This window comes from Hypanus sabinus, chromosome 21 (assembly GCF_030144855.1).
Source record: "Hypanus sabinus isolate sHypSab1 chromosome 21, sHypSab1.hap1, whole genome shotgun sequence".
NCBI lineage: Eukaryota > Metazoa > Chordata > Chondrichthyes > Myliobatiformes > Dasyatidae > Hypanus > Hypanus sabinus.
Window position 1 is genome coordinate 16,821,598 of NC_082726.1, and position 72,089 is coordinate 16,893,686.

General features: G+C 44.6%; 1 protein-coding gene across 4 annotated transcripts; it reads right to left on the reverse strand.

Moving 5' to 3' along the window:
* Window positions 1-1,127: 1,127 nt before the first annotated feature.
* gramd2aa (GRAM domain containing 2Aa) lies at window positions 1,128-59,831 on the reverse strand. 4 transcript variants are annotated; one of them, XM_059946058.1, is made up of 14 exons: window positions 59,561-59,829; window positions 54,960-55,098; window positions 54,059-54,170; window positions 40,242-40,358; window positions 37,611-37,671; window positions 34,671-34,743; window positions 30,796-30,899; window positions 26,701-26,799; window positions 16,001-16,072; window positions 12,205-12,261; window positions 10,672-10,831; window positions 7,373-7,466; window positions 6,110-6,217; window positions 1,128-2,724 (listed from the first exon to the last, which is right to left on the reverse strand). In XM_059946058.1, the coding sequence occupies exons 4-14, from the start codon at window positions 40,337-40,339 to the stop codon at window positions 2,721-2,723; spliced, it is 930 nt and encodes a 309-aa protein (XP_059802041.1). In that variant the 5' UTR covers window positions 40,340-40,358; window positions 54,059-54,170; window positions 54,960-55,098; window positions 59,561-59,829; the 3' UTR covers window positions 1,128-2,720. The 4 variants fall into 4 exon arrangements, with proteins under 4 accessions (XP_059802041.1, XP_059802039.1, XP_059802042.1 ...); XM_059946056.1 differs by lacking the exon at window positions 54,059-54,170 and having other exon boundaries at window positions 59,561-59,768; XM_059946059.1 differs by lacking the exon at window positions 54,059-54,170 and having other exon boundaries at window positions 10,672-10,768; window positions 59,561-59,767.
* Window positions 59,832-72,089: the final 12,258 nt, after the last annotated feature.

Sequence of the window (72,089 nt, forward strand, 5' to 3'; positions counted from 1 at the left end):
ATCCTGGATAGTCTCCTCCATTTGCCTGATCCTCTCTGGCCATGTTGACCTGGGTTCAGAAGTCTGCTGCTGGGTAATGCAACATCCACTGGGGCATCAAACAACATCTTCAGTCCTGAGAGATATCCTAATGTTGGTTTACTTACCATGTTGGTGGATTTGGAGAATTTTTCAAGCTGTATTTTAATTTCCTTATGATTGGAAGGAAGCTATGACAGCTCATTCAGTCTACACAATTTTGGAATAATACAATTCCTTACTAGTCCTCCCTCTACCTCACATTCCATCGGTTTCCCCTCAGATTCTACCACAGACAGCCTGCGAACACATCACCTTTGCAACCCCCAGCAAGTCCCACTGTTTACATGTCAGAAAACCTCCGCCACACTGATGCTGCTTTGAGATCTGCTCACAACGCAGGTGCCAGTCTGCGCTCTAGACCTGAATCCCCCACTGCCAACTGCTGAATGACCTACCAGAAACTTCATTAGCTTGGCTCAACACCATGAACAAAAGGTCCTGTTCAAGTTTTCTGTTCTGACAGACGAGAGTGCGGGAGAGAACAAGAGAGAACATGCGTCCAAGTACGCGTTCAAGTGCATGTGTATATGTACCTACATGTTTAAGTGTCTATGATTGAGTGTTCGATTTTAACGTGTGTTTGTGTTGATAGGTATGTTTTTGTGTGTGACCTTTGGAGGTTGTCCCAAGAGCACGGACTAGGAGGGCCAAGATGGCCTGTTTCCGTGCTGTGATTGTTATATGGTTATATAGATCCTGACAGAAGTGAGTGCACAAGCAAGCACACACACATACATATACAATTTGCAAATAATCGTCTTGTGCAGATTACCTGAGCTTTTCAGCCGCAGATATCCCCAACACACCTGCCTCTGTAAAGCTGTTCACCCTCCAGCTTCAGTTTAGTTTCTGCAGGAAATCTCCTGCACATCTTTGTCCCTCTAGACACTCCTGTTGCTCTGATCTGAATCAACCCCCCCCCCCCCCCACCCCCAGCTCCTCCCCACCATCCCACGCTCACAAAAACCTCCTCTTCCCATATTCCAGCAGGAATGGTTATCATGTGGACAAACATTAATGAAGGTAGAAAGCAACACCAAGGAAAATCACAGGAACAACACTGTAACATTTATTAAACCAAATAATAAGAACAGCAAGTATTTCTGATTAGCAAGAGAGAAGCCCAGTGTTTATGAAGCTCAAATAGTGAGTGCTCCAGGGAGAGCCTGCACCCTGTTCACAGGTCAGAATCTGAGCATCAGAAATGCATTCTGTACATCAAAACTCTCCCAATGGCCTTGCTGGGATCTACAAACAATCTATTACTTTATAACCCCAGTATGAAGGGTCCACCTTCTCCCTTGTTCAGTACTCACAATTCAATACTAAATCATTCCACAGTATCTTGCATGTTCCCATATCCACCTGCTGCCCACGACCAACAGAATAATGTGTCCACCCACTTTAAAGCAAATTCCTTCTTTCAGCTTTCTTACTTTTTCAAGATACCCAGCGAACACCCACCCACAGCTACTGGTCTCTCTCCGGCTCTCCCTCCACGGATTCCCCTCCCATCAATGGCCCTCCCTCCGTTCTCCCTGGCTCTCGTTCCTTTCTTCCACTGTGGCCTCCTCCCTCCATTTACTCCACTTGAGGCCCTCCCACCACTCTCAATGATGACCCCTACTCATTTCACCCTCCCGATCACCTTCTCACCATTATGTTTGGGGACCACCCTCCTTCCAATGACTGCGTTCCCTCCAGCAACCACCCTCACTCCTGGCAATCTCCTTTCCTCCACTCTCTCCACTGACTGTGCTCCCTCCAGCAAATGCTCTCTGTCCCACTCTCTCCACTGAATACACTTCCCTCCCCTGACCACCCTCCCTCCAGCAACTGCTCTCCCTCTGCTCCCTGCGATGGTGTTTACTCCACTGCTATGAATCTGACACCATAGCAGGAGCAGATGCTGTCTTGTATTACTGAACACAGAAGGGACCCACACTTTTAATTATCGGAATGCCCACATAAGATCCAAAGATGGGTCATTTCACAATGTAAACAGCTGCTAAAGCTTCTTCGAGATGTGGAGAGCACAGAAACAATTGGCATCTGCTGAGCAAGGATGTGGAACAAAGTGAGGAGGTAAGGCAGTGACTGGCCTAGGTCAATGAAACAATTTGTTTAGAGGATGGGCGGCCAAGAACTCCCATCGTTCCAGTGACGAGGGCGCTGTAAGACACCGAGTTCCAGTCCGCTGTGGTCTCTTCTGCTGCTTCAGAAGGTTGAGTCTTCCATCACTCGGCGCATGGGGCTCACGGCTGCCCTGTCAACAACTAGTCCTGACGTCCAACTCACAAATGCTTAGAATAAAGCTCTTGCTGGTGAATGCTGGGTGTCCTAGCCCCAGGGCAGTAGGAGTGAGGTTCTTTAACCTTTAGAATGGACTAAACTTTATTTAACAAATAAATTAAAAAAATAGGCTTCTTATTGGGTTTTGTGCAAGTGCTTTGAAATGGAAACCTTTGTGTTGTGGTAATATCAGAGTGTGCTGGAGACATCAGCTGCTCACAGTTTGTAATTGGCCTCTTTCAGTTCCAATCCCATCCAGTGAGTACAGGAAAACAGTCTCTGGGCTGTCTGGTCCAACGCTGAGCCACTGTGAGCCAACAGCTTCAACAAAACCTCGGGGACCTACCTTACCTGGAACATAACAAACACAAAGGTGAGTGCTTCACAAGTTCCAAAAGGGTAGGCCTAACAGCTCTTTTGATGTTAATTGAAGGTTTTGACAGAGGATTTAAATATTTACACCAAATCAGGCCCTACTTCCCATCTCACTGCAGACAGTGGCTGCTTGTTTCGACATGAAGCAGCCACCCAGAAGAATGTTATCAGATTCCCCCGAGAGGCCACTTTTATAATGGCAGATGGAATTCAACCCAAATAAGTGTGAGGTGGTTCATTTTGGTAGGTCAAATATGATGGCCGAATATGGCATAAATGGCAAGACTCTCGGCAGTGTGGAGGATCAGAGGGAGATCTTGGGGTCCAAGTCCATAGGACACTCAAAGCAACTGCACGGGTTGACTGTGGTTAAGAAGGCCTATGGTGCAATGGCCTTCATTAATCATGGGATTGAGTTTAAGAGCAGAGGGGTAACGTTGCAGCTATGTAGGACACTGGTCAGACCCTACTTGGAGTGCCTCTGCTTAATTCTGGTCGCCTCAGTACAGGAAGGACATGGAAACCATAAAAAGGGTGCAGAGGAGATATACAAGGATGTTGCCTGGATTGGGGAACATGCCTTATGAGAATAGGTTGAGTGAACTCGGCCTTTTCTCCTTAGAGCGACGGAGGATGAGAGGTGACCTGATATAGGTGTATAAGATGATGAGAGGCATTGATCGTGTGGATAGTCAGAGGCTTTTTCCCCAGGGCTGAAATGGCTAACACGAGTGGGCACAGTTTTAAGGTGCTTGGAAGTAGGTACAGAGGAGATGTCAGGGGTATGTTTTTTTTCCCTTATACAGAGAGTGTGTGGAATGGGCTGCAGGCAACGGTGGTGGAGGTGGAAACGATAGGGTCTTTTAAGAGACTGGATAGGTACATGGAGCTTAGAAAAATAGGGGGCTATGGGTAAGCCTAAGTAGTTCTAAGGTAGGGACATGTTCAGCACAACTTTGTGGGCCAAAGGGACTGTACTGTGCTGTAGGTTTTCTATGCTTCTATAATGGAGCCTACAGAACTTTTTCATTACCACTTCAGCTTATTGGGGTTAGTCGGGGCTGGCTGTCTTATTAACCCACACTTCCCCGTCAAAGAATGTCCAACTGTTTTCTCACTACTAATATCAGTGTCCCAACTAGACAGGCAGATGAAACTGAAAGACAAAGTGGAAGCCAATGAAATTAATGACATACCGACCCCTCACCCCAAGCTTTCCCCACATGGAGCAATCACCTTGATCCCATTACATTTGGAAATATTAAATCCGATTGGAAGAAGTGCCAGAAAAAAAAAGTATCAACCACTTTGGTGAACTGCCTTCACCACAGTTATTTTATTGTACTTAAGAGATACAGCACAGAATAGGCCCTTCAAGCTGCACTGCCCAGAAATCCCCGACAGCCCTGATTTAACCCTGATCACAGGACAATTTAAAATTACTAATTAACCTACAAACCAGTGGAGGAAACTGGAGCACACATCGCAGGAGGAGGACGTGCAAACCCCTTACAGGGGTAGCTGGGATTGAACTCTTGACTCCAGCACTCCGAGCTGTAATACCATTGTGCGAGCCACTACACCACTGTGGCGCCCCATGGCTGATGGAAAAAGATTTAGGACCTTTTTGGACTTTGGGGCATGCCAGAGGATTTAACCCTTCTACACCCTGGCCAATGGAAGTAGGGCCAGAGTGGGGATGAACCTGGTAACTACAGGCCCGATATCAACAATGGGAAAACAGAAACTGAGGGGGAAGCATGGGTTGATAACATACACCCGGCCCTGATTACGTCAAATAACCTGAACCACATTTTCATGAAGTGAAGTGATGATCAGAGAACCCTGCAGACTCCACCAAAAAGGTTTTACATAATGGTTTCTCAGGAGAACTTGGTAACTTATCGTGGACTCTCGGACAATGGAAGCATATTATACAGCTGGTAACTTTGGTATGCAATTTCATGAGGCAACTGGATTATCTTCAGACTACAGTGACATGTGTGGTGGGGTCTTCCCAGGGACCTTCTTCACCTAGTGAGAACGGCGAGTATGAGGAACACACACCAGAGGAAGTGGTGCAAAAAGAGTTGCTGAGAACAGTTATTAAGCGTCAAGCTGAGCACTTAAATCTCCCAGGAAGAGAAGGGGCCAAAAAGTGGAAGGTGTGATCAATGTGGACCATGTGCCCACTGCTTGTAATGTGAGGGGTCAAAGGGCCTGTTTCCAGTCTGTGCAAATGAGTCCATAGTGGGACCAGTGTGTTTCCAATAATATATAAATGATCTGGCTACAGGGGGTGAAATATATACTATCAATGTGACATACAGTGAGGAGGGATGGTGAAGAACCTACCATGAGACTTGGGAGCAGTTCAGGTTGGACAATGGTCAAATTTCAGTAGAAACAGTTTGGCGGGTTGGTGTCAGTAACTAGTTTGAGCTGGGTGGATACTCTATGAAAGTCAGTGTGCAAGTGGACAACATGGTTAACAAACCACCTGCAGCACAACTTTGTACATAGAGGGATTAAATATATATGCAGTATCTATCCACAGATGCTGCCAGATCTGCTGAGCTTTTCTAGCCATTTGTGTGCTGCTGTTAGACCCCAAGCAACAAGCTTCAAGCTGGGAATTTTGGTATGAACAGGAATATTTTTTGTTAATCTCAAAATTGGTCGGCACCTCTGCCCTCAACACCCAGGATGTCACCTCTACTCATTACCACCAATGGGGAGGAGGTACAGGAGCCTGAAAACCCATAATCTATGTTTTAGGAACAGCTTCTTCCCCATCCACCATCAGATTTCTGAACAGTTTCATAACTACTACCCTTCTATTCCTCTTTTGCACCATTTCTTTTGTTTCATTTTTACTTCTAACTTTCTATGTCTTGCACAGTACTGCTGCTACAAAGCAACAAATTTCACAACATACGTCACAGATAATAAACCTGATTTGAGATACTGAGAGCAGATAACTGGCTACACTTCATTACATTTCCAACAAGTCACTACAGTGTGCATCTCTGTTACACTGACACCCACAATGGCCCAACTGAAAACACTTAGCAGTAAGTGTTTACAGGAAATTCAGAAATGGCCAAAGCTGCTGGGTGATAGACAAGCAGGAAATAGACATGAAGGAGACCTCTTCTCTTACCCCGTATATGAACAGGATGTCAGGAGGCTTTATTGGGCCACAGGCTTCAACTCTACCCTAATTCTTGAGCTGCACAGCAGAGCAAGATCGCTCTGCTTCTGAACCCATCCTGATAAGTTACCACACAGCAAAATGTCCCCGTACTGGTGCATGGAGACTGAATGGTTAAATTTGTCCAGATCCAGGCTACCAGCTTACCTCTTGTGGGTGGGTGACTGGGAGGCTGTGTCCAGAAGTCCCAACTGTTGTTCCAGTGAGAACACTCTGTATGTCATGTAAATGGAGGATGCCAAGAGAATAAGGACGCTGGAAAAACATAAACAATGTCAGTCCACAGATTGGGAAACAAATGAACCTGTGAAACAGAAGTCATTCTTCCCTCAACAACAGGTAACTCTTTCATAATGCTGCCACAAGATGTGAAAGAAAGAAGTGTTTTTAAATGCAAATCCTTCACAGTTGAAAAACCACAGTTTGCGATGTTCTACCTATGGAGCATGATGTTTAAACAGGAGGTTGTGTAAACATCATGCTCCGTAGACTAAGATTACAGGAGCATATTAAAGCCATTTAGTGCATGGAAGCTTCAGAACTAAGAGACACAAGAGGCTGGAGATGTTGAAACCTGGAGCAACAAAAAACCTGCTAGAGGAACTCAGCGTTAGGGTTGAACAGGGGGGAAAGGAATTGTCAGTGTTTGACCTGCCAAGTTCCTCTAGCGGATTGTTTGTAACTTCAAAATTATCCCCTTTACCTGCAGTGTAACTAACGTGAACGTCACTGGCTGCATCACCGTCTGGAAAGGGGTGTGGAGGGCTTCTACACAGGATCAAAGTAAGCTGCAGAGAGTTGTAAAATTAATCAGCTCTATCACGAGCATTAGCTTCTGTAGTACCCAGGACATTTTCAAGGAGCGACATCCATCATCAAGGACCCCCACCACCCAGGATGTGGCCTCTTCTCGTTATCTTATTGTTACCCAGGAAAGCTTCTTCCACTCTGCCATCCGATTTCTGAATGGACACTGAACCCATGAACACTACCTCACTAATTCTTTAAAATCTCTGTTTTTTCCCCTATATTAACATGTATTGCATTGTACAGCTGCCATAAACTTAACAAATTTCACAAATTATGCTGGTGATATGTTGAATCCGATTCTGAAGATGATTTGATCACACTTTAATTACAGCATCAATTCAACACCAGGTTTTAAATACTGAAGGTTGCTTGTTATAATGGAGTTCACTGGTCAGATTTTAGGCAATATGTAAAAAACAATCTTCATTTGCTTCTGGAGCACCTCTATTCAGAAGTGTGTAGGTGCTCCTGGAGGGCAAGTGACTTGTCCAGGAGATGCCAAAGTTTGGAATCCTGACAATCACAATCTACCTTGGGAGACAGTACCACTTTCCGCCTCCTTCACCCCACGTGATACGTGAGGCACTATTCAATACTCACGTGACAATTAATATCCAGAGTATTCGATATTCTACTTGGCTGATTCCTTCGACTGAATCCAATTCAAGTATTTTTTCTTTCTTCACCAGTCTTTCTGAAAGATGGAAGCATACAGAATATGGATTGAGAGGCAACAGGGCACATCTACTTAACAAAGGTACACATCCCATTGCCGTACCATCATTCTGCTTCCCCTTACCCTCCATCTACCACTGCAGCCAAATACACTAACTGCGGACCTACTCCCTGATCTACAGTGGCCGAATACTCGGGCTTCAGATACAGTCACATCTGGGTTGCAAACATTCTCACTGTGTTCAGCTCCGTGGGTCTTCTGTCACTGTTAGCAACTCCCCATGACCCTACTATTTCTGTCCCATCTGCACACCCTCCAGCTTCCCTTGCCTGCTCTCTTTTCCTAAAGCCTTCACCTGGGCAGGCTTTAAGCTGGAGGAACTCAGCAGGGCATGCAGCCTCTACGGAAAGAAAGCACAGTCGACATTTCCAGCCAGGACAGAAGAAAGCTGAGAAGTAGATTTAAGAGGTGGAGGAGGGGAGAGAGAAACACCAGGTGATAGGTGAAACCCAGAGGGGGAGGGATGAAGTAAAGAGCTGGGAAGTTGATTGGTGAAAGAGACAGAAGGCCATGGAGAAAGAAAAGGGGGAAGGGGCACCAGAGGGGGGCGATGGGTAGGCAAGGAGATAAGGTGAGAGGGGGGGAAACAAAGAGGATGGGAAATGGTGAAGTGGGGGTTGGGGTGCATTACTGGAAGTTTGAAAAATGATGCTCATGCCATCAGGTTGGAGGTTACCCAAACAGAATATAAGGTGATGTTCCTCCAACGCAAGTGTGGCCTCATCACGACAGTGGAGGCGGCCATGGATGGACACATTGGAATGGGAAGTGGAAGTAAAATGAGTGGTCAATGGGAAATCCCACTTGTTCTGGCAGACGGAGCGTGGGTGCTCAGCGAAGTGGTCTTCCGAACTATGACGGGTTTCACTGATATCCATCAATGGCCTCCTCCTCGGTTGTGATGAGGCCACACTCAGGTTGGAGGAACACCACCTCATATTCAGTCTGGGTAGCCTCCAACCTGATGGCATGAACATTGTCTTCTCAAACTTCCGGTAATGCCCCTCCTCACCATTCTCCATTCCCTTTTCCCTCTCTCTCCTTGCCCTCCCATCACCTCCCTCTGGTGCGGCTCCTCAGCGTTTTATCTTTTGCTCAGTAAAAGGTCACCACGGTTAAACAATTCTGTCCACAAACCCAAGAGAGCATGCATAGTAGCTGAGAGAAAATTGAAAACTGGCTCCACTGTAAATGTTTAGGGAAAAATTACACTCCTTTAACATTGATATATGCTCTGCAAGAAGAGTCCATTTTTCCAAGATTACTACAGAGAATAGCAGCAATATTGTTCTCAACTACAAACTAACTGTTGAACCCTGCTCCAGCCTATAATGTTCTCAGTCAAGCATCTGGCACAAAATATCAGGAATTTTTATATCAAAAAATTACTTCCATTAGGGAGAGAAAGCAGTATCTCCCAGTGGCCACACATTTTAATTCCACGTCCAATTCCCATTCTGATATGTCTATCCATGGCCTCCTCTACTGTCAAGATGAAGCCATACTCAGGTTGGAGGAACAACACCTTATATACTGGCTGGGTAGCCTCCAACCTGATGGCATGAACATCGATTTCTTGAATTTCCGGTAATGACCCCCACCCTCCCCACCCTTCACCATTTCCCATCCCATTTTCCCTCTCTCACCTCATCTCCCTGTCTGCCCATCAACCACCTCTGGTGCTCCCCCTCCCTTTTCTTTCTTCCATGACCTTCTGTCTCTTTACTTCATCCCTCCCCCTCCAGGTTTCACCTATTAGTTGGTGTTTCTCCCTCCCCTCCCCCCACCTTTTAAATCTACTCCTCAGCTCTCTTCTCCAGTCCTGCCAAAGGGTTTCGGCTTGAAACACTGACTGTACTCCCCAGCCCCACCCTCCCCCCATAGATGCTGCCTGGCCTGCTAAGCTTCCCCCAGCATTTTGTGTGTTGCTCAGATTTCCAGCATCTGCAGATCTTGTCTTATCTGGGTATGCTTTGCTTGTTTCCCCCTTTAACCTGCTGCCAATCATTGTTGGTGTTTTTAAGGTCCTTCTAGAAATGTAGCATAGAGTCACAGTTATACAGCAAAGAAACAGGCCCTTCTGTCCAACTTGACCATGCTGAGCAAGCCATCTACCTCAGCTCCACCCATTTGCTTGTTTTTGGGTCATTTCCCTCAAAAGTGTTCCTAACCAGATACCTGTCCAAAATTATTTTATACATACCACCCTTTATGCAAATACAAGTTTAAACCTTTCCCCGCTCACCTTAAACCTAATCCCTTTAGTTTCAGGCTTCCCTACCTTAGGAAGAAGACTGATCTCATCAGCATGCTTCATGACATCCTTGTGTTTTATAAACTTCTATAAGGTCTCTCCTCATCTTCCCGCATTCCAGCGAGAAAAAGTCCTAGGCTCTCCAGTTTCTCCTTACAATTCAAGCCCTCCAGCCCCTCTAACATCTTCTCTAGCTTAGTGACATTCCTGGGTGATCAGAACCAAACAGTACACCAAGTGTGGTCTCACTTCACTTCTGCTAATCCCCTATTTTGCCGAGTCCGTTTCTAGGGTGAGGACAATCTTGCACATCTCTCAGCTTGGAAGCAGACAGCAAGTTGAATCTACCCCAAATCAAATTTATTCTCATAAACATCCCCCATACTTTACTCCTCACACAATCTGGAGAACAATTAAGCTACTTTCTTTGGGTTCTGGGAGAAAACACATCCTACATAGAGTTTAGAAAAGAGATGAGGAGGAATTTCTTTAACCAGAGGTTGGTGAATCTGTGGAATTCATTGCCACAGATGGCTATGGAGGCCAACACAATGGGTATGCTTAAAGCGGAGATTGATAGGTTCTTGTTTAGTAAAGGCACCAAAAGTTACAGGGAGAAGACAGAAGAATGGGTTCGATGGGAAAATAAATCAGTCATGTTAGAATGGCAGAGCAGACTTGATGGGCCAAATTCTGCTCTTTTATCTTATGGAAACAGGAGCATCTGAGGAGGGAAATAGAGAACTTGAAAACTCCACACAGAGAGCACCCGAGATCAGGATCGAACCAGTGTCACAGGATCTGTGAGGCAGTGGCTCTACCAGCTGCACTCTCTCTGCTGACACACACTGGTCCCTCACTACATACCGGCTGTATGCTGACAAGGTGTAACCCAGACTCTGTACTAACCTCTGAAGGTCTGACTGCTGCAGCTGGAGCTCTCCACCTCTGGAGTACTCAGGCTGCTGGTGGAGTTTCCCAGCAGCGACTGGTGTTCTGTTTCAGGCTGTGAGGATGAGGAGCCATTAGAGAGTTTTCTTTTCCACTCCAAATGTAACCTATAGCCTTCCTGAGAAACAGCACAGAAAGTAATCTCACCCAATAATAGCGCCACAGACTGTGAGCAATGTCACCGTGGCCAATGATAATACTGACAATAGACAAGTGCAACTCCACTGCCCTCCTCCGGCTTTCTACCATTGCCTAATAAATGTGAGGCTAATTTATAAATAAGAGGGGATACCTAACAGCTCAGGTAGCATCTAAAGAGAGATGCTTCAAGTCAATGACCAATTAGGAAGGTGTTGTACCAGAGCTGCCGGCCAATCAGATGAGGGATAGTGTCATGTCCCCAAAACCTGGCAAGTTTAATATAGTTCTGCTATTTAATAAATAGCAGAATAGTAAGTGTTGTGGAAGTACAGAGGGAGAACACGTCGGCAGATCCTTAAAAGTAATACAGAGGTTAGTTTGATCCCAACCTCTGAGGCTGGCAGGGTTCACATTCTCCCTGTGTCCATGTGGACTTCTAATGGGAGCTCATCTCCTCCCACATCCCACGGATGGACAGTTCATTAGGTTAATTAACTGCTGTAAATTGTTGCTAGTGCCAGTGGATGGTGGGGGTGGGGGGAGAAATCAGGGAGGGGAAACTGATGGGGAGGTGAGAGAGTTGATAAGTGAGTGCAAGAATGGGATTAACTGGATTGCTCTGTGAACTAGCAGAGACTTGATGGGCCAAATAGCCTCCTTCCATGAGAAGAAAAGCTTGGCCACAGCTCGACTAGTCTGGTCACGTTTCAGGAAAGATGTGGAAGCTGTTCTTGAGGCTGGTAGGACAGGCTTCCATGCTTGTTTTACCTTCTGCCCAAAGGAAGAGGGGAGCAGAGAAGAGTATGTCCAAGGTGGAGGGGGTCTTTGCTTTACCGAGGCAGTGAAAAATGCAGAGTCCATGGAGGGGAGGCTGATTTCCGTGATGTGCTGAGCTGTTACCACACCTATGTAGTTTCTTGTAGTCTCGTGCTGAGCAGTTGCCCTAACAAGCCATTATGCATCTAGACAGGATGCTTTCTATGATGCAGCGATAAAAATTGGAAAGGGTAGACAGGAAAATGCTTAGTCTCCTGAGGAAGCAGAGAGATTGGTGAGCCTTCTTAATAAAAGATACCCAGCTCTGATTATAGCCAGTAACATGACCAACTTTTTGATGAAGTGGTAACGAGCCACACTTGCAGGTGTTGTACATAGGGGCTCTCAGGAGAATTCAATAATTATTCTGGCATTTCCCATTTTGACCACCATTGTGTTGTTCCTCATCCAATACTTTTATGTGGTAACTGCAGGGTCAGCATTATTCCAGCATCAGGTTTCTTGGGACAAAAGAGAAAATTGCTCCAAAATTCAAGACAGGTTAAAAATCTAAGCCCCCAGAAATCAACTCACCAAAGGATGGGAATCCAATGTGTCTGTGCCCACACTCAAGCTCTTCTTACTGTTATCCTGAAACAGAGAATGGCCAGTAAATAAGCCGCCAAGAGAATGAATAATTCCACCTATGCAACACCAGAAGAGAGGCAATGCTACTTTCCAAAGTGGAACCAGTACCTCCCAACTCAGATAGCCACACACCTATGATATGAAATGGCACTTTATGGAACTTCTTACACTTATGGTAATCAAAAGTACTTTGATTTTGTGCTGTCCTGGTTGGGATGGGGATGAGATGAGTGACTCTACTCTTGACCGAGGGGTCTTTCCACCATCTATTAGTCAGGCGTGTGGTGGATTCTCTCCACTTTCCTGATGAGTTCGGCTTTAGCAACTTTCAAGGAGTTCGACAACATCCAGGACAAAGCAGCTGCAAGATGGGCACCCTGCTTGCCACCCGAAACATTCGCTTCCTCCACCACAAACACACCACTGCACCGACGTATACCACCTTTTAAATGTGCTACAGTCAATTGTCCCGTCTACTCTAACAGTGGCTGCCAAACTCTCAATGTCTACCACCAAGTTTGAGGCCAATAGTCACAGAAGACACAGATCAACAGTCTGCAAATCCATAAGAACATCAGAAGTGGCAACAGCAGCAGGTCAACTGAACCCTTTACTCTGCCATCAAGATCATAGCTGACCTTTCCCCAGAAACACAGATTCTACAGACTTACACACACAAAATGCTGGAGGAACTCAACAGGCAAAGCAGAATCAATGGGGGAAAAAAAGTAGAGTCAACATTTTGGGCCAAAACCCCTCATCCACGAGTCCTGATGAAGGAACTTGGTCTGAAATGTTGACTGTATTATTTTCCATAGATGCTGCCTGGTCTGCTGAGTTCCTCCAGTATTTTGTGTATTGCTTGGATTTCCAGCGTCTGCAGGAGAGGGAGAGAGAGGGGGAGAGGGGGAGAGGGGGAGAGGGGGAGAGGGGGAGAGGGGGAGAGGGGGAGAGGGGGAGAGGGGGAGAGGGGGAGAGGGGGAGAGGGGGAGAGGGGGAGAGGGGGAGAGGGGGAGAGGGGGAGAGGGGGAGAGGGGGAGAGGGGGAGAGGGGGAGAGGGGGAGAGGGGGAGAGGGGGAGAGGGGGAGAGGGGGAGAGGGAGAGAGGGAGAGAGGGAGAGAGGGAGAGAGGGAGAGAGGGAGAGAGGGAGAGAGGGAGACACTTGAAGGAACTCAGCAAGTCAGGCAGCATCTAGGGAGGGGAATAAACTCTTCATCAGCCTGAAATGTCATCTGCTTATTTCCTCAATTGATGCTGCCTGACTTGCCAAGTTCCTCCACCATTTTGTGTTTATTGCTTTTATCTCAAAATCTGATTTCTTGCCCATCCTCATTACCAGTCGATTCACTTAAAAGTTCAGAAATCATAACAGTTAAAAAGTGTTCGGACAGGATAGGAAAGGATGTGGGCTTAAAGTGCGCAGATGGGATAAGCATCAGGATTGGCAAGAATGAGGTGTGCTGTACAATTCTTTGGTCTTACTGTTCTGTGTTCTGAATGAATTCAGCAACCAAGCTACCCAGCTCTGTGGCAGCACATTGCACAGCTGGAGAGGGAGCAGAGGAGTCATCAGAATGTTGCCTGGATTGGAAGACTTTGGTTATGGGGAGAGATTGGATAGGCTAGACTTGTTTTCCCTGGAGCAAAGGAGCCTGAGTGGTGATCTGATAAAGTTATATAAAATCACCTGATGTTTACATGGAAAACATGGGCAGAATCTTTTATCCCATTCAAAGGAGATCAAAAACAAAAAGGCATAGGTTTAGAAAGGAAGAGTGTTGAGGGGTCCTGAAGGTTTTTTTTAAACCCAAAGTAGTTGACATCTCAGATGCACACTGAGGTGGTGGTGGAATCAGGTACAATCATTATATTTAAGAGGAATTTAAATCGTCCAGGCAAGGTATTGAAGGCCCAGTATCTAACCTGGGCAAGTGAATATGGATTGACAGAGGTCAGCATGGAAGAGAAGGGCTGAAGGGCCAATTTCTGCACTGTACGACTCTTAGACCATATGACTTTCAAATTCCCATGTTCTCAAGTGAAATAAATTCTCATTTCAGTCCTAAACAGTCTACCCATTAACTGACCCTGTATCCCAGATCTAGGCAGCATGGCCAAGGGAAACATTCTCTTTGTAACCCATCCATGAGCCTGTAAGAATTCTGTTGGCTTCAATCTATCATCCTCACCTTCTGGTAGTGACTTAGAAAGAGAGAATCTGACAGGAAGAATATTAAATACCTACATTTGAAAACTTCTGAGAACATCTACAGGAATGACTAAGCTAAAGCCCTGATACAGGGTTTCACCCTTGAACATCCCAACCACTCCTTCTCCAAGATGCTGCTTGACCTGCTGAGTTCCTCCAGCAGATAGATGCACATTTAGACATTCCCTTTTTGGGGCAGGAACGCTGAACAGTAACTTTTAATGCTCCAAGTATCAGGCCTAATTTCTATGGTGTCTTCAAATGCACAGATGTTGCAACCTCTAAGACTGCAGGAAGACTGAAAACATCCACAGGACTAACAGGGCAGTGCAACCTATCTAGCAATTAGTGACCATCTGTAATGTGGGACATCCCTTATTGTAGGCTGCCAGATCATTTACACCTAGATTGTGAAGAATGGTGAAGCTTGCCAAATAGTTCTGACCTTTGCTCTTACCTTGAGTTGATCAATCCAGAAAGGGATTGGTTAATTCTTAAAGAACTTGTACTGATTCATCAGAACTATCCAAACCTGTTATGCCAGTGAGATGTTGAACATATACCAGAAAGGTGTACTGGCAATTGTGTAAAGACCAGGAGTCCTCTAAGTTGTACATAAATATTCGCACAGCCACAGCAATCTGAGTGCTTGATGACATTGAGTACTAATACCTGCAGGTCCACTGTCTCACTACTGAGGTAACCATTAAAAGATAAGTCAATTCTTTAACATTGTGTTGATCCTAACAGCAAAATGCAAGATAACACATAGGAACTGGAAGCCTTTCTCACAATAAACTTGAAACCACAGAGGAATTTCAAATATTCCAAGTCAACACGTATATTGTATAGGAATAGCACGCTTATGATAATGAAATGCCCAAAAGGCAGTTTATAATAACCAGCTCAAATGCAACGTGGCAGATGAGGAAGTGTCTTAAAGGAGGAAAAAAAAAGGGGGGGGGGGAGTTGAGACATTTAGAGAAGAAACCCCAGAGGTTGAGGCTCAGCTGCTGAAGGCAAAGCCATTAATAAAGTGAGAATAGAATAGAAAGCTTGTATTTATAGTTTGTGCAAGAGAATTTCAGTTATGAGATAAGTATAGTTCATCTATAGTCAATACCTGTAGAACCCTTTGTATCTTGTACAAGACAGACGCAAAAAAAAGCATTTTTTTTTAAAACACAGCAATTCAACATATCCCCAGTTGTAATTTTGTTTTGACTGTAGAGGTTGCCATTTTACACACAGCAAGACCCCACTATTAATATGATAACCACTGGCTGATCTGTGCTACTATAATGGATTGGATCCCAGAAGCACACCCTACTCTTCAAAGCAGTGCTGTGGGATCTATGTGGCATGACTCTTACTAGAGAGTCGGTCACATTTCCCCAGTGCCAGCCCCCAGCTTTGAGTTCATAGATGTGGACTGGAACCAGAAAGTGGCTCCCCTCATTGACCTAACACTTGCACATTAGGCAGAGACGAAGGGCACGAACTGATCAGCTCGAACTACAACTGAGACCCTACCTGTAAGTGTGAGCAGACCTGCTTCAACACATCGTAGACACTGTCCCTCGAGATGAAGGAGACGAAGATGTACTGCAGGAAAGAGTAGAGAAGCTTATTAAACTGAGCACAAATCGTCAGTGCTTGACCCACATCACAGGCACCAGCTTCACCTCCATCGTCTCCATCAATACTTCTTTCTGCATCAGCAAAGCAGCCAACATAATCAAAGACCCCACTCATCCTCTCTGCTCCCTTCTCCCATTGGGCAGAAGACACAAAACAAATTCAAGCAACTCCTCAGATGCCGGAAATCAAGAGTAATACATACAAAATGCTGGAGGAACTCAGCAGGTAAGCCAGCACACTGCATCTTGTGCTCCTGGCACAGACTCTACATCGACGAGACCCAATGAAGATTAGAAGTACCTTCGCTTTGTCCAGCACCTTCACTCCTGCAACAAGCAGGATTTCCCAGTGCAACCATTTTAATTCCAATCCCCATTCCCATTCTGACATGTCAGTCCAGGTCTCCTCTACTGCCACAATGAGGCCACTCTCAAGTTAGAGGGGCAACACCTCATATTCCAACTGGGTAGCATCCAACCTGATGGCATGATTTAACTTACAGTAATTTTTCCCCCTCCACCTTCATTCTCCTTCCATTCCCACTCCAGCTCCCCTCTTAGCTGTCTCTTCTACCTTGCCTATCACCTCACCCCCACCATGTCCCTTCTCTTTCCCTTTCTCCCTTGGCCTATTCTCTTCTATTAGGTTCTTCTTTCCTCAGCGTTTTATCTTTTGCTTAGTAAAAGATCACCACGGTTAAACAATTCTGTCCACAAACCCAAGAGAGCATGCATAGTAGCTGAGAGAAAATTGAAAACTGGCTCCACTGTAAATGTTTAAGGAAAAATTACACTCCTTTAGCATTGATATATGCTCTGCAAGAAGAGTCCATTTTTCCACGATTACTACAGAGAATAGCAGCAATATTGTTCTCAACTACAAACTAACTGTTGAACCCTGCTCCAGCCTATAATGTTCTCAGTCAAGCATCTGGCACAAAATGTCAGGAATTTTTAAATCAAAAAATTACTTCCATTAGGGAGAGAAAGCAGGATCTCCCAGTGGCCACACATTTTAATTCCACGTCCCATTCCCATTCTGATATGTCTATCCATGGCCTCCTCTACTGTCAAGATGAAGCCATACTCAGGTTGGAGGAACAACACCTTATATATCGGCTGGGTAGCCTCCAACCTGATGGCATGAACATTGATTTCTCTAACTTCCGTTACTGCCCCTCCTCACCATCTTATGCCATCCCTGATATATTTAGTTTCTCCCCCCTCCTTTTTTTTCCTCTCCCTCTTTCTGCCCATCACTCTGCCTGTTCGCCATCTCCCTCTGGTGCTCCCCTCTCCTCTCTTTCTCCCTAGGCCTCCCGTCCCATGATTCTTTCCCTTCTCCAACTCTGTATCCCTTTTGCAAATCACCTTTCCAGCTCTTAGCTTCACCCCACCCCCTCCTGTCTTCTATCATTTTGCATTTTCCCCTCCCCCTCCTACTTTCAAATCTCTTACTATCTTTCCTTTCAGTTAGTCCTGACGAAGGGTCTCGGCCCGAAACGTCGACAGTGCTTCTCCCTATAGATGCTGCCTGGCCTGCTGTGTTCCACCAGCACTTTGTGTGTGTTGTTTGAATTTTAAGCATCTTGAATTTCACGCAGATTTCCTTGTGTTGTCCATTAGGGAGAGTATAGCTACAGATACCAGTAACTTCTAAAGATAATCTCTTAAAAAGAGCACAATCTAGATTGTCCTAAATTGCATTAGGAACTGGATTGGCCTCTCTGGTAGTGCCCTTAATTGGTTTCATTCATATTATCTTAGAAGGAAAACCCTTCGTCTGTCTTTAGACCAATTTTCTAACAGATACAAAGCACCTTTTGGCATTGCTCAGGGAAGCTGTCTTGGTTTCCTACTCTTCTCCTTATACATTCTCCCCATCAGAGACATCATTAGAGAGCATAAACTTGATTTCCACAGATGATATACAATTATACATGTTGGTTAATCCTAATGATGATCACACCCCATCTTCTCTGACTTATGGTCTCACTGCAATAAACAAATCAACGAACAATAATTTCCTAAAGTAAATGAAGATAAAACTGGAATACTTTTGGTTAGTTCCAAAACCAAATGTAAACTTATTAATAAACTTGGGAACTTGGCTCCCCTTGTAAAATCAGAAGCAACCAGCCTGGGGGTTATCCTTGATTCAGATTTGAATGGACATTTCATGCACTTTTTCAGTAGCTTTTACACTTTATTCTGCATTGTTATTATTTTACCTTTTTCTAGCTTTATGCCCTGCGTAATGATGTCATTGATATAAACAGTTTGCGAGACGAGCTTTTCACTGTATCTTAGTACATGTAACAATAATAAACCAATCCTACACTCTAATGCCCTGCACTTCATTTAAATATCTCACACTTTACACTCCTTGTACAGTCAAGCTACAGCACAGGAAGAGGCCATTTCACACTCCCTTACCCTTTTATCTCCCTCTAGCTCATCTTCCCAAACCCTCTCAGCTTTCATTCTCATTCCTGTCTCTTCTTTCTCAGTATCTCTCACCTAACCGTACTCTCTACCTCATCCCCTTTCTCGCTCCTCTTCCTCCTCTCCCTTCTTCCATTTACTCCTCCTCTTCTCTTGTTAAGTTCTATTTTGAAACTCCAGCAAAAGGGATCTCCATCCTTGCTGATGTGTGTAACTTAATTCCTTTTCTACTTTTATTCTGAAATTTTAATTTTCATGCCTCTTGTCCACGTCACACTGGGTGACTTCCTGATGCACATGCTATTTGTTACGTGCAGTGAATGTAGGCCATGGTATCCATACAAATGAAGATGATGTCTCAGAGAAGCTCCAGCCATCAGGAGGCCAATTGCAAGTGCAAGGGGATGGTCAAGGACAGAATAGAAGAGAACCTTTGCAATACAAAGTTAGGCAGAGGTATGGGCAGTGAGGAAGATGCGGAGAGTTTCAGGTAGATAGAAACAAATTAAGCGAGTGGGTAAAGGGAGCGAGGTGAATTTGTGATAATGTGAGAAAACGTAAGAAAAATTATGGTTTTTTAAAATGAGAGACAAAAAAGTGTCAATGCTCAAATGGATGTTGTATACAAATTGTTGAAAAATCCAGCAAATTATTAGATACAGACCCTCATTAGGAAAGGACTTGAGTACAAGAGTAAATAAGTTAGAGGCACAAGAGATAAGAGCTTCCTGCTTCTGGCACTATTTCAATTCTTCCCTCCTGCCTCTGCCCATCAACTCTCTTCAGCTGGATCCACCCATCGCTTGGCAGCTTTTCTTCCACCCTTCCCTCCACCTGCTCAAGCCATTTCTCTCCAGTCTAGATAAAGGGTCTTGACCCAAACTATTAATTGTCCATTTCTCTTCATTGATGCTGCCTGACTCACTGAGTTCGTCCAGCATCTTGTGTTGCTACACGAGTACAAGTACTTGTATTATAAATGATCACAGTGAGACATCTTGGGGCTGCCAATCCTACCCAAGGGAAGAGCAACTTGCAGTATAGGTAAAGCACTGAAGGCCGACTCCTGGAATGGTGGATTTCACCCACAAGGACAGATTATACAGAACAACCCTGAACTGATTTGGGTTCAGAAGAAAGAAGCCCGATCTCATTGAAGCATACAAAATTCCTGAAGAAATTATGCTTGCCTTGGATGAAGTGTCTAGAACCAGGAGTCATAGTCTCAAAATAAATAGGATTGCAGGAAGTACTGAACCTTTGGAATTCTCTACCCACAACGGTAGGAGGCTCAGTCACTTAGGAGACAGAAATTGATTGTTACTTTAATAATTAAGCGAATGAGGTTAATGCAGAAAAGTAGCATGAGGTAAGACATCAGTCATGTTCTTATTGAATAGACATATGGGAGGTGTTAAATGTTCTCTTCTTATTTTTTACAAGGAACATTCCTGTTTCCTTGTCTATCATGAAGTGTCACTTTTCCTTTCAGCTTTCTTTCTACACTTCCAACCACTATACCCTGCAAATAACGACTATTGGTAGACAATGCTCCAAGGGTGTGCTGGATTCACTGGACCAGTGGGTATATGCGAGTGTTGAGGGAGTGATCTGTAGATCAATTAGTATCCTGGGATTCATAAACAGACAGGGTAGAAAAGCAGGGCATTTATGATGAAATAAAAACAAATTCTCAGTAGGTCAGGCAGCATCTATGGAAGGAGAAACAAGGTGAGTGTTTCATCAGAACTGATGGAGATAATCAAAACCAAATAACTGTTTCTCTTTCTGAGAAAAGCCAGACAGTCATACAGCATGGAGTCAGGCCATTTTAGTCCAACTGGTCCATGTCAACTCAAAATTCTATTTAAGCTAGTCTCATTTGCCTATGTTTGGCCCAAATACATAAACTTTTCCTCGCCATGCACCTGCCAAAAAGCCTTTTACATATTATTAAAGTAACACCTGCTGAAAGTTTCCTACATTTTCTGTTTTTATTTCAGATTTCCAGCATCTGCAGATTTTTTGATCTAGGTGTATAATGAATAATATACCAATCATATCATAATTTAAGCACTAATCCCAATTCAGGCCATTATATGAAAAATGTGAAGAACCGCCAAGGGAAAATGGGCCTGTGGGAATGATATTTTTGTAGCGGTGTGCTACACGCAGCGCTAAAATAACGACACGGTGTCAGTAAACTGCAGTTAAAGAAAGATTTTATTCGAACTTCACAGCCTTGCTTTAAAGCCTCCCTGATCCCGCCCTCCCCGGGCACAGATGCTGTAGGGGCACGTACTCACAATCACCCGCAGGCTTTTCCCTTTGTTGGTGAAGCAGACCTGGCCTTTGTGCCGGCGCGCTGGCTATTTATGAGCTGGTTCGAGTGCGCTAGGAAGTGGGTCGCCACATAACAGCCCCCCGCCCCCAGAACCGGCGATACACCCCCCAATGTCCACAGTCTGGGCCGGACACTGTTTGGGAGGTCGGCCTCTGCGCCGCGGTGCCGGAAACTCAACCGGTTGCGCCAAGTCCACATGGGCCGGTTTGAGTCGGTCCACTGTGAAAACATCCTCTCTCCCCCCAACATCCAGCACAAACGTGGACCCGTTGTTCCTGAGCGCCGTAAACGGCCCCTCGTAGGGCCGTTGCAGCGGTGGCCGATGCCTGCCCCTTCATACAAACACAAACTTACAGTTCTGCAGGTCTTTGGGTACGCAGGTCTGGTTCTGCCCGTGCTGCGAAGTGGGTATGGGGGCCAGGTCACCGAGCCTCTCGCTTAGTCTGCCCAGGACTGCTGCGGGTTCTTCCTCTTGCCCTCTTGGGGCTGGTATGAACTCCCCGGGGACGACCAGGGGTGCGCCGTACACAAACTCGGCCAACGAGGTGTGCAGATTGTCTTTGGGCGCCGTGCAGATGCCGAGTAGGACCCAGGGAAGCTCGTCGCCTAGTTAGCTCCTCGCAGGCGGGCCATGAGAGCCGACTTCAGGTGACAGTGGAAACGCTCCACCAGGCTGTTCGACTTTGGGTGGTAGGCAGTGGTGTGGTGCAGCTGTGTCCCCAAAAGGCTGGCCATAGCTGACCACAGGCTGGAGGTGAACTGAGCGCCTCTGTCAGAGGTAATGTGGGCCGGTACACCAAAGCGGGACACCCAGGTGGCGATCAGTGCCCAGGCGCAAGATTCGGAGGTGATGTCGGTGAGCGGGATCGCCTCTGGCCATCTTGTGAACCGGTCCACGATAGTCAGGAGGTGCCGCACTCTGCGCAACACTAACAGAGGGCCCACGATATTCACATGAATGTGGTTGAAACGCCGGTGGGTGGGGTGGAACTGCTGCGGCAGAGCTTTGGTGTGCCGCTGCACCTTGGCCGTCTGGCAGTGCATGCACGTCTTGGCCCATTCACTGACCTGCTTGCAGAGTCCGTGCCAAACGAACGCCAAGTTATGAATGGAGTCGAAAACGCGTCGCCACCAAGGTGCCAGGATGACGGGACGGGGCTAGCCGGTGGCGACATCACAGAGTAGGGTCCTCTCACCTGGACCTACAGGGAGGTCCTGGAGCTGCAAACCAGAGACTGCGGTTCTGTAACTCAGGATCTCCTCGTCTGCCTGCTGCGCCTCTGCCAGCGCCTCAAAGTCTACCCCTTGGGAAAGGGCATGAACGGTAGGGCGAGAGAGCGCATCCGCCACGACATTGTCCTTACCCGAGACGTGCCGGACATCCGTCGTGTATTCAGAGATGTAGGACAGGTGGCGTTGCTGGCGGGACGACCAGGGGTCGGACACCTTCGTGAACGTAAAGGTAAGCGGCTTGTGGTCCGTGAACACAGTGAAGGGCCGACCTTCTAAGAAGTACCTGAAATGCCAGATTGCCAGGTATAGCACCAACAGTTCCCAGTTGAAAGCACTGTATTTGAGCTCGGGTGGCCGCAGGTGTTTGCTGAAAAACGCCAGGGGGTTGCCAGTGACCCGCGATGAGTTGCTCCAGTACCCCACCGACTGCCGTGTTAGAGGCGTCCACTGTGAGGGCGGTAGGGACGTCCATTCTGGGGTGCACTAGCATCACGGCGTTTGCCAAGGCTTCTTTCGTTTTAACGAAAGCGGCGGCGGACTCCTCGTCCCAGGCAATGTCCTTGCCCGGACCAGACATCAGGGCGAACAGGCGGCGCAGGATTCGGGCAGCTGAAGGGAGGAAGAGGTGGTGGAAATTGACCATACCTACAAATTCCTGAAGGCCTTTGCTCGTGGTGGGTCGGGGGAAATGGCGGACCACGTCTACCTTAGCGGGCAGAGGGGTCGCCCCGTCTTTAGTAATCCTGTGGCCCAGGAAGTCAATGGTATCGAGTCCGAACTGGCATTTGGCCGGGTTGATTACTCACTCAGCCGGGCGTAGAGTTGACGGAGGTGGGACAGATGCTCCTGACAACTGCTGCTGGCTATGAGGATGTCGTCCAAATAGATGAACGCGAAGTCCAGGTCCCGTCCCACCGCGTCCATTAACCGCTGGAACGTCTGTGTGGCATTCTTCAGGCCGAACGGCATGCAGAGTAACTCGAAAAGGCCGAACGGGGTGATGAGAGCCGTTTTGGGGATGTCGTCCGGATGCATCGGGATTTGATGACATCCCTGGACGAGGTCTACCTTGGAGAAGATCCATGTGCCGTGCAGGTTTGCTGCAAAGTCCTGAATGTGCGGGACAGAGTAGCGGTCCGGTGTGGTAGCCTCGTTCAGCCTGCGGTAGTCGCCGCACGGTCTCCAGCCCCCTGTCGCTTTGGGCACCATGTGCAAGGGGGAGGCCCATGGGCTGTCGGACCGCTGGATGATCCCCAATTCCTCCATCCTCTTGAACTCCTCCTTCGCCAGTCGGAGCTTGTCTGGGGGAAGCCGCCGAGCACGGGCGTGGAGGGGTGGTCCCTGGGTCCGGATGTGGTGCTGTACGCCGTGTCGGGGCATGGCTGCTGTGAACTGCGGTGCCAGAACCGATGGGAAATCCGCCAGGACTCTGGTGAAGTCGTTGTCGGACAGCGTGATGGAGTTGAGGTGTGGGGCTGGCAACTGGGCTTCTCCCAGGGAGAATGTCTGAAAGGTCTCGGCGTGGACCAGTCTCCGCCTCGGCAGGTCGACCAGCAGGCTGTGAGCCCACAAAAAATCCGCACCCAGAAGCGGTTGGGCTACGGCGGCCAGTGTGAAGTCCCACGTGAACCTGCTGGAGCCGAACTGTAGCTGCACCGTATGGGTGCCGTAGGTCCTTACTGTGCTGCCGTTCACGGCCCTCAGGGGGGGACCCGGTGCCCTGTTGCGGGTGTTGTAACTCGTCGGAGGTAAGATGCTGATCTCGGCACCAGTGTCGACCAAAAAACGGCGTCCCGACCTCTTGTCCCACACATACAGGAGGCTATCCCGATGGCCAGCCGCCATAGCCATCGGCGGCAGCTCGCCCTGGCGTTTCCCGGGAACTTGCAGGGCGGGCTACAGCAGCGGGCTTCTGCACCCCACCGCTGGTGGTAGAAGCACCATTGTTCGTTGGTCTCCCCACCCCTGCCTCTGGGGTTAGCGGGCTCTGTGGCCGGGCCTGGTCTGGACTGCTGCTGGGAGTGTGGCCTGGTGATCTGTGCGACGAACGCCCGACTCTCCTTCTTGGCGTTCCACAGCAAGTCCGCCTGGGCTGCCACCTTCTGGGGGTTGCTGAAATCCGCGTCGGACAGCAGCAGGCATATGTCCTCGGACAGCTGCTCCAGGAATGCCTGCTCAAACAGGAGGCAGGGTGTGTGTCCGCCGGCCAGAGACAACATCTCATTCATTAAAGCCGATGGAGGTCTGTCTCCCAAGGCATTCAGGTGCAGTAAACGGGCAGCCCGCTCGCGCCGTGAGAGTCTGAAAGTCCTTATGAGCAGGGCTTTGAATTCCGTGTACTTGCTGTCCGCTGGGGGAGACTGTACGAACTCCTTAACCTGGGCAGCTGTGTCCTGGTCGAGGGAGCTCACCACGTAGTAGTAACGTGTGTCCTCTGAGGTTATCTGCTGAACGTGGAATTGGGCTTCTGCTTGCTGGAACCATAGGTGAGGTCGCAGCGTCCAGAAGCTTGGCAGTTTCAACGAAACCGCATGAACAGATGCGGCGTCATTCATCTCCGGTCCAAAAATCGTTTGGACCGTCGGGGTCACCAATTGTAGCGGTGTGCTACATGCAGCGCTAAAATAACGACACAGAGTCGGTAAACTGCAGTTAAATTAAGATTTTATTTGAACTTCACAGCCTTGCTTTAAAGCCTCCCTGATCCTGCCCTCCCCGGGCGCGGATGCTGTAGGGGCACGTACTCACAATCCCCCGCAGGCTTTTCCCTTTGTTGGTGAAGTAGACCTGGCGCCCTTTTGGGACTGGCCTTTGTGCTGGCGCACTGGCTATTTGTGAGCTGGTTCGAGTGCGCTAGGAAGTGGGTCGCCACATTTTCACACACATCTGATCTCACCCCATCTACCCACCACCCCACTCAGGATAGGGTTCCCCTTGTCCTCACCTACCACCCTCCAGGTCCAACATATAATTCTCCGTAACCTGCCACCTCCAACAGGATCCCACGACAAAGCACATCTTTCCCTTCCCCCCATCTTCCTGCTTTCCGCAGGGATCGCTCCCTACGTGACTCCCTTGTCCATCTGTCCCCCTCATCCCTTCCCACCGATCTCCCTCCTGGCACTTATCCTTGTAGGCGGAACAAGTGCTCCACCTGCCCTTACACTTTCTCCCTCACCACCACTTCTCTCTCTGCCCCTCTCACAATCACTCTTTTGCCTGTTCTCCATCTCCCTCTGGTGCTCCCCTCCCCCTTTCTTTCTCCCTAGGCCTCCTGTCCTATGAACCTTTCATGGGCAGATGCATGGCAGATGTAGTTTAATGTGGATAAATGTGAGGTTATCCACTTTGGTGGCAAGAACAGGAAGGCAGATTACCATCCAAATAGTGTCAAGTTAGAAAAAGGGGGGGAAGTACAACGAGATCTAGGTGTTCATCAGTCACTGAAAGTAAGCGTGCAGGTACAGCAGGCAGTGAAGAAAGCTAATGGCATGTTGGCCTTCATAACAAGGGGAGTTGAGTATAGGAGCAAAGAGGTCCTTCTGCAGTTGTACAGGGCCCTGGTGAGACCATACCTGGAGTATTGTGTTCAGTTTTGGTCTCCAAATTTGAGGAGAGACATTCTTGCTATTGAGGGAATGCAGCGCAAGTTCACAAGGTTGATTCCCGGGATGGCAGGACTGTCATATGTTGAAAGATTGGAGCAACTGGGCTTGTATACACTGGAATTTAGAAGGATGAGAGGGGATCTGATTGAAATATAAGATTACTAACGGATTGGACATGCTAGAGGCAGGAAACATGTTCCCGATATTGGGGGAGTCCAGAACCAGAAGCCACAGTTTAAGAATAAGGGATAGGCCATTTAGAACAGAGTTCAGGAAAGACTTTTTCACCCAGAGAGTTGGGTATCTATGGAATGCTCTACCTCAGAAGGCAGTGGATATGATGCTCTGGATGCTTTCAAGAAAGGGTTAGATAAAGCTCTTAAAAATAGTGGAGTCAAGGGATACGAGGAGAAGGCAGGAATGGGGTACTGATTGTGGATGATCAGCCATGATCACACTGAATGGTGGTGCTGGCTCGAAGGGCCGAACGGCCTACTCCCACACCTACTGTCTATTGCCTTTCCCTTCTCCAGCTCTATATCCCTTTTGCCAATCACCTTTCCAGTTCTTAGCTTCACCCCACCCCCTTCGGTCTTCTCCTATCATTTCGCATTTCCCCTCCCCTCCTACTTTAAAACCTCTTATTCTCTTTCCTTTCAGTTAGTCCTGACGAAGTGTCTCGGCCTGAAACGTTGACTGTGCTTCTTCCTATAGATGCTGCCTGGCCTGCTGTGTTCCACCAGCATTTTGCCTGTGGGAATGATGCTGCTAGATTAGGCCAAATTTCTTCCCACAGCACCTTTGCCAGTGGGAACCAGGGATTAGGCACGTAGGGGCAAGAGTTCTGAGGAAATTTTGCAGCCCACTTTCCTTATGACCTCCGGCACTAAAATTTTGGCTCTCTGTCGGGCACTCCCTCCCCATCTAACACAGTCACAGCCTAGAGTCAATGTTTGGCCCCACCTTTTCATTTGAGCTTGTCCTGATCACAAGTCCATTGGGCAAAAGCCCTCCTGTCCGATGTTTCTTGACCAGTACGACCGAGGTAACCGAAGCCATGACCTGAAAGGGAAACAGCAACAGCTCATTCTATTCTTCATCTGGCCTACGTTTCAGGCATGATGTGGTCAACAGTCAAGGAGGTAGAACAGACAGGTTGGGGTTTACCCGTGTCATGTAACAAGCCTCATACCAGATCTGCTGAAGACAATTCAAGTGCCAGAGAATCACAAAATCATAAGATATAGGAACAAATTAGGCCATTCAACCTATTGAACCAGCTCTACCATTTGATCACGGCTGGTGAACTTTCCCTCTTAACCTCATTTTCTTGCTTTCTGGCTGTAACTTTTCACATGAATCCTAAGCAAGACCCTATCAACCACCTCTTCAAAGTTACCAAGTGACTTAGCCTCCATAGCCATCTGTAGCAATGAATTTTATGGATTCAACATCCTCAAGCTAAAGAATTTCCTCATCTCTGTTCTCAAGGGATGTCCTTTTACTCAGGAACAGTTCCCTCTGGTCATAGACTCTTCCAATACAGTCGGCCCACCTTATCTGTGGGGGATTGGTTCCAGGACCCCCCATGGATACCAAAAATCTCAGTTGCTCAAGTCCCTTATTTAACCTGTCTCAGTGCGGTGGTCTTTAGGACCCAACGCAGCTCTGAATCCGCAGTGTTTCTGTTCAAGAAAATAATCATGATCACGATTGAAAATAAAGTGGAAGTAATAAAGTGATCAGAAAGAGGTGAAACACCATCGGTCATTGGAAAAGTGTTAGGCTACAGTCGGTCAACGATCAGAACAATTTTAATGGAGCATGTGAAAGGCCCTACCCCGATGAAAGCTACAATTACTAAGCAACGCAGTGGTTTAATTATTGAAATACATACATTTCTTAAGTGTTTTATATGCATAGGAACATGAAATATATACTATATACTAAGACAAACATCTGACTAACTGACGCTAAATAATACCGGATGTACCTGTTCCGACTTCAAATCCTACTTAAAGACGGACTCAGGAATGGTATTCGTTCATAAACCGGGGACTGCTTGTACTTTAAAATCATCTGTAGATTACTTACAATACCTAATACAATGTAAATGCTATGTAAGTAGTTGTGATACTGTATTGTTTGGGGAAAAACAAGAAGAAAAAAATAGTCTGTACAAGCTCAAACAACGAGTGCTGGAGAGAGAACTTCCGGGTTTTCCCCGATCCGCGGTTGGTTGAATCCGCGCATGCGGAACCCGCGGATAAGGAGGGCCAACTGTAATGTAAACACCCTTTCTACACCCTCTATCTAGGCCTTTCAATAGTCAATTATCAGTTCCATACAGCAGAAACAAGCCATCATTCAGCCCACTATGTACGTGCCAACTTCTTGCCCACCTATACTAATCATAATTGCCCATATTAGGATTGTATGCTTCTACAGAGACACAATTCTGCAGATCAGATGCAATCACCATGTTTAAGAGGCAATGATCTGATGGAGGAACTCAGCAGGTCGAGCAGCATCTGTGAGAAGAGAGGAACTGTTGACATTCCAGGACATGTCGACAATTACTTTCTGTCCCATAGATGCTACCTGACCAGCTAAATTCTTCCAGCAGATTGCATTAACTTGTATCCTCCATACTTTGCCTTTTAAGTACCTACCTAAATGCCTCTTAAACATGGTGATTGCAACTGATCCCACAACTTTCTCTGGCAGCACGTTTCCAGACATCAGCCACAGGTGGTGAGGTGTAACACTAAGATTTTATACTATCTGCCCGTGTTCCCAAACACATTGGATTCACTCAAGTTGACTCTACGTGATGATCAACAAATCACAAAAATCCTGAAAACATACTGTGTCATTGAAAACTGGGTTAATGTGCAGCAGAGCAACTTCACAATCAGGTGGACTATACAATATCCAGGGATTCATCTTTGAATCTGAATGAATATGCCATGGTGGTCACTGACTTCACCGAGATCTGTGCGTGCCTTTGAGAACCTACCAGACACTTCTAGACCAAAAGCAATGGATGAACCAGAGATTGGTAGTCTGCTGAGGACTAGATCTGTATCGTTCAAAACAGGTTATCCAGAGCTATACAAGAAGTTCAGGTATGATCTACAAAGCTATTTTAAGAGCCAAAAAAAACACAATTCCAATTCAAGTTAGGGACAGAATCGGATGCACACCAGTTCTGGCTGGGTTTGCAGGCCATTACTTCCTACATTATGAATGGCTGTGATGCTTCACTCCCAAATGAGCACAATGCTCCAACTTTTGCTTTGAAAGAAAAAACAAAACTACACCAGTCTGAATCCATTCAGCACCCAGAGACCCCATGATCTTTTGTCTCAGAGGCTGACACCAGAACATCTTTCAAGAGAGTGAACCCTTGCAAGGGTGTCAGACCCTGATGGTGTACCTGGTAGGGCACTGAAAACCTGTGTCAACCAACCGGTGGGAACGGTCAGGGACATCTTCAAGCTCTCACTGCTGATGTCAAAGGTTCTCACCCGCTTCAAAAAGGTGACAATCATACCACTGCCCAAGAACAGCAAGGTGACCTTTCACTCAATTGCGTTGACATCTACTGTGATGAAGTGCTTAGAGAGGGTGGTCATGACCAGAATCAACTCCTGCCTAAGCAAGGACCTGGATCCACTGCAACTGGCCTATTGTCATAACAGTTCTATAGAGGATGCAATCCCACTGGTCCTCCACTCGCCTTGGATCACCTGGACAATAGTAATACTTTCATCAGGGTCTGCTGTTTAGCATTCATCATCATGCCCTCAGTTCTAATCAACAAGCTCCAAAACCTGAGCTTCTGTACTTCCCTCTACAACTAGAACCTTGACTTCCTCACCAGGAGACCAGTCAGTGTGGATCAGAAATAACATATCCTCTTCACTGACAATCCACACTGGCATATTTCAAAGATGCATGCTTAGCTCACTGCCCTACTCTGCCTATACCCATGACTGAGTGGCTAGACACAGCTCAAACACCATCTATGAAGTTGCTGATGATATAACTATTGCTTGCAGATTTTCAGATGATGAGGAGTACAAAAGTGAGATAGGTCTGCTCGTTTAATGGTGTTACAACAGTCTTGCACTCTATGTCAGTAAGATAAGTAAATGACTGTGGACCTCAGGAAGGGGAAGTCAAGAGAACACACATCAGTCCTCATCGAGGGAGCAGCAGTGAAAAGGGTGAGCAGTTTCAAGTTCCTGGGAATCAACATCTCTGAAAATCTATCCTGGGCCCGATATATTGATGCAGCTACAAAGATTGCACAATATTTCATTAGGAGTTTGAGGAGACTTAGGATGTTACCAAAGACTCCTACAAATTTCTACAGATGTACCATGGAGAGCATTCTAACTGGTTACATTGCCATGTGCTCTGGAGGGGCCACTGCAAAGGACTGGAAAAAGCTGCAGCAAGTTACAAACTCAGCCAACTCCGTCCTGGGCATTAACCTCCCCAGCATCAAGGACACCTTCAAAAGATGCCTCAAAAAGGGAAGCATCCAGCATTAAGGATGCTCGTTGACTAGGACATGCCCTCTTCTCATTACTACCATTCTGCAGGAGGTACAGGACCCTAAAGATGCACACTCAATATTTTAGAAACAGCTTCTTCCCCTCCGCCATCAGATTTATGAATGTGCAATGAACCGATGTGCACTACCTCAGTAATTCTTTTTTTGTCTTTTTGCACTGTTTATTTAATTATTTATTTATTGTTATAATTTACGGTTTTATTATGTATTGTAATGTACTGTTGTTGCTCTTTACTTGACTCTCACAAACAGCATTAGAGTAGGCTATGCAGCCCTATTTAATGTCAGAAAATACAGTGTGATTTCTCATCCATGCACTTTAGCAAAGTACAAATAAAAATCACCATTCATTTTAGTAATCATTGAATTACTTAGAATGATCATTAGGAATACTTAGGGTGATTTATTGTGGTCATAAGTCAAGCTCTACTCATCATAAAATAAGCTGAACATCATAAAGATGGGTCACATACCTTAATATCTTTTCCAAAGAAGTTAGCGTAGAAGCACACCCAGTTGCTTGAGATATAGAGACGGCCCTGGATTAAGATGTCTTTCTGGAGAGCACAGGAGTAGACTGGATAGACAGAAGGGAAAGGGGAGACCGTCAAACACAAATCCTTTGAAACATTACTAGTTCTGCTCAACTCTGTGCCTCTAAACCAGGGAGGATGATCCATGCTGGATAATGGAACCCTTTCCCCTGACCCTGGATAAAGTCTTTTAGAAAAGAATTCTAAAGTTGTTCGCTCACTCATCCTTTCCCTGCAACCTTGCCTTTCATCCACTGATCTCTTAATCTCTGTACCGTGAAAGAGGTCCTCCCCACAACCAAGGGTTCAGTCCCAGTCACCGGTCATCACATTCCCTTTGACACGGTCAGTTTTGTCTGATAATGCTCCTATAAAACTCCTTGGATGATTTATTTTTAAATTAAAGGAATTCAAGTCGTCTTTGATCATGCTATACAACCAAGCAATGAATTCTTAACTCATTTTCTAAATATATAAATCACCAGGGATATTTTCTACAAGTCTGCTCAACCTTTCAAAAAGATCACAACTACTCTGATTGCAACCTCATTCCTGGTAATTTACTTTTCAAATATTTACCTGCAGCTACCTAATAAAGGTTCAGAGATGTTCTACATTCAGTAGTCACTTTATTTGGTACACCTGTTCATTAGTGCAATTATCTAATCAGCCAATCATGTGGCAGCAACTCAATGCCTAAAAAGCATGCAGACATGATTAAGAGATTCTGTTGATGTTCAGGCCAAACATCAGAATGAGGAAGAAATGGGATCTAAATAACTCTGACTGTGAAATGATTGTTGGTGCCAGACAGTACATCACAGTTTGAGTATCATGGAAATTGATTTTTTTGAGATTTGCATGCACAACAATTGCTAGTTTACACAGACTGGTGCAATAAACAAAAATTATCCAGTGTTTGGCAGTTCTATGGGTGAAAACATTTTGTTAATGAGAGAGGTGTGAGAAGAATGCCCAGACTGGTTCAAGCTGATAAGACAACAACAATAATTCAAATAACCACGCATTGCAACAGTGGTGTGGAGAATGTCTCCGAATGCACAACACGTCAAACCTTACAATGGATAAACAGCAGAAAACCACAAACATACTCAGTGGCCACTTTATTAGGTACAGGAGGTACCTAATATGCTCCAGGGATCCAGGGTCTTTCTTGCTGGGAGTGCCTGAAATTTTCCAACACACTCTTCATACACCAAAAAAAATCTCAGTGCTGTTAAATTTAGCTTCACTTGGAGGTTCTAGATGACCTGGGTACTGTCAGTAAAAAGATGGTAAAGGGTCATCTATATCAAAAATATTTCCGTATGTTATGGCTCTCTCATCTCTAATACATGGGGAGGGTCTTGTCAAAAGCCCTGAGAGAGATGGGGGTGAGATTACAAAGTTCACTAAAATAAAGGAACAGGTGGGCGCCAGGGTAGCGTAGCAATTAGCATGATGCTATTACAGCTCGGGGCATCGAGAGTTTGGAGTTAATTCTGGCGTCATCTGTATGCCATCCCTGTTGAATGCACGTTTCTTTCCCCCCAGATGCTCTGGTTTCCTCCCACACTCCAGACATAACAGGTAGGTTACTTGAATTTTGTAAATTGTCCCATGATTGGGATTGTTGGGGGCTGTGGGGCAGCGCTGCCTGAAGGGCCGGGTGGGCCCATTCCACACCGTCTCTCTGAATAAAATAAATACTTGGAGCCAAGTTTGCTCAGAGAGGCACCTGTTAAAGAGGGAGGTCACGAGTTTAAGCTGGAATTCAACAGCAGGGAGTAGTGCATGGCCACTCAGTGAAGCTTCAGTTTGTAGAGACAGACTGAAGACGTTTTGACATTTAAAAGTAAACATGCATTTGACTGGAACCCTATCCAGAAAGTTTTTTTTTGGCCTTATCAATCTTTTCCTCATTCTGAAGTTATTTACACAGCAACAATTCTTATCCTTTGTGCCTGTGAATGTTTCTCCATCAACACCTAGCTGCCTGCAGACAGCCACAGCTTACACCTGTCTTTCACATAGCTAGAAAGGTGGGAGCAGCAGGAAGTTCAATGATAGGGCAGGTATTTTTCCACCTCACCTTCCATCACAGGAGTAAAGAGTGGAGCAATGGAGCACAGAAACAGCCCTTCAGCCCAACTCATCCATGCTAATCAGGTTATCTAACGAACTGCTCCTATTTGTCTAAGTTTGGCTCATACCCTTCTAGGCTTCTCTGACTATGAACCCATTCAAATATCTTTTTAACATAATTGTACCCATCTACCACTTCTTCTCACAGCTCATTCTGTACACCCACCACCCATTGTGTGAAGACGATGCCACTCCTGTCCCTTTTAAATCTTTCCCCTCCCACCATAAACCTGTGCTCTCTAGCTTTAAGCTCCCCTGGGGGAGGAAAAAAAAGACCATGATTGAACTTTCCAGTAGACAAACATTTTAATTATGATTCCCATTCTGACATGTCAGTCCATGATCTCCTCTTGTACCATGCTGAGATGCCACCCTCAGGTGGAGGAACACTGTCTGGGTAGCTTCCAACCGGGGGGAAGGAATATAGATTTCTCCTGGTTTTTTTAAAAAAATCCCCTCCCCCTCCCCTCTTCTTCTATTCCCCACTCTGGCCCTGTACCTCTTCTCAATTGTGTATTATTTCTCCCTGGGTCCCCTCCTCCTCCTCCTCCTCCACTTTCTCCAATGGTTCATTCATTTATTCATACCCATAGATGCAGCCTGACCTGCTGAATTCCTCCTGCATTTTGAGTGTGCTGCTTCCAGAATTTCTCATGTCTATGAGAATTCACCCTACTTATGCCCTTCGTGTTTAATAAACCTCTGAAAGGTCACTTCTCGGCCTCCTTCATTCCTTGGAAAAGTGTCTCCGACTATCCGGCTTCTTATAACTCAAACCATCCCAATCCAGTCCCAATTGCATCCTCATGAATCTTTTCAACTTAATGACATTCATCCTACCCTGGATGATCAGAAATACACACAATACTCCAAGTACGGTCTCACTATTGCCTTGTACAGCTGTATCATGACATCCCAACTCTTGAACTCAATGTCTTGATAGAAGAAAAAAAATGTCAAACACCTCAAGCAATCTACTTGTGTCACGACTTTCAGGAAATTATGTACCTTACCCCCAAGGCCCTCTGTTCTACAACACTCTCCAGGCCCTGTCCTGATCAAAATGCAACACCTTGTACTTGTCCAAGTTAAATTCCATCTGCCATTCCTGGGCCCACAACCTCAGGTTAGCTAGATACTGTTGTATTCTTAGATAACTTTCTTCACTGTCCACAACCCATCCAATCATAATGTCATCTGTAAATTTACTAATGGTGTCAATGTTGTCATCCAAGTTAACAGAGATGGAGAACAGTGGAGCCAGCACTAATCCTTGTGGCCTCTAATCTAAAAAAACAAATCTCTACCCTCACCCCCAGACTCCTTCCATTAAGCCGATTTTGTATCAAAGAATGACCTTTTCTAGAAGAAAGCAGTATTAACCAATAATCCAGATGTGTATGAGTGAGCAAATAGGCTAAAATACTCTTTTGGTACTCTGCCCTTCAGTAATAACCCCCTTGCTAATGCTCAAGTCAATTTGTAATATAATATTGGCCTTTATTTCACTATCTCATTAAGTGGAAAGCTCTCACAATAGATTAATAGAGGACTAATCAATGGCCAGTGTTTTAACTCTTCGTCCGTGTATGCATATTGGTTTCTGTGAGGTCATCTAGTGTCAGTATCTATGTCAGCATATCAGAAAAAGTAACTCACAAGAAACACACCTTTCCTCAATGTCTCCTGCTCAGGGACATCCTTGAAGAGTTTGTGATACTGAGAGTTGTACTTTTTAATTGTCTGAAAAGAAAGAGAGACTTTCAGTTGTATAGGCAGCAGAATGTTTCACAACCGAGTGATTTTTCTTGTCTTGTAACCAACTTGGGTAGAGTGCAGCACACAGACAAATCAAGATTCAGAATCGGGTGTCAATGGCAAGGCCATCATTTATTCCCCACAGCTCATAGCCCATGGATCGCCAAGCATGCCAAGTCAGTCCAGGGGTCATTTTGGACTCAACTACATGAGGTAAGTCAATTGTCTCCTTTAGACTAGATCAGAAGGATGGCAGATTTTCTCTCCTAAAGGACATTACCAAACAAAGTTTTTTTTTAAAACCAATCCCACAGTTTTTGTGGTCAATATTTTAAGACTAGACATTGTTCTGAAATATTAACTAAGTTCAAAATCCTACCACTACTGTAGTGGGATTTAAACTCCAATCTCTGGATTGTTAGTCTAGGCCTGTAATTATTAGTTTGTTAATATTACTTTATGATTTTTAAGATATCATCACCATTTCAGCGCTAGCACTGGAGGGATAACAAATATTGAGGAATGACCTAATTTTCTCCAACTGGAGCCATGCAAACTCACATCTTCAGATGTGGACTCAGCTTCGTGACTCATCTGAAGACAACACCAGCCTAGATCCTGAGCTCAAGAAACTTTGGCCTCAGGAAGTTCTGAAGGTGGTGATGTGTCTCACTCAAGCTTAGCTTTGACTCCTTGGAACTGTGCTTAGCATTGAAAAGACGTAAATAGGTAAAATGAAGCATCTAGACAATTATTTACAAAGACCTCAGTTTGTGGGCAATGGAAGTTGCGAGATTTAATAAACTATCAATGATAGATGTAGGAAGAATTAAAAAGTAAATCACGAAAACCACTCCACTGCCTGATTCTGTGATGAATTAAATTCTCTATCAACACCGAAGCAAATCTTTGAAAGTATAATGTTACTGACAGATGAGAAAGGAACATGTCTGTTCTACATTACGTGAGAGTTGGTTTATTGTCATATACACCAAGGTTCAGTGGAAGTTCAGAGGGAAAATAGAGTACAAGACAATTACAACAATAAGTACAAAACAATGGAAACAGTGTTCAGTAGTGCAAGAAGAAAAATTAGTGACAATAACGGAAGAGGTAAAATTAGCAGTTTGAGAACGTGGCAGCCCCATCGAGAAGGGGAGGTGAATGAGGCAACTGGTTCAGAAGTTTGCCTGGCTTGGTATGGCAACTGCTCTATACGTGACCATAAGAAATTGCAGAGAATTGTGGATACAGCTCAGCACATAACTGTAATCAGCCTCCCCTTTATGGACTCTGATTAAGCTTGCTGCTTTACTGAGGCAGCAAGAAGTGTAGACAAAGACCCTGCCCATCCTGAACATTCCCTCTTCTCCACTCTCCCACTGGGCAGAAGATACAAAAAAGGTACATACCACCAAACTCGAGGACAGCTTCTGTCCCACTATTATCAGACTCTTAAATAGACTCATTAAGATGTACTCTTGACCTCACAGTTGGGAGGAGTCAACATCTCTGAAGATCTATCCTGGACCTAACATAATTGATGCAATTATGAAAAAGGCACACTAGTGACTATATTTCATTTGGAGTTTGAGGAGATTTGGTATGTCTAGCAAATATCTATAGACGTACCGTGGAGAACATTCTGACTGGTTGCATCACCTTCTGGTACGAAGGCGACACTGCAAAGGAATGGAAGCAGCTGCAGAGGGCTGTAAACTCAGCCAGTTCTGTCATGGGCACTGGCCTCCACACCTTCAAGGACATCTTCAAAACGTGATGCCTCAAGAAGGCAGCATCCATCATTAAGGACCCTTACCATCCAGGACATGCCCTCTTCTCATTGCTACCATTGCGGAGGTGGTACAAGATCATGAAGACACCCATTCAATGTTTTAGGAACAACTTCTTCCCCTCCAGCATCAGATTTCTGAACGGACAATGAGCCATCAACACTACCACACCCTTGGCTGTCTTTTTGTACCGCTTCTTTTAAATGTATATTTTATTGTAACTTCTAACAGTTTTTATGTAATATACTGTACTGCTGCCACAAAACAATAAATGCCATGACATACAAAATGATAAACCTGATTTGTTACAATGTTGTACTTTGTTTACCCACATTGCTCCTTTACTCTTCATTCTGCGTTGTTATTGTTTAATGTTACCCCAGCTCAATGCACTTTGTAATGATTTCATGTGTATAACAGTATGCAAGGCAAGTTTTTCCACAGTATTTTGGTAGATGTGACAATAATAAACTAATTCTAATGGCAGTGGGGCAGAAGATCAGAATCACAAGAGTCTATGATTAGGGAATGGTGAAATTAGGGGAGCATAGACATTCACGAACTTCACTAACATAATCACATCTCCCCCCCACCCTTCTTCCCATAAGGACTCCATTCCATTCTCAGTGTTGCTCTGGCTGAATACACGAGTATTCTGATGATGAGACTCTCCACACCAGTACCTCTGGGATGTCTTTTACCTTCCCCACTCCCCCCGCCAATCTGTTGACAGCCCTCAACGAGGGCCAATCTCGTCTATTTCTTGCAGTTCCCTGAACCCCCCCCCCCCGCCCCTTCCTTCAAGGCAGGTGTTGCATCCTCTATAGTTGTAGGGGAAGTGCTCTGAGAAGAAGAATGGTTGGATATGAAATAGTTTCAAGGGAACAGTTCTTTGGAATGAATGAAAGGGAAAATGAGGGGAAACTGCGTTTAGGGTTGAGTCTTGTTGAAGGTGGTGGAAGCTCTGGAGGTGGATCAGTTGAATGTAGAGGCTTGTGGAATGAAAGATGCAGCCCTGGAGCCTTCCCTGCATTTTCAGTTTTGATTTCAGATACTCACAGATCCACGGTGAAACTTCTTGAAGTCGTCAGAGTTCAGGGACTCACTTAACTTGGCATCTCTAAAACACAGAGCACAATGCCGACAAACAGTGGATTATTTAACCAGAGTATTCTCATGCGCCGTGTTTTCCATTATCTCTGTTGACACACACGTTTGAAGTGTCTGGCTCCCTACACAAAGTTACTGATATACAAGACAAACAGTCCCAGGTTACATTAGGTTCTGTTATGAAGAAATTGACTTGTGGACTGTTCTCAACAAGACAGAAAGGTCCATTTTCTATAATAACCCATGTCATATTGCAGTATAATTCTTTAATTTCATTGAATAATCACCCTAACACTACCCATAATTTAAATGATAGAATATAATCTGTATCCAGTCATTAATGAATTACCATTAAACATTTTATTATTGTTCTTATCAGATTGAAAAATGCTTTGAAAATGTATGGGAGGATTTGTATGAAGTTGGAATTCAATAGGTCAGGTCACTGGCAACCTGAGAAGCCTCTATAACCATGTCTATGTAAATTGGTACATCTGTGTGGGTTCCAGCATCAGTAGAATAACACCCATCTTTCTAGGCCCACTGGGTAAATGGGGTCTAAGGCAGCAAGTTATGCATTTAAGCCCTTCTCCAAGGTTTAGGAAAACCATTCTCTGTACCACTGCACAGGGACAGATTATAAAGAACTTCAGGTATTTGACTCCCCCCCCCCACCCCCCCTTCACCACTCCCAGATTCCCTCTCTCACCTTATATCCTTCCCTGCTCATCACCTCCCTTTGGTGCTCCTCCCTTTCCTTTTCTTCCATGGTCTTCAGTCTATCAGATTCCCCCTTCTCCAGGCCTTTAGCTCTTTCAGCTTCCCAGCTCTTTTTTTCACTCCCTCTCCCCTTCTCTCAGTTTCACCTACCACCTTGAACTTCTTCCTCTCCTCCCCCCACCCTCTTACTCTAACTTTTCCTCTTCCTTGTCAGTCCTGAAGAGTCTCAGCCTGAAATGTCAACTGTTTACCTTTTTCCATAGATGTTGCCTGGCCTGCTGAATTCCTCCAGCAGTTTGTGTGTTTAAGTGGTAGATGCAGCAAAGATCAGGGTCACTACCTAGTGTTGTAAACTGTCTCTGGTGTGTAAGCAAGAGGTAGAATCCAAAGCAACTGATGGGAGTGTGGAAAGAGCAAATTGGAAATTAGAGTCAATGGGCTCAATGGCTGCATTAAAGGATTTGCTTTCATGTTATGTGACACAATACTTCCTCCACAATTCTTAATTTCTGAGCCAAAGCAAATGCCAAAGCATTCCCTACTCTTATCATATGCTTTTAATGTGAAATACTTTAATCAGAGCTCCCACAATCCTCTATTTGACAAGCTGCTACACATGAGGCTGCTAAACAAGATAAGAGCCCATGGAATTACGGGAAAGTTACATACGTGATAGAGCGTTGGTTGATTGGCAGGAAACAGAGAGTGGGAATAAAGGGATCCCATTCTGGTTGGCTGCCGGTTACCGGTGGTGTTCCACAGGGGTCCATGTTGGGGCCGCTTCTTTTTACGTTGTATATCAACAATTTGGATTATGGAATAGATGGCTTTGTGGCTAAGTTTGCTGATGATACAAAGGTAGGTGACGGGGCCGGCAGTGCTGAGGAAACAGTCTGCTGGGAGACTTGGATAGATTGGGGGAATGGGCAAAGAAGTAGCAAATGTATAACAATGTCAGAAAATGTACGGTCATGCACCTAGGTAGAAGAAATAAATGCGCAGACTATTATTTAAATGGGGAGAGAATTCAAAGTTCTGAGATGCAATGGGACTTGGAAGTCCTCGTGCAGGATGCCCTTAAGGTTAACCTCCAGGTTGAGTCGGTGGTGAAGAAGGTGAATGCAATGTTGCAATTCATTTCCAGAGGAATAGAGTATAGGAGCAGGGATGTGATGTTGAGGCTCTGTAAGACACTGGTAAGACCTCACTTGGAATACTGTGCGCAGTTTTGGGCGCTGTATTTAAGAAAGGATGTGCTGACACTGGAGAGGGTTCGCTAGAATGATTCCAGGAATGAAAGGGTTAACATATGAAGAACGTTTGACCGTTCTTGGACTGTACTCCTTGGAGTTTTGGAGAATGAGGGGGGACCTCATAGAAACATTTCGAATGTTGAAAGGCATGGACAGACTGGATGTGGCAAAGTTGTTCCCCATAGTGGGGGAGTCTAGTACGAGAGGACATGACTTGAGGATTGCAAGGCCCCCATTCAGAACAGAGATACGAAAAAAAAATTTTAGCCAGAGGATGGTGAATCTATGGAATTTGTTGCCACGGGTGGCAGTGGAGTCTAAGTCATTGGGTGTATTTAAGGTAGAGATCGATAGGTATCTGAGTAGTCAGGGCATCAAAGGTTATCGTGAGAAGATGGGGGAATGGGACCAAGGGGAGATTGGATCAGCTCATGATGAAATGGTGGAGCAGACTCGATGAGCCGGATGGCCGACTTCTGCTCCTTTGTCTTATGGTCTATTGTCAAGGTTATTCTACCAATTTATATAATCATCATGATAAGCCCCAGCATCATAATGAAAGGTTCTGCTGCAACATACTATACATCAGAGGACACAAATCCTTTACCTTCCACGTGAGCGCAATTCAAAACTATCCTCTTCCACTGAGGTCTCAATTGCATCCAGGTTTGGTGAGGGGCTGCGGTCACTTTGTAAGGAGTCCATTTCTACTGGCGGCTTTAGCCTGTAGTAACAGAACAACTTGTCAGCATTGTCCATGTGTATTGGCCTACTTAACAACAACAATTTGGGTATACGTAAAACTCTAAGGGAGGAAACTTCTTCAGGTTCTTCACAATAGAGAAATTAGACCAAAATATATGGTATTTTGTCACTTAGCAATTCCAAGTGATATAGATTGTAAGAAAGGTGACCAAAACCTCAGTCCAAACAACAAGTTTTAAAGGTCTTCAACCTGAAACAATAACTGTTACCCTTGCTGCCAATTCTGGCCAACTTTGCTGAATGTTTCTATCATTTTCCATTTAACACCTTTCTTAAAAGGTAACAGAGGGAGGCAGGCAGAAAAGTAGACAGACTAAATTAAATGACACTGGTTCAGAACATTAAAGAGTTCAGTTAAAACAGGCAAGTTTTCAGTAGCTTTGAACAGTGAGTCTCAGGTTAAATTTCACAGAGAGGATGATTACATCAGCTCGTCAGAGTGGAGCAGAGAACTGAGGACCACTGCTTCATGCTCTATCAACTCCTTCTCGAGCTGTTGAAACAATGTTAATGGAATAACAAGCAAATATTTCATAACACACGATTAGTCTCTTGGGCATATACTGCTTCATTGATTTTCCTATCTGACCACACAGTAATCATCTGTTAAGAGATTGAATCCTTCAGGGGAAGTCTAACTCCATTCTGCTCTTTCAGCAGAGTCAATGTAGACTGTCCGATTCATTTAATCAATTAGCCACTCACATAGAAGTGACTGCCACAGTTTTGCAAAAACAAAAGAACTTTCTTCAAAAAAGGAGCTAACCAAAACCAGTTATAGTCCACCATAAATTCACGAAAGAATATGGGTGAGGAAGGTTCAAAAACTCACTTCAAATAAAAAACAAGCTGATTTAGTCCATGTTCTATATTAACATTTAGTTTCCAATTCTCAAATCTCAATTCTAATGTTAGCAAACTGATCAGAAGGAAAAAGCAGTCATACCAAACAATAATCCATTAAACAGCAGGCTGTCAGTAAAACAACATTCAAGAATTTAGTCACCACATACCCCACCATCAACATCTAAGGGGTCATCCAGAACCCCGGCTAGACAGTAACAGTAATGCCACAGCCACAGGAGGTGAGAGGCTGGGTATCCCAGAATGACTGACTTACCTCCCAAAAACCCAAAATCCCTCTACGCTCTACAAGCAGGTGATACAATATTCTACATTTGCCTGGATGATTGCAACACCAAAAACACACACACCAACCAGGACAAAGCAACCCTCTAGACGGTCAATCCATCCATCATCGTAAACCTTCAATCTTTTCATTTATTATCATAGTATACAACTCTGAAATTCTTCTTCTCCAGACAGCCACGAAACCAAGAACAGAAACACAACCATCAACCCCCAAATCCCTCCTCCCTGCGCAAAAAATGAAACAGGCACATCGACCCCCAAAATCACCCTCCCACACAATGAGAGAGATCGGACAAAAAAAAAACACAGAACATTAAAAAACTGTACGACTGAGAGAAGTCTGCAGTCCAAGTCCACGTCCATATCCCAAAACGCAGAAAACCTGGGTAACATTCTCTGGGCACGACAGCAGACTTTTCCCTCTGTGGCACTAGAGCAATCCCCCAGCAATTGAAAGGCAGTCTCCCTTCTCCAGCAGCAGAGTAATGTTAACAGCAATCAAAAAGGCAGGCAGCCAGCGCTCACCTTCCGCATTCACCTTGATGCTTCAATCTCCCTCACCGCTTTAACCGGCGAAATGGAGTCAAACATCAACTCGCACTCTACAGCCTCCTCAGCACAAATTTGCACATGCTGCCTTTGCCTCCCAGAATCATCTAGGAGACCGCACAGCACTGAAACACCCAAACAAACTGCAAATCACTGGCCCCGACAGTTCCAGAATCACAATCAAGATGAAAACATAAAAGACATAAAGGAAGTGAAATACAAGGTTTCATGATCTATCCAGAAGATTTCAACCAAAGAAGTGTTGTACACAGGCGCCATCTTGACTGGAAACCACAATGGCTACAGTCTACAAAATCACAACAAGCTATTCTTACTGGAACTCCCGAATGTACAACCTCTTCACCAAGGACAAAAGCAACAGATACAGTGGCATGCAAAAGTTTGGGCACCCCAGTCACAGTTTCTATTACTGTGAATAGCTAACGAGTAAAAGATGACATGATTACCAAAAGGCATGAAGTTAAAGATGACACATTTCTTTAATATTTTTAAGCAAGATTACTTTTATTCCATCTTTTACAGTTTCAAAATAACAAAAAAGGAAAAGGGCCCAAAGCAAAAGTTTGGGCACCCTGCATGGTCAGTACTTAGTAACACCCCCTTTGGCAAGTATGACAGCTTGTAAACGCGTTCTGTAGCCAGCTCAGAGTCTTTCAATTCTTGTTTGGGGGATTTTCACCCATTCTTCCTTGCAAAAGGCTTCTAGTTCTCTGAGATTCTTGGGCCGTCTTGCATGCACTGCTCTTTTGAGGTCTATCCACACATTTTCGATGATGTTTAGGTCAGGGGACTGTGAGAGCCACAGCAAAACCTTCACCCTATGCCTCTTGAGGTAATCCATTGTGGATTTTGAGGTATGTTTAGGATCAGTATCTTGTTATAGAAGCCATCCTCTTTTCATCTTCAGCTTTTTTTTAAAAAACAGACGGTGTGACGTTTGCTTCTAGAATTTGTTGGTATTTAATTGAATTCATTCTTCCTTCTACCAGTGAAATGTTCCCCGTGCCACTGGCTGCAACACAAGCCCAAAGCATGATCGATCCATCCCCATGCTCAACAGTTTGGAGAGGTGTTCTTTTCATGAAATTCTGCACCCTTTTTTCTCCAAACATACCTTTGCTCGTGCAGCCAAAAAGTTCTATTTTAACTTCATCAGTCCACAGGACTTGTTTCCAAAATGCATCAGGCGTGTTTAGATGTTCCTTTGCAAACTTCTGATGCTGAATTTTGTGGTGAGGATACAGGAAAGGTTTTCATCTGATGACTCTTCCATGAAGGTCATATTTGTGCAGGTGTCACTGCACAGTAGAACAGTGCACCAGCACTCCAGAGTCTGCTAAATCTTCCTGAAGGTCTTTTGCAGTCAAATAGGGGTTTTGATTTGCCTTTCTAGAAATCCTACAAGCAGCTCTCTCAGAAAGTTTTCTTGGTCTTCCAGACTTCAACTTGACCTCCACCGTTCCTGTTAACTGCCATTTCTTAATTATATTACAAACTGAGGAAACAGCTACCTGAAAATACTTTGCTATCTTCTTATAGCCTTCTCCTGCTTTGTGGGCATCATTTATTTTAATTTTCAGAGTGCTAGGCAGCTGCTTAGAGGAACCCATGGCTGCTGATTGTTGGGACAAGGTTTGAGGAGTCAGGGTATTTATAAAGCTTTGAAATTTGCATCACCTGGCCTTTAACAATGACGAAAGAAGCCATAGCCCTAACAAGCTAATTAAGGTCTGAGACCTTTGTAAAAGTTATCTGAGAGCTCAAATCTCTTGGAGTGCCAAAACTTTTACACGGTGCTCCCTTCCTTTTTTTCATTCTAAAATGGTACAAAACAAAAATAATACATTAATCTTGCTTAAAATGTTGAAAAGAATGTTCATCTTTAACTTTATGACTTTTGGAAAACAGTTCATCATCTACTCACTTAACTATTCACAGTAACAGAATTTTTGACTAGAGCTGCCCAAACATTTGCATGCCCCCTAGCAGTTCCCCTTCAGGTTCTGCAGCATCCTGACATAGAACTACATCACTGGCCTGTGGCTGTCACTGGATTCAAATTTTGGAACTCATTCTCCAACAGCAGGACTACAGTGGTTCATCAACCTCTACTTTAAATATACCCAATGATTTAGTCTCCACAGCCATCTATGACAACGAATTAAACAGATTCACCACCCTCTGGCTAAAGAAATTCTTCCTCATCTCTGTTCTAATGTCCTTCTACTCTGAGGCTGTGCCCTGTGTTCCTGGATTCCCCCACTACCAGTAACATCCTCTCCACATCCAATCCACTATCTAGGCCTTTCAATATTCCATAGGTTTCAATGAGATCCCCCCCTTCATTCTTCTAAACTCCAGACAGTACAGGCCCACAGCCATTAAATGCTCAACTGTTAACCTGTTCTTTCCCAGGATCATTCTCATGAACCTCGCGTTTTGGTTTACTTGTGTTCTTCAGCTGGAATTCAACATCTTAATAATGACTGTAATTTAATAGAAATCCTTAAACCTTGAGGCAATTAGGGTAGGCAAATAAATGTTAGCCTTGCTAGTGATGCACAGATTCCCAAGAGATGAATAATAAAACAGATCCTCTTTAATGATTGTCACAAGCTGAATGTAGCAAATGTTGCGCTTACTTAAAAACAAAGAGACTAAAAGCCACTATTTATTTCAGTATCAGTCACAGGCTCAGGGTATCTCAAAGTGCAGTCGATATTATGCTGTAGGAGCTGTTTTTGTACACAAGCAAAAATGTAAAGAGACGTGGAGGTTAAGGCTGAAAACGCCAGAAAATATAGAATGTCTATTGGACTTAGAGCAGAATGGCCCAATTCTGTTATAAATCTTATGTCACAAACAGAGCAGGAGAATGAAGGGAGATTTGATAGATGTATACAAAATCATGAAGAGTATAGATAGTGCTATTTCCACTGAGCCTGGGTGGGACTACAACTAGAGGTCATAGGTTTTGGGTGAAAGGTGAAATGTTTAAGGGTAACACTAAGGGAGCTTCTTCACTCTGTGGTTGGTGAGTGTGTGGACCAAGCTGCTAGCTAAAGTGGTGGATGGGGGGGTTCAATTTCAATTTGAATAGGTACATGGACGGGAGGGGTATGGAAGGCCATGGTCGATGAGACTGGGCAGGTTTAACAGTTCAGCACGGACCTGTTTATGTGCTGTAGAGTTCTATGACTGTTTGATTAGGGACCTCGTGCTTTGCTCTATCTATATATCTTTCTTTAAGTCATAAGACCATAAGATATAGGGGTAGTAGGCCATTCGGCCCATCGAGTGCTCCACCGTTCAATCATGGGCTGATCCAATTCTTCCAGTCATCCCCACTCCCCTACTTTCACCCCATACCCAAAGTCATTTTACTTTCATGTTTAAGATCCATGATACAAAAAGAAAGGAAAGGCTGGTTTATAATTGCATCTTCACAACTCAGAATGTCCCCAAACAGGTTCATAAATCAAAAGCAATGGCTGTTTTCATGTAGAAAGCATGAAAAGCAATTCACAAAGAGCAATCTCACACAGAGCAGGGTATCTCTTGGATGACAGGTCTCATTTTAATCTCTTATCGACAATCCAGCACCTAGATGCTGCTCTCTCAATACTGCAGACCAATATTGAGATGATTCACTCATGTCTCTGGGATGAGGACTCAGTTTACAAATTCCGATTTAAAGGCAAGAATGTGACACAAGAAGTCACAAGATCACTCTGATTGTTTTGTTCCCAAAATAACTTGCCTTCTGTCTCTAACCCTCTTCCCACTAGAAGTAACAGAACAGCATGGAACTTCTTAATTTTTTAAAGAGCTTGTCTCACAGAAATATCACAAATATGAAGGTTGCTAGGGATGAAGGACATCATTCTCATTTCAGGTTTCCTAATGACATATTCAGTCCATCAAGTCTATGATGGATACCAGAACACTTCTATCCATCTCACTCCATCACCCATTTCCCTGGAACCGATTCTCTCCAGTGTGCTCCTCAGCTCTCCCAGGCAAATTACAGTAACTGTTTAACATAGAACAGTATTGAACAAGCACTTTGGCTCACGATGTTATGCCGGCATTTTAACCTACTCCAAGATCAATCTGACCCCTCCTATAAAACCTACCAATCTGTGTGTCTTTGGGACATAGGAGGGGCACTGGAGCACCCAAAGGAAATCCACATGGCCAGAAGGACAGCATGCAAACCTCACAGGGACAGCACCAGGGTAACTGGGACTGAACCCAGTCACTGGAGACTGGAGCGACAGGACCACCTGCTGTACCACCATGCCACACATCTCTGCATAGCAATCTAGCAACAAGAAGCTGGCTCACAAACTGACTGGCCCTGGTGTTGGGGTGAGAAGTAGAATCAGGGGTGGGGTTTGGGAGCTGATGGGAATGAGGAGATTAAAATGAGTTTGGTGTAATTATAGACAGAGGATCTGCCACATGCTGTTTAATTGCAACTCTATGAAAGAAAAACATTCAAGAAAACTGCATGTAAACTGCGGCACCACAATACAGTGACTGGCACAGTAAACAGGGTACTTAAAACTTCTCAGTAAAGGCTTATCTTCTTTAAATAGTACCCATGCAAAAAGGATTCCAATTAAATTACAGCCACATTAAGGCATCAAATACCAGCTGAGGAACACAAATAAAGTACTCAAGTCTGTCTTCTCTTAGCATTCCTAACGGTGGGAGACATTGGCTGCTTGTTGGCACAGAGCTACTGCACAATGGGAACAGTGTATTCTCTGGAGCCCAAGCCCTCATCTACAACCAAAGCTCCAAGCAGAGTGTGTACAGAGGAACAGTCTATAACTCTCCACTGGAAGGGGAGGGGAATGGAAATTTCCACTGCAGAATAGAAAGCTTTTTTTTTATATTTCTGCTTTGTATTTAAAAGGTTTTCTTAAGGTATCTTAAAGGGAGGGAATAAGAAAAGATTTTGCTAAACTTTGCCTGGATGAAGAGGTCACCTGGAAAATCCATTAGCAAGGAGGTCATACTGTGAGAAGAATGGTAGCCAACATGCATTTAGTTTTCACTAAATTTAGATTACTATCATATGCACTGTGAGAAAAAGGCTTCTCACAAAATGTCCTTGTAAATTGCAAAACACAGCTAACATCTCAGTAGCTCATAATCCAGCTTCAATGGTCCACTGACCATCTTAAAAAAAAACTCCACTATCTAGCTATAATATTCCACTAACTAGTTGCAATATTCCACTAAACACCCCTTATTGGGTTACCCACCATCCTAAACATTCTGCTATAACAGCAGGAAATTCTGGAAAAATGCCCCAGCAAGTCAGGTAGCATCTGTGGGCCTTAATGCTTTGGAACTGTGGGCCTTCAATGTATCTCAAATGTTGATTGTTTCCCTCACCACAGATGCTAGCCAACTTGCTGAGTTTTTCCAGAACTTTTGTTTTTAATTTCAGTTTTCTGGCATCTGCAGATTTTTTAAAATATATAGATACCCTTACTAGCTACAATATACACTACAAAGTAAAAATTATCTTTATTTGTCACATATACACAAAACTATACAATGAAATGTGTTATTTGTGTCATGACCAACACAGTCCAAAGTTATACTGGGGGCAGACAGCCACGAGTATCGCCATGCTTTTTGTGCCAGTATCGCTTGCCCACAACTTACTAACCCTAAGTTTTGGGATGTGGGAGGAAACGCACGTGGTCACTGGGAGAACGTACAAATTCCTTACAGACAGCATTGGGAATTAAACCCTAATCGCTGGTACTGTAAAGTGTACTTCTCTATACCAACAACTCATTGACCTCAATGCCACAATACTTGCTGCCCCATATATCTCGGGCAATGTTCCAATCATCAGGGTCAGTCTGAGCAGGGTTGGCCAGTTTTCCTTCCCAGAAGGTGCCTTGGTTACCAAGAGAGTTTAAATTAATAACTTTGGACTGAAAAGCCAGTAAACTGGTGAGGATCACAAAACGAATGGGGTGTCTTTAAAATCCTACTTATTGACTGAAGTTCTTTGGAGAGGACCATCATCCTTCCCTGGATGAATCTATGGCTAGATCCACTGAAGTACTCAAGAACCCACCCAAACAACTACTACAAAGCACAGTAACAGGCCCATGGCAGTGGCCTATGCACTGGATTCAGACTTTGTGGAATTTCTGGCAAAACTTGCCAGACTTCTGTGAACACTGGAAGACTGTGGCTGAATTAGGATTCAAACCCATCTGTCCATGTATCAGCCTGACACAGCTCCATAAAATCATCGTGCTGTTCATCCGACTTCCCAGTTCCCAGTCACTGGTTATGTTTTACCCCACAAGCAGGGCATACCCTGCCTATGTTTCTCAATGCCTTGGAAAATCAGCCAACACAGTCAAAGACCCCTCCCATTCCAGACATTCTCTCTTCTCCCACCCTCCAATCAGACTTCAGGGTGAGAGGGGAATTGAGGCAACTTTTCATGCAGAAGGAAGTGAGTATAATGAATGAGCAAGTGGTTGAGGCAAGTACAACAGTACTCTTTAAGAAGCACTTGTTTAGGTACATGGAGAGGCAGGGCTTGGGGGAGATGTGGGCCAAACATAGGAAATTGGGATAAGCTCTGTGAACCCTAGGGTTATACCCCTCATGATTTCATAACACTATACAAAGTCACCCCCAGAACTAGCTACGCTCCAGGAAAAAGATAACAACCTCTCTTTATAATTCAAGTCCTCCAGACCCAGCAACGTCCTCACAAATCTATTCTGCAAAAAGCTTCTACCCAAAATTGCTGAATTCAAAATAGAATGTGGAAGAAGCCATCCAAGTTAGACAATTAGGTGCTGCCACTAGCATTTACATTGGGCACAACAGTATAGAAGGCCCCAGGTAGGACATAGTGGAAGTGAAATGGAAAATTAAAATGGCAGACAACAGGAAATTCAGGATCATTCTTTAGAACTCAGCATGGGTGCCCCGCAAAGTGATCAGAGTCCGAGTATGATGTCTCCAGTGGGAAGTAGACTGTATTGTCAGCATCCAATGTATTTGTATATCACCTTTCAAATCTCAAAACAATCCAGCCAATGAAGGCTTTTGAAGTACGGTCATTGTTTTTAACGTGGCAATGTTTAGATATATTTAAATATAGTTTAAATGCAATGCCAAAAGTAGAGAGCTATACAAAATCCTACTGTTGATTACAAGTACAGTAACCTTCACAAAGCTTGTCTGGGCCCACAGTACATCAACCAGTTTACACAAGACTGCAACTTGTACTTTCACACAGATGAGATCACAATGTGATTATCGAGCACATCCTGAGTTGATTCATACTGTACAATCCCCCACCCTTCCCAAAGTGGAGACTGCTGGGCCTTTCTGACAAGAATCGTCCTCTATCACTTGATACTTCTTACTTAACACAAGCGCGAGGGAAACACTGGAGCAGTTTACTGGTCAGAATGGGCTTGTATAGTTATTATTATTGCCTGCTTAAGCAGCAGGAATAGGCATGTGCTCTTTATGCCTGCTCTGGGATTCATCGAGATCATGGCTGATCTATCTGCTATTTTCCAGTACTATCCTTGTATCCCAATTCCCGTAAGGTCTAGAAATCTATCAATCTCCATTTTGAAAGAATCCTTTAACACTCACCAGGGAAGAGAATTCTAAAGATTCACCATTCTCCAAGTAAAGATATGTTTCTCATCTTTACCTAATTGACCTATCCCCTCATTCTTAAATTGCTCCCACACCCAGTTCTAGACTCCTCAGCTAGAGGAAATACCTCCCCATAGTAATCATGTTGAGTTCTTCCAGAACTTCCTAAGTTTCAGTGAGTATTCTAAACACAGGCCTCATCAGTTCAACATCTTCTCATGCGCCAAACTCCTTTACCAAATCATTGATACATATCATGGAGGTGGGGGTTCCAAGCATTAGGTCCATGTGATCTGCCACGGTTCATTGCCTGTGGCTTCTTTATTCCCATTCTTTACCACCTCTCCAATAAATTCCCAATCAACGGCAGTAAATGATACCATGATTCCACGTAGTCCGTTGGCCAAACTTCTACATGGAACAACATCAAAAACTTTCTGAAAACCTATTCATCCACTTTCTCTTAGCTACTCTACTAGTCATAACTTCAAAGGACTTCAACAAATTCAGTCAAATATAATTGCCCTTTCATAAATCCATGCTAACTCTACTCAATCTTACTATTCTTTTCAAGACTTTGCTATGACATCTTTCTGATGATGTACAAAATCGTGAGGAGTATTGGTAAAGTGAACAGTTAGATATTTTTTCATAATACAGGGGTTTAAAACTAGAAAGCACACTTTAAGGTGAGGGGAAAATTTTTAAAAGACCAGAAGAGCAAATTCTTCTGATCGAGGACAAGGTGGATATTGAACAAGCTGCCAATGGAAGCGGTTGAGAAAGGAACAATGGCAATGTTTCAAAGACATTTTGACCGATACATGGATAGAATAGATTTAGGGAGGTATGGACCAAATGTAAACAAATGGGATTAGCTTAGACAGGCATCATGGTTGGCATAGACAAGTTGGCCTATTTCTGTCCTGTATTGCTCTACGAGTCTTCATTATAGATTCCAGCAATTCCCCTGGCATTAGGCTAACAGAACAGCTGTTCCGTCTACTTTCCCTTTCTCCAAGTGGGGTCACACTTACTACACCGGCCAATCCACTGGAACAGTTCCAGCAGCCACATAATTCTGGGAGATGACACCAGAGTATTCACAATCTCTGAAATCAGCTCTTTCAAAATGCTGGAATGGAACATTATGTCTTTGAGATTTATCGGTGCTCAAACTCATCAACTCCTGTCCTGTGATTTACTTGACTAAAACTTCAGCTTTCATTCTCACTGTAGCCTCAAGCTTTTAACTGAAAAGAGCAGCACATCCTCTATAAAAACAATTAGACAAATACTCCAAAGCAACAATTTCTGGATATTATGAAATTATGGAAGCTAGCTCTACGAAGTGTCAACAGTTAATTGGGCCAAAGGGCCTATGTTTTATGACCCTTTGATCCTCTATATTTTGTGGAAAATAAATTCCTGTGCTGAATTACTTCTATAAAACCATCACTAGGCTGGGTAAACCAATAAATGGCTCCATAAACCTTACAATTGCATGCATTTCCTGGTTATAAAGCATCGTTTCTATTGTCATAGCTACAAACTTTGGTGATAAAGAGATGTATCCCCATGTGTGACAGTACTACACTGGAAGATATCAGTGTAATGTTAACCCTCCACTCTCAATCTGTGCTGTCTGAACTTAGATTTAAGCTAGATTTATTTTCACTCATTTGTTAGAATCCCGCAGAAGACCGAGTAATTCACATATTTAACAAATGCCTTACTTTAGATAAAAAATGCCCTACATAAGTGAGGGATATGTCACAGATACACATGTTTGGGTCAAATACCATTTTCAACCAAACAATATCAAACAGCACTAACAGATACCAAGAATGAGGAGAAAAATCAATGAAAATCTGCACCTTTTTAAGCATCCTAAAGATGTTTCATCTGGAGCAAGAGAAAATCAGATGTTGGAAATCCGAGGAAAACACACAAAATGCTGGAGGTACTCAGCACGCCAGGCAGCATCTATGGAAAAGAGATGCTGTTTGAGGCCAAGACCCTTCAGCAGGACTGAAGAAAAAAAGCGGAGTAGATTAAAAGGTGACCGGAGGGGAGAGAGAAACACAAGGTGATGGGTGTAACCTGAAGGGTGAGGAATGAAGTACAGAACTGGGAGGTTGATTGGTGAAAGAGATACAGAGCTGGAGAAGGGGTAGTCTGATAGAAGAGGACAGAAGGCCATGGAAGTGAGGAGCAGCACCAGAGGGAGGCAATGGGCTTATAAGGAGATAAGGAGAGAGAGGGAAAGGGAATGGGAAATGGTGAAGGGGGGTAATTACTAGAAGTTTGAGAACTCGATGTTCATGCCATTGGTTTGGAAGCTACCCAGACAGAATATAAGGTGTTGTTCCTCCAACCCAAGTGTGGCCTCATCACAACAGTGGAGGCGGCCATGGATAAACATATCGGAATGGGAATGGGAAGTGGAATTAAAATGTGTGGCCACTGGAAGATCCCGCTTGTTCTGGCAAATGGAGCGCAGGTGCTCAGCAAAATGGCCCCACCACCAAGCACCTATTCCACCCTCCCCCCACTTTCTGCTTTCCCTACGCGACTCCATTGTCCATTCATCCCACCCCTCTGATCTCCCTCCTGGCACTTATCCTTGCAAGTTCAATAAATGCTATACCTGCCCCTATACCTCCCTTATTACCTTTCAGGGCCCCAAACAATCCTTCCAGGTGAGGTGGCACTTCACCTGCTAGTCTGTTGGGGGTCATATATTGTGTTAGGTGCTCCCAGAGTTACTGCTTCGCCGAGCATCTACGCTCTGTCCACCGGAAAAAGCGGTATCTCCCAGTGGCCACCCATTTTAATTCCACTTCCCATATGTCTATCCATGGCCGCCTCCACTGTTTGTGATGAGGCCATACTTAGGTTGGAGGAGCAACACCTTGTATTGCATCTGGGTAGCCTCCAACCTGATGGCATGAACAATTTCTCAAACTTCCGGTAATCACTTCCCCATTCCCCATCTCCTTTTCCCTCTCTCACCTCATCTCCTTGCCCATCCATCATCTCCCTCTGGTGTTCCTCCCCACTTTTCTTTCTACCATGGCCTTCTGTCCTCTTCTATCAGACTCCCCCTTCTCCAGCTGTAATTCTTTCACTACTTAACTTCCCAGCTATTTACTTTATCACCTTGTGTTTCTCTCTCCCCCCACCTTTTAAATCTACTCTTCAGCCTTTTTTCCTCTAGCCCTGCCAAAGGGTCTCAGCCCAAAATGTCAACTGTACTCTTTTCCATATATGCTGCCTGGCTTGCTGAGTTCCTCCAGCTATTTTTGTGGCTGTTTCAACAGCAGAGTTAGTAGACAAAAATTTACACTAAATTGCAGGGAGTGATGAGGGTCCAGAAAAATCTGAGAGAGCACTTTAAGGAGCAGAAGAGGCTGAAGTAAAAAGAACAATCAGAGTGATTTCACCACAAAGATTCTGCATTTCACAATATGTTCCCGTGACAGGCAATAAACCAGCTACTCATCAGTAATTCCAAAACCTCTTGAATTTCTCCATAAAAAGATTGGCTAACAGCTTCCAATGAACAGCAGTGAGAAGAAGACCAAAACTTAAGACCATGCCTGAAATACAGCCACAATTGTGAACAGAGTACAAGTTATGATCCCATAAGCACAAGTAATATAATAATCAAGGAACTCTTGGTCTTTTCAAATCATTACAGCAAGAATGGTTGTCTTGAGAGGGCAGATGGGACTTAATTTGACATCAGATCCTAAAGGGAGCACCTTAGTTGGTTGCTGCACTGGAGTACCAGCCTGGGGTTTGATCTAAACTTCCTAAGCATCTTGTGAAACCACAAACTAACCCGAGGAGAGAGTGGAATCCAATGAACTGCTGCTGCAGTAAGAGTGGTAGAGTTGTGGGGGATGGGAGGGAGAAACAAAATATAACCAAGCAGAAGACAGAACAGTAACCCAATCTAGCATGCAATGTTCCAACATAAAGCACCTGGGCTGTGAGCTCATCTGAATGATGCACTGACAGCCGGTACAATCTTCCGCAATGACGCACCTGTTGGATAGCTGACCTCTGCGAGAACTTAGATCAGCCGGGTGGATAAACGAGAGGTCTCAGCTAAAAAACAAGGGAAGAACCAAAAGTGGCATGAAAAAAAAAGAATTTGTCTCGGTACAGGGGGCGACTGCCATCTGCAAATGTTATGGAGGCAGGTGCTGATGTCACTTTCTAGAAGAAACTAGATAAATATGGTTCAGAAAAACTTACAATGGCTACAAAGAAAGAGCCAGAAGTGGAACCATATTACTCAGGCAGAGACAAGATGGGCTGAATGGCCTGCTTGCTTGTTGTAATGGTGTTGTGATTGTACATCTTCACTCTGCAGGGGCAAGGCAGATGGTCAGTACCTACCACACACCCCTATCAGCAAACAGCCTGCCCCAGGGGACCCTAGCTTTAGGCAGTTTCGACCAAAGGGACCCTTGGCTACAAGCAGATAGCCCTTAAGAGGCCCTGATACAGGAAGAAAGGGGCCCAGGCTAGAGACTGGGGCAGCCCTCGAACGGCCCCGGCTGCAGGCAGAAATCCCCTCCGTTTCCCTCCGCCTCCCGCCGGGGGCCGCGTGGTCACGTGGCCTTCCCCGGCGGCGGCGGCGGCTCCCACTCTGCCGACTGAAATACCATTTAAAGGGATGGGGACCGGAGACCGCCCGCCGCCGAGGGGCTCCCCTCACTCCTCAACACCCTCCCCCCGAGTCCGCCTGCACTGCCGTTTCCCTCTCACTACTCCAGAAGTACAGAGAACTCCTCGGGGAGTCCGCTAACGAGTTAATTCGTCCGGCCGAGGCCCGTTACCATGACAATCAGACGAAGTGGGCCGCAATGTCCGTCCGCACTGAGGGGAACCTTGCTGCAGATCCCAGGACCAACATACCGGTCCCGAGATCCCTGCCACCGGCGAGGAGGACGTTGTGGATGGGGATGTATCTACCGTCGCTAGGGTATCTACTGTAAGCTTGAGGAGGAAAATAAGCGTCCAGTGCAACAGCCGCGTCCGAGACCCCAGGCCGGGTTACAAACTTCCGCAAAAGTAACCGGAGACGGCGGGGAGAGTGTGGCAGCAGCAGGCTGGTAGTCACACCGGCACCAACAGGCGAACGGTGACTCACCTTTGGCTGTTCATCTTGCCTCTGCTTCTGAGAGTAGTCATCCCATCCTCCGCTGCCAGTGTGCCCACAGCCGGGTGTGTTTGTCAGCAAGAGCTGCGGGAAGGTTGAAGGAAACTGGATCCGAGTTCAGCAGCGCAACCTGGCAAGGGTGTGGTTAGAAAACAAAATATTCAAGCCACCTCCCACAAGCTACAGAAATAACACTAGGGCACAACAGAGATCCACCTCGCACCTGGGAGAGAATTCGGTGAAAGCTCAGGTGACCTTTCACACTGCAGCTGACGGTCTAACACTAAATAAAAAGAGAAAATACTTTCTTTAAACTGGGAAGTGATGAAAAAAAATGAATGGAATTCAAGGGAGGGAGTCCTAAGGACTGAGATAACACCAGACCCAAAATTAAAGACTATAAGATATATGAACAGAATTTGACAATTTAGCTCTGCCATTCAATCACGGCCGCTTTTTTTAAAAAAAAACCCTCAACACCATTCTACCACCTTCTCCACTTTAACTCCTTTAACAATCAGGAGTTGATCAACCTCTGTCTTAAATACACCCACTGACTTGAATTTCACGGATGTGTGTGGCAACAAGTTCCAGATTCCCCTGGCTGAAATTGCCCTTCATCTCAGTTCTGTGTCCTCACGTTCTCCTAACTCTGTCCAGGCCTTTCAATATTTAGTATTTGATCAGAGATTATCTACAGAGCCAGCATACCTACTTGAAGCTGAACCCAGAGAAAGGGAAGGATCCAATAAGATGCTTCACTGCTACACTCAGAGCTGAAGTACTCTGGCCCTCAAAAGCTGTCAATTGAAGAGACCAACTTTCCAATTGGTCCCAGAAGTGAACTGCCCCTTTTGCTAGCAGCCAGTACTAAGATCCTCCTTTCTCTGAAGGATTATAATACAAGACCTTATGCTGCTGATTAATTCTGAAACAGAGTCTGTAAAGCAGAATAAATATTCCACACATGAAAAAGCACCACAACAATCCCCCTTTGATTGTTTGATTATATGATTGTGCTGTAAAGATGCTGAAGTGATTTGCAGGTCCTTCAGCCCACATGATCCATGTCCCTTCGTTGTCTGTACATTCATGTGTCCACCCAAAATCCTCTTAAGAGCCACTGTCTTATCAGTTCCATCACTATACCTTGTAGCCTGTTCCAGTCACCTACCATTCTCTCTGAAAATACTTGCTGCTCATCTCACTTAAGCTTTCCCCTTTCACCTTAAATGCGTGTCTTCTACTGTTTGACATCTTTTTTTAAACCACATGCCTGGCTTGGAAAAAAGTAATCATGATTGGAAAGGTTGGGCTTATTTTCCCTGGGAGGGTCAGTACCTAAGGGGCTAACTGAAAATCTAGAATTAAGAAATGCCTTAATAGGGTAAGTGTATCAAAAGTCATGAGGACAAAGGTTTAAAGTAGATCTGAGTTCAGAGTGGTTGATACCCGGAACATACTGACACAGGAAGCAGTGGAATCAGATAGTTACCGTTTTTAGACAGACACTTAAATAGGCAAATGAGATTAATGTAGATGGACAGAGAAGTCTAAATGGCCATGGTGGACCAAAGAGCACTTTTCTCTATAGACGTGCCTATTATTGACAAGAACACAGGAATCACTTATAGGAAGAAGCACTGTCGACATTTTGGGCCGAGACCCTTCATCAGGACTGACAAAGGGTCTTGGCCCAAAACGTCAACAGTGCTTCTTCCTATAGATGCTGCCTGACCTGCTGAGTTCCACCAGCATTTTGTGTGTGTTGCCTGAATTTCCAGCATCTGCAGATTTCCTCATGTTTACAGGAATCACTAACAGGGCTCAGAACTCCAAATACAAATGTCATCCAACATGTTTCAAAATAAATAGGAAATGCTGGAGATACTCAGCAGGTCATGCGGCATCTATGAAGATAGATATTCCATCAGAACTGTTACAAACTGTAGCATACAGTTTAATGGCCTTTGACAAACTGCCCCATTTTGTTGGTTTGAAGGGGTTTTAATTCTCATTGTAGTGGATGATTATAGAATGATTTCCACATTGAAGGAGGCCATTCAGCCCACAAAGTCCCAACTAGCTGTTTGTAAGTACAATCCAACCAAGTCCACTCCCCCCCCCCCCCATTACCCTACACTTATTTCACTCCTGTTTGGGATGGCGCCTGGAACTATTACAATGGGGGAGGATAGATAGCTGGTGAGCAGTACCACTGATATGGCTCAGGGTCAATAAATGTGTCACTGTTTTATTTCCTGTAAGATACCTACAGGATAAATAAATAATGATTGTCACATAAACAACAATTATGCTTTAACCATTTGTCAGTACTTGGATACTACATGCTACCTATTACGAATACCACATACACTATCTTTGTATATTGGTAGAATTATGGACAGGCTAATAGAATGGTCAGGTAGGTGGCAAATGAAGTTTAATGCCAGAACAGTTAAGTGTTACACTTCTGTAGAAAAAAACAATCTAGAGTGCAGGATTTTGAAAAAGGTACAAGGACAGAGTTCTTGCTGGTGAATGTGTATTGTTCCTGAGAAGTGACAGGGCAGGATCAGGGTACACAAGGCAATGGCAATTGAGAAAAGAACCAGCAGCAAAAGGAGGATTGTTGAGAGGCTTTTGGAAGGCACAGCCAACTTATTAGATCCAACCAGGAGCCTGGAAAGTTTGTGAAAGGGAAGAACTAGTAGGACAGGGAGAAGGAGCGGACTTAGCTAATTTGCTCTAGCATAAAGCCAGTAGGCTCTCTATGGGTCAAATGGCGTCCTTCACTGCTGCAGTCATCCAGTGTTATCATCCATGAGGAATCAAAATTAAAACACTACTTCAAAAAAACATTAAATAAACAATGGGAGTCAGGCAGCATCTATGGAAAGAAGTGGAGTTAACTTTTTGGAATGAGACCAGTCTCAGCCTGAAACATTGACTCCACTTCCCTCCATAGATGCCACCAGACCAGCTGAGCTCCTCCAGCATTTTTGCGTGTTTCTCCAGGTTCCACCTTGTGCCTCCATTAAACAAACAATATTGGGCAGCTTGTGTAAGACATAATATGCTAGGCTGTATTTTGTAACACATTTCCAATGAAACATTAACTGTTTCTCAGCCCACAGATGCTGCCTGGCCCGCAGAATATTTTCAGCACTCTTAGTTAACTGCTGCATGCACGGTTTTACTACAATGCAGCATGGATGAGAGAGGTAGGACAAAATCAAATTGTTTTACCTGTGCCTTCAGAAGCTGATGAGTAACCTGATAGAAGTTTATAAAATTATGAGCGACAAAGACAAGGTAGAAAGGTACATCAAAGGAGCAGGATCTTCGGTCCACCATGATGTCAATTCTGAGAATGATGCCAAATAAAACTAGTCTCTTCTGCCGACACTAGATTCATTTCCCTCCGTTCCCTGCATATTCATGTGCCCATCTTAAACACGACTATCGTATCTACTTCCACTACTACCGTGGCGGTGTGTCCCAGGCACCCACCACTGTGTATAAAATTTGCCCTGAACATGCATTTTAAGCATTCCTCCTCTCTTTAAAGCTATGTCCTCTAGCATGCAACATTTCTACCCCAGTAAGAAGATTTTCCCTACCCTATCTGAGCCTCTCACTATTTTATGAGCTCCTCCATCTCTGATACTCTAGAGAAAAACAACCCAGTTTGTCCAAATTGTCCTTATAGCTAACACTCTCCAGTCCTGGCAGCATCCAAGTAAACCTCTTCTAAACCCACGGATAGTCAATGGTCTTTTCCCCAGGGTGGAAATGTCAGACAGTGGAGTGATTTAAAAGGGAAATAAGTGAAAACTATTTCACACTGAGAGTGGTGGGTAACTGGAATGAACTGCCAGAGGGAGATGTTGACATGGGTACAATTATAATATTTAAAAGACATTCAGACAGGTAAATGGACAGGGGTGGTTTAGATGGGCCAAATGGTGCTATTGTATCTGTTTCCTGGTAATCAGCTCCAAATGCAGAAATGGGATGAGTTTAGAAAGGGACTTTGATTGGCATGGACAAATTGGGCAAATGACTGTTGCAGTACTGTACAAGCCTTTAGGTGCAAGAGGGGATGAGGTGACTTGGGGGTTTGTGTTTTTTTTTATACAAAGAGTAGTATGTGCCAGGAAGTTACTGCTAGAAAACAGATACAATAGCAACAGGTAAGAAGCATTTAGACACAATGGGCAGCGAGTGGACGAACGTGGACCATATGCAGACAGGTAGGATTAGTTTGGTTTGAGATCAGGGGCAGTCCACACGGTGGGACGAAGGGCCTGTAACGTCCTATAATGCAAGCGGTTCAGCGTCCCAGGTACAGAGTGTCCGCTGCCATTCAGTACCCCAGGTCAGAGCGTTAGGAGTGGATCAGGTACCGAGGACTCGGCTCCTTCTCTCCCCACAATCACCCAGCGGTTGTTGTGAGGTTGGCCCGCCGCTTCCCCGTGACTAGAGTTAGGGTTCCCCCGGTGAGACCCCGCCGTGTCGTCCTGTCCGTCCCCGAGAGGCAGCTCCGAATCGGCCAGGCAGCCCCGACTTCCCGATCGTCTCCCCCTTACCTGGGTCACGCTGCCGGGTTTGAGGAAGGGCCGCGTTGCTCGTTCCGACTCGGTGCTGCCGGCGCCGCTGACTGGATCCCGGCCCCTTCCGGCTGCCGCTGGGAACGACAACCTGTGGCAGCCCGGCACAGGCTCCACCCAGGCCCTCCAACACAGAACACACCATCAACGTGGCACCCTTCCTCCTCTACTCTCAGCTGGCCCACTGCATAGACAACCCTCTTAGCCTTCCCCCACCCTAATTTGCCCCGTGAGATAATTGGGAATGTGGGTGAACAGGTCATGGGGAAATTTAATAGAGGTAAGGGGCTGTCTTTGGGCCGGTACCGAATTGTTGGGCTGAAATCACTGCCTTCTGTGTGGTAAGGAAAAACGGACCAACCTAGCGTTAGGAATATCCAATTTGCGGACACCCCTCCAAACGAATGAGCCCCCATAATATTGTTAAATTTTAAAAGTCTGACATATGGATATCTATTCGTTTCTCCTAAATGAATATAATCTAGAGTGCTGCATTCTTATTTGGTTACACTGTTTTAGAGGAAGGATGTAGGGAGTGCAGAAGAGGTTTACCAGAAAGCTGCCTGGGTTAGAGGGCATGTGGTTTAAGGAGAGGTTGGACTGCAGATTTTTGCCCAATAAAGGGCATGAGCCATTTTATGTTTGAGAAAAACGGTAACAATTCCTTTATTGTACTCCAAGAAACTGAACACCCAGTGTAGTGATAGAACTTCATGTAGTACATCATCATGTCAAACCAGCCTCTCAATGTGGGCGGTTGTGAATAATGTACATTTCCACTAATTATGTTTTGCCACAGGACAAACTTGGGCTGATTTCTCTGGAGTGGCTGAGGACAGAACTAATAGAGTTTTATTTAAAAAAAACACAAAATGCTGGTCGGACTCAGCAGGCCAGACAGCATCTATGGGAGGAGGTAGTGACAATGTTTGACCAGCAGTGAAGGGCCAAAACCCTTCATCAGGAGTGAAGTAACATGGGATGGTCGAGGGGGGGGATGAAGTAGAGAGCTAGGAGGTGATAGGCTGAAGGGAAATGGGCTGGGGGAAGGTGGAGAATTATGGGAAATAAAAGAGAAAGAAAGGTAGGGCTGGAGGGAGATTATAGTGGGGGGGGGGGAGAAGAGAGAGAAAGAGAACCAGACTAAAATTATAGATAGGATGGGGTAAGGGGGGCAGGGGTAACAACGGAGGTCTGTGGGTTGAATGTTCATGCCGGCAGGTAGGAGGCTACCTAGGCGGGAGTTAAGGTGTTGATCCATCAACCTGTGTGTGGCCTCATCTTGAGGGTGGAGGAGGCCATGGACAGACATATCGGAGTGGGATTATAAAATTATGGGAGGCTTAGAGTAAACAGCTAGTATCATTTATGCATTTAAAGTGAGGGGGGGGGTAAGCTTGAAAGAGCTATATGGGGCATGTTTTTTTACAGTGAGTAGTGAATGGCTGAAATAAACTGCTTGGGGTGGTGGTGGAGGCAGATACATTCAAGAGGCTCTTAGACAGCCATATGAATGCAGGAATGGAAGGATGTGGACATTGTGTAGATGGAAGAGATTAGCTTAGTTGGGCATCTAATTACTAATTGGTTTGGCATATCATTGTGGGCTGAAGGGCATGTTCATGTGATGGACTGTTCTATGTTCCAGACCTATCGTCAGTGGCATCAACAGTGCTTGTTAAACTCCAATCATCTCTATAACATTGAACAGCTTGCACTGGGTAGCTAATTGGCCCAGATAATTAACCTGTCCCTTTCACTGGCCCACCACTGACAGGTGTTCTTTCTTTGTGTTTTATTGATAGGTTTTGGGATATTAGGGGAGTGTGAAAAAATGATGAAGTGAATCAGCTGGAGTCCACTCACAATTGAACAAGGTCAGAGCTGACCTTGCACTAGTTAGAAACATATCTCTTGATTCTGCTCATGTCCAAAAATCTGTTGATCTCTGTTTTAACACAATCACTCATCCTTCTCAGCTGTCCATGGTGGAGACTTCCAATGATTCACTACCTTCTGAGTTAAAGAATTTTTTTCCTCCTCTCAGTTCTAAGGTGACACTTTATTCCAAGACTGTAACTCAAGTTAGAGTCCTGAACCAGTGGAAGTATCCTTCCTTACATCCAGCCTGTTTCAATTATGTCACCTATTCAATCTCTCCTCATAAAGCAAACTGTTACTGCAGAAAGCAACCTGCTGAATCTTTGCTGCTCTCCCTCCAGAGCAAATGCAGGATATCACTTTTTTAGCCCAGGATACCAACAGCCCACTCCTATGTCTGTTTCTTATTTTAAATGTTGTCAGCTCACAGAGGCATTGTGGTTTAGAGCCATTTCATCCTGTCAAAGAAATGCAGGCATAGGATTTTACCAACAGAATTACCCTTCAGACAGACTGAGTCCTGCACTTGGAGGACAACCTCCTTCTGTAATAATTCCTTCCTCACTCTTTCCCCTTCTACACCCATTCCTGGCCCATTTAGTCAGTCTGTGAACATTTTCTGTGGTATTTCTGTCAGTCAGCTCCACAGCCACTCTCTCAGGCAGTGGACTTTAGGAAGGTGCAGGCTGGCCACTCCTTACTGCACATACATAGATCCTCCTTGGAGAGAGTTAGGAGCACCAGATTTCTGAGAGTTCACATAACAGCCGATCTCACTTTGTCCCTCAACATCAACTCTTTCGTCAAGAAAGCACAGCAGCATCTCTTTGAGAAAATTGAGGTGAGTGAGGTCCCCATTCTAACCAATCTTTACAGGAGCTCATCAAAAGTGTCCTCACCAGCTGCATCACTGTCTGATGCAGGAATTGCAGTCAGATGCAAGTTCCTACAAATGATTATGAGGACTGCTGAGAGATATTTATCAGGAGTGCTTATGTATGTAAGGTCCTTAGCATTGTCAATGATCCCTCCCATCCATCCAATAATCTCTGAGCCCCTACCATCAGGTGTGACATTAGGACAAGAGCTGTTAGGATGGAAAATAGCTTCTTTCCCCAGTCTGTAAGAATACTGAACTCCCTTCCTCTACCCAGCTCTCATCATGTCTAAGGTGCCAGTACTATTATACTGTTCACTTTTTAACTGTGTCACAAATGCACCTTATTATTTGTTACTTTATTTGTGGTAATCTACTTTTTGTGTTACATAGTGTGTTGTCTGGATGAACATTGTTTCTTTCGCTGTATGCATGTGTATGGTTGAATGACAATAAGCTGAATTTAAACGTGATCACCACTCTCTGAGTGAAGAAGGTCCCTCTCAGATTCCCCTTGAATCTCTTCCCCCTTCTCTTAATCGAGTTGTATCTACTTCACATACAGGGAAACGTTTCCTGCAGTCTACCCTACCTCTACTGCTCATGATTTTATACACCTGAATAATGTCCTCTCTTAACTCCTCTACTACAGAGAACAGACTTGTGTTCTCTAGTACCTCCTCAAAACTGAAATGCTCCTTCCCTGGCACATCCAGGTGAACATCCTCTGCATCCTCTTTTCCACTATCACATTGTTCCTATTGTGTGGTGACCAGAACTCCAGCTGAGGTCTGACTAAGGTTTGATAAAGTTGTGGCATGATCTTCCTGTTTCTGTTTTCAGTACCCTGACTAACGAAAGTCAGTATCCCATATGACATCTTAACCACATTGCCTGAGTAATTCTCTTTGCAAGATCTTGGGGATGGTTCTGAAGGCAGTAGGTCAAGTGCTCGGAAATGGGATTGGTAGAGAAAGGTGCCCACTGGTCGGCTTGGATAAGTTAGGCCAAGTGGCTTGTATCCATGCTGTATGATTCTAGAATGAGGCAGATATAATTGGAACATTTAATGGGCATTTGGATAGGTATATCAAGGGGAAAGGCTTGTAAAGGTTTAGGCCAAACATTGTGATGCACCATCAATTATTCTCTGAGACGTGAGGCGAGATATCGGCTTTTATTGACTGGAAGAAAGAACAAGCAGCAGTTGACCACCATGCTACATCCTGGAGACTGAGGGCTGGGCTCAGGCCTCAATCGCCTTTATACTGGGGTCTGTGGGAGGAGCCACAGGAGCAGTCAGTGTGGGGGGGGGGGCGTGTCCAGACAGGTATATGTAGTTCACCACACATTGGCAACTGGGACTGGCAGAGAGGATGCTGGGATTAGCACAGACTAGTGGTGCAAATGGCCTGTTTCCATGCTCTATTACTCTGTGACTATGACACCCCACTGAGTTTCTGCTAACATTAGTTGTCTTATTTACATGTTATCTGTTAGAGACAACATTTGCCTGGAGGTACTAAGATGGACATTCCCATTGATTCTGACTCCCATCCTTAAGCTTTCTTGTAAAGGTGTTCAAGTTGTTTCAGTTCCAGCCAATCCAAGTTAAGAGTTATACAACGTGAACATAGACCCTTCAGCCTAACGTCCATGACCAATGTCAGAAAGATCAAGGTGTCTTTCGAGCTAGTCCAATTGCCTGCATTTGTATCAGATCCCTCTAAAGCTTTCCTATCTATAAAATTGTTCAAGTCTCTTCTAATTGTTGTAATTCAAAGTAAGTTTATTATCAGAGTACGTATATGTCACTAAATACTAGCCAGAGATTCATTTTTTGCAGGCATTCACAGTAGACAAAAAGTACAATAGAATCAATGAAAACTACACACAAAGACTGACAAATTGTGCCAATGCAAAAAGAAACATTTATGACTGAATGTATGAAACTGAGAACATGAGTTGTAGAGTCCTTGAACCTTGTACCTGCCTCTACCACTCTATTCTGGCAGCTCTGGCAACCGAGCACACTCTATGTGATAAAATTGCCCCTCAGGTCCTTTAAATCTTTCCCATCTCATCTTAACCTATGCTCTCCTAATTTAGTCACCCTTATCCTGGGAAAAAGACTGTGACCTTATCTATGTCACTTGTGATTTTAGAAATTTCTATAAGGTGACCGCTCAGCCTCCTTTATTCCAGCGAAAACAGCCCCACCCATTCTATCCTCAAACTCATTTTTTCTGCACCAACTATAGCTTAATGATATCCTTCCTATAGCTAGGTGACCAGAATTTGCACAATATTATAGGTGTGGTCTCACCAATGTCCTGTTAGGTTGCTTTTGTAATTTCAGATTATATTAGATAAAGTCAGATATGATCAGTTATTAAACAAAATCTCACAATAGAAGCATCAAATTTAGCTCAGTTAAATCATCCTCCATTAACAATGGTTCAGTTTTACTCTAATTACTTCCTTGACAAAGTCTTGGTTTCCTTTCATGAAATTTCAAACTATTTTCATTTTCCATTCATTTCCTTGTCTGGCTTCTTCCTCTCATGAATTAGAATTAAGTGACCTATGATGGGTATCTTACTCCCTTTTCCTGTCAGCAGTGTAGGGGATGATTCTTGTTTGTCCAGTCTCTTAGGGAATTCTGTAGGTTGACGTGTCTGGTGCTTGAGCCAGATGAAATGTTAGGAAGAGCATGATTTCCTTAGTCTAAAACAATGGGCACTCATTCTACAGCAATCATGTCCTCTGTAAAACCCTCCATGTCCCTGATGTATAATCACTGAAAAAAGTTGATCCTGTCACAGTCCAACATAACTAAGTGTGCATATAGCCAATTTGTCCTACTTTTGCAACTTGCTGTTTCAAATAATCACATTTAGGTAGCAGTTCCAGCTATAACCAGTGCTGTCAATTTCTCTTGCCTTGCTCACTTAAGCATTAGCTGTTCACCTTCTCTCTAAACACTACTGTGTGTCCAGATTCTGCTCTGACTCTATTTACAAGTTCACAGATGATATCACTGTAGTAGGCAACAACCAGACAGAGTACAGGAAGAAGATGGAGTACCGTGTGGTATGTCAAGACAACAAACTTTTCCTCAACAACACACACAAAATGCTGGAGGAACTCCTGGATGCAGGTTTGGCAGCATCTTTGGAAATGAATAGATAGTCAACAGCCTGTAAAGAGTTTGTATGTTCTCCCCATGACCAAGTGGGTTTCCTCCAGGTGCTCCATTTTCCTCCCACAGTCCAAAGGTGTACCAGTTGGTAGATTAATTGGTCATTGTAAATTGTCCTGTAATTTGGCTGAGATTAAATCAGGGGATTGTTAGGTGGCAGGGTTCAAAGTGCTGGAAGGGCCTATTCTGTGTTGTATCTCTATGGAGATGATTGACAGCTTAAAGTTCCTTGGTGTAAATATAACAGCTTGTCCTGGTCCAACTACATAAACACTACGGCAAAGAAAGCAATCAGTACCTCTACTTCCTCAGATGGCTAAGGAAATTCAACATGTCACTGTTGTCTCTCACCAGTTTTTATCAACTCACCATAGAAAACATTTTATCCAGATGCATCACATCCAGCAAGTACTTTCTCGACCCTGAGAAATTGCAAGAACTGAGAACTCAGCCCAGTCTGTCACAAAAACCTTCCAAAGAGAAACACACATAAAATGCTAGAGGAAGTCAGCAGGTCAGGCAGCATCTATGAAGGAAATAAATAGTCAACTCTTTGGGAGCAAAACATCAACTCTTCACTTCCCTCACCTGCTGAGTTCCTCCAGCATTTTGTATTTGTTGCTCAAAATTTCCAGCATCTGGAGAATCTTGTGTGTCCTCTCCATTGACTCTCTACACTTCTCACCACTTCACTAATAACAAACATAAATAAGAACCCCTTCCACCCCAGACATTTTCTCTTTTACCCCCTCCCATCAGGCAGAAGATAGAAAAGCTTGAGAACATATACCAACCAGACTCAAGGACAGCTTGAATGCATAAAGATGATTTCTCAATCTACCTCATCATGGCCCTTGCACTTTTTTTTCTATCTACCAGCTCTGCACATTGTGATTGTAACATAATATTCAGCATGTTGTTGTTGATTTTTCTTTTATACTACCTCCATGTACTTATGTTTCAAAAGACCTGTCTGAATTACATGCAAGACAAAGCTTTTCATTGTATCTCTGAACATGTGACAATAATAAACCAATTACCACTACATTATTGGCCCATTAAAGGGCTCTTTTGCTAGCTTGAGGCTTTTGCCTAATTTGGAGTGAAGATTTGCCTCACTATTAATTCTATGAGGTCATCAGGGAAGTCATTTTGTGGGAAAGACTGCAGTCTCCCTTTGCCAGTGCCTGTTCTTCTTCACTCCTCACATTGGATTAGGTAAAGGTACCTATTGACCTCTGACCCAAATGTCACTGAAGAAGAAGCCTCACCTCCAGCAATGAGGATCTGCTGCACCCTCTTTTTCAATGAGACACCAAACTGGTCCTACAGGTATATTACACTAGGAAAGCAGAAAGAATTCTTCAACAAACTTTCCGTCCATTATTGGCAAATTGGTTTATTATTGACAAACTTTGCTTTGCATGCCATTCATACAGATCATTTAATTACAATAAACACAAGAGATTCTGCAAAATCTGGAAATCTTGAGCAACAAGCACAACATGCTGGAGGAACTCAGCAAGTCAGGCAGCATCTATGGAAGGCAGTAAACGGTCAACACTTTGGGCCAGGAAGGAAAGGCACAAGAATCAGAATAAGTAAGTGGGGGAGGGGAATGGGTACAAGCTGGCAGGTAAGAGGTGAGACCAGGTGAGAGAGTGGGGTTGAAGTAAGCAGCTGGGTGGTGATGATGGAAGAGGCAAGTGGCTGAAGAAGAAGGAATCTATTCATTACAATAGTGCATAAAAGTAATACAAGGGAAAATAATAACAGTTTAGAATAATCAAGGAGGATCTTATTGAAACCTATTGAATACTGAAAGGCCTAGACAGAGTGGTCATGGAGCGGGTGTTTCCAGTAGTGGGGGTGTCTAGGACCAGAGGAGACAAACTCAAAATACAAGAACGTCCCATTAGAACAGAGATGAAGAGACATTTCTTTAGCCAGAGGATGAATCTGTGGAATTCATTTTCACAGACAGCTGTGAAGGCCAAGTCATTGGGTATATTTAAAACAGAAGTTGATAGGTTCTTGATTAGTAAGGTCATAAGGTTACAGGGAGAGGACAGGAAATGGTAGTTGAGAGGGATAATAAAATCAGTTATGATGGAATGGTGGAGCAGACTCGGTGAGCCACTTGGCCTAATTTCTGCTCAAATGTCTAATGAATGCAATAAAAGTGTTACAGTTACAGGGAAAGTGCAATGTGGGCAGACAGAAAGGTGCAAGTCCATGTCAAGGTAGATTGTGATGTTAAGTGTTCATCTTATCATACAAAAGGTCCATTCAATAGTATTACAACAGCAGTATAGAAGCTGTCCTTGACCTTGGTGGTGCATGTTTTTAAATAAAAGCAGTGATGCTTTCTCCTCTTGTAAATGTGCTGAATGTGTGTGCTACTGAAATTGTTAGAGTTACAAAGTAAGTGTGGTATAGGCAGACAATTGGGTACAAGGCCATGACAAGGTAGATTGTGAGGTCAAGAGTCCATCTCATTGTACTATGGAACCATTCAATATTTTTATTACAGCAAGATAGAAGCTGTCCTTGAGCCTGGTGGTATATGCATCAGGCTTTTTCTTAGTGCATTTCTGTTGCTTTGTGCATGCAGTTGTCATTGTCTAAACATTCAAACTATTCCTCCACCTTATTAAAATGTTAATGTAAATACTTAAGGTGACTTTGCAATACTCAGAGGGTGTGATACAAATGCTTTCAGCTCCATTCAGGACAGTACAAGACCTTTAACTGACAGTAGTTAGAACATTTGACTATTTTTCCCTTCTCTCCCCTCCTGCTCCTGCTTGGCATTGATTCCTTGTAGGGATAACAGTCAGTGCCTTCTACAGCCCTTCTGTGACCAATCTCATACTTGTGGCCAAACTTCAAGTTTCCTCCACCACAATTGTGAGCGGACATCCCTGATGCAATGGGTGTCAAACACAAGCTCTGCCTGATCTTCTGTACCCTCTTTCAATGTCTTCATGTTCACCCTTCACACAGGCATTCACAACAATAGCAAAGTCAGTGAACGGGAGGGAGGTTGCTGACCACTTCTTTCATCCCAACTGTGAGGTGATAGATCCCATGTTGACTTGGACTGAAATTGGATCTCTAATTATATTAAATAATAAAGGTATTGCCACACTACCTGTTCGTTGTGGAAAAGTTCTTCCAGACAAACACCTTTCACCTGTTATGAAGGATGAACAGTTCTGATGGACAATAGGGTGCAGAGTTGCCCATATACCCCCCCCCCCCCCCCGGGAGAATCACAAACCATTACTGTTGCTATGCTGCTCATGAGAGAGAGAGATGGAAATGAAAACATGCAAGAACATCTGCTACAGATAAGAGAGGGGAGAGAGACTTGTTGATTTATCATATTATGACTTCTGCGAGGGTTATTTATCTTCTACCATTTTGCTCATTAACATTCCTCAGTGGACAGCCGGAGTGGGCTGGTTTGATGGACACAGTCATTCAAAATTGATTGATAACTGAGACCCCGTGAGTAGGGGTAAAAGTCAGCACTGGAGAGACACCCTTCAGACACACCAGGCGACACACTCGTGGACACTGACTGAGTGCTGGAACCCACAGGAAGGTGTGGGGCTTCGGAGACTGAACAAAGAGATCAATCAGTAAAGCTCACAGTGTTATAGCAGGGCCAGTGGGGGCTTGTGTGTGTGTCCACTCATGCCAGAGTGACGAGTCCACCACAGAAGAACGGTCTAGCTGAAGGACAGAGGGGTCATAACTGAATGGCCACAACGACACGACGGATCAAGAACGCAAAGGAAGGTTTGCCTGACTGCAGCTGTTACATCTCGCTTGCTCTCTCTCTATCTCTCTCTCTCCCCGACGATTACAATACAACAACCATATCTACCTTTTACTTGTGTTATCTATATATTTGCATTATTGCTATTAATTTGCTTACTAATAAACACTTCTGAATATAGTACCACCAGACTCCAACAGATTCTTCTTTCTCTGCTGGTCAGACACCCAGTTACGGGGTACGTAACACACCACAAGTCCATCAGGCAACGGTCAACACAGAACCTCCTGCAGATACTCGGAGAAGAATCCTATGAATACAGTATGATCATTCCATGAGTGGACAGTCCACATCACCTGGCAGAATGCCTCATCACCAGAACTCAACAACAAGCACCAAGCCCCAGCTTGGCTGATAGTGAGAGGTGCTCTTGCAATCAGATCCATCCTGTATGGTCAGAATATCACTCGCAATGCAAGCTGCCTGTGGGATGGCTGTGTTGACTTGAAGGTAATCACCCACCTCTATGAAGACTGTGGTTTTGTTAAGAGGGTGTGGAGAAAGATGCAAGGGTCTGTGTCCCAGTTCATCCCCAGCAGCTGTGTACCAGAGGACTCCCTGATCTAAAGGCTGTTCCCAGGGACATACACTGACACAGAATCAAGTCCCTGCTTGAACGTTATCAACTCAGTGAAAGATGTCCTTTAGTTATTTACAGTCTATAACACCACTGGTGTTTAAGGCAGCAATGAAGGTCCTCCATCTCTGTCTATCCTATTGTGCCCCAGGTGTGGTTCAGGGTCCTCATTTCTACCACTACAGTTATCTTTGGTCTCCCATTTTCTTCCACCCTCGGGGGTCCAATGATGAGCTGTCTTGATGATGGAGTTGGCATCACTTCTCATCACGCGCCCAATCCATCTCCAACATTTCAGAATCAGACTTTAATCGCCAAGTACCTGTGCACATACAAGGAATTTACTTCCGGCAGATGTTGTCTCTCTGCTCATAACAATAATAATGATAAATATAAATGAAAATATAGATTATACATACAAGTAGTGCAATCCAAGTAATAGTTAGCCGACAGTTAACCGGCAGTTAACTGTTCAGCAAAGTGACTGCAGTAGGGACTTTTTCCTCATGATGATTGTGGCCTTGTCCTCTTGGTGTAACTGAAGGAGAAGGACGTGTTGGAGATCTTACTTGGCTAGAAAACACCGAGGATCTTCTGGAGGCTGCTGATAGGGAATGACAACAGCTTGGCAAGTATGTTCTCTGTTATGTGCCAGCATTCTGATCCTTATAAGAACATGGACAGAACACAGCTCTGGTACAGTTTCACCTTGGTTGATCCCCATATGTCGCTCTGAAGACAGTTCCAGCTTTGCTGAGTCTGCACTGGATGTCATCCTTGGTTCCACTAGCTTACCGATTGAGGCTGCCTGGATCGGTGAATCTGCCGGTGCTGGGCAAGCCGATGCCATATGCCTTGATGGGAGGAGGAGATCTTACTTTGAGGGCCATGGTCTCAGTCTTTCTCTGGCTGATTCCAAGTCCAACCTGTCTGCTAACGGCACACAAGCATGTAGTTTTCTCATGAATATGCTGGTATGTACGTGATAGTAATGTGAGATCATCTGCAAAGTCAAGGTCTTCTAGAGAAAAGAGTCCACTTAATGCCTCTCTGCTTATCATTCATTGTTTGCCTCATAACCCAGTCAATCACCAGGTTAAATAATATCGCCAACATCAACTTTGCCTGACTCATGCCTTGACTTCAAAGCTCAAATTGTAGATTCTATCTGTGCAGCTGGATAAACTGGACAATTTTGGAATCAATCCCATATAGTCTGAGAATTCGCCACAGTCTCTCCCTGCGGATGTTATTAAAAGCCTTTTCAAGGTCCACAAAATTCACATACAGTTGTCTTCGCCACTCTGCACTGACAAGTACTCAAGAACTAGACAAAGGGAGTCATTGTAAGGATCCCCAAGAAAGGAGCACTAAGTGATTGCAACAACTAGCGTGGCTTCACACTTTTGTCAGTGACCAATAAAATTCTTGCAGAAGTCATTGTCCAGTGGACATGTCCTTGAGGAAAGATCAAGCTGGTTTCAGGAGAAAGGTGCCCTTTGGTCTGCCTAAAACTTGTCTGTCTTCCTGCACAGCAAGATGTCCATAAGGGAATGCTGCTGAATGACATATTCCAAACTGCAAGAATATATGCTGAGGAATGCACTGAAGCTTGGTATAGCCAACGCAAAGTCTCTGGCGAAGGATCAGTATCTAGGGTCTTCTACAACTGCAGGTGGAAGGGCAAAGTGTAGTGGAATTCCCCTCAAACACTGAAAGGGTGTATCATCCCAGGAGCTACATGGGCGCCAACATTGCTATGGTTTAAAAATGTATTCATAGTATTCACAAAATGACAATAAGAATGAATAAAGTTCCACACTGTCTTTTTCTCTTTGCATATACATTTTATTATGAATAAAACTTAGTTTTAGAAAAAATAGGAAAATAACACAAGTAAGATAAGTCGTAGTTGAATTTCAGAGGGCTGAAACCAAAGTAATATCCTCTCAAATTAATTCCTCAGGTAAAGTTGCTATCATACTGATATAATGTAATTCTTGTAAACAACTGGGATATTTGTTTTGAACAACCAACTATTCAAATTGGATATAAGCTGTTCAGCCACTCAAACCTGCTCTGCCATTCAATAAGATCTTGGCTGATTGAACTGTAACCTTAATT

Excerpts from the sequence above, each read along its gene's own strand:
- gramd2aa (XM_059946056.1), bottom strand. The coding sequence starts at position 55,000 with ATGACTACTCTCAGAAGCAGAGGCAAGATGAACAGCCAAAG. Across the intron at positions 30,900-34,670 it reads GCAGGAGACATTGAGGAAAG|TCTACTCCTGTGCTCTCCAG; the intron begins GTGTGTTTCTTG and ends CTGTCTATCCAG. Across the intron at positions 10,832-12,204 it reads CATTGGATTCCCATCCTTTG|GAAGGCTATAGGTTACATTT; the intron begins GTGAGTTGATTT and ends GCTGTTTCTCAG.